The sequence below is a fragment of the Equus asinus genome, chromosome 20, assembly GCF_041296235.1.
Source record: "Equus asinus isolate D_3611 breed Donkey chromosome 20, EquAss-T2T_v2, whole genome shotgun sequence".
Lineage (NCBI taxonomy): Eukaryota > Metazoa > Chordata > Mammalia > Perissodactyla > Equidae > Equus > Equus asinus.
The window spans coordinates 87,524,779-87,596,867 of NC_091809.1; the positions used below are offsets into that span (position 1 = coordinate 87,524,779).

At 36.5% G+C, this 72,089-nt stretch overlaps 4 protein-coding genes and 1 pseudogene across 4 annotated transcripts; 2 read left to right on the plus strand and 3 right to left on the minus strand.

Moving 5' to 3' along the window:
• Positions 1-2,658: 2,658 nt before the first annotated feature.
• Positions 2,659-3,609, plus strand: LOC106830121 (olfactory receptor 52A1-like). Its single transcript, XM_014839551.3, has one exon. It carries the CDS (start codon positions 2,659-2,661, stop codon positions 3,607-3,609), a length of 951 nt encoding a protein of 316 aa, XP_014695037.3.
• Positions 3,610-12,916: 9,307 nt separating this feature from the next.
• On the minus strand, positions 12,917-13,861 carry LOC106830122 (olfactory receptor 52K1-like; annotated as a pseudogene).
• Positions 13,862-19,249: 5,388 nt separating this feature from the next.
• Positions 19,250-20,194, minus strand: LOC106830123 (olfactory receptor 52R1-like). Its single transcript, XM_014839553.3, has one exon. The coding sequence runs from the start codon at positions 20,192-20,194 to the stop codon at positions 19,250-19,252; it is 945 nt and encodes a 314-aa protein (XP_014695039.1).
• Positions 20,195-36,587: 16,393 nt separating this feature from the next.
• On the minus strand, positions 36,588-37,532 carry LOC106830125 (olfactory receptor 52D1-like). Its single transcript, XM_014839554.3, has one exon. The coding sequence runs from the start codon at positions 37,530-37,532 to the stop codon at positions 36,588-36,590; it is 945 nt and encodes a 314-aa protein (XP_014695040.3).
• A 12,074-nt stretch (positions 37,533-49,606) lies between these two features.
• On the plus strand, positions 49,607-50,557 carry LOC106830126 (olfactory receptor 52A1-like). The gene has a single exon (XM_014839555.3). It carries the CDS (start codon positions 49,607-49,609, stop codon positions 50,555-50,557), a length of 951 nt encoding a protein of 316 aa, XP_014695041.3.
• Positions 50,558-72,089: the final 21,532 nt, after the last annotated feature.

Genomic DNA, 72,089 nt, shown 5'->3' on the forward strand with positions numbered 1-72,089 from the left:
CACTTCCTTAGGAAGGCAGTAATGTGTCTCTGTCTTCATAGATGTTCTGCACAGGTTTTGACACGCCCTAGCTACCAAACATCGAGTGCTTATGTTCTTGTACTTTTTGTTGAGTTTTTCATATATAAGTGTATTCAATCTTTCCAATAATTCAACGAGTTAAGTGATATTATGATTCCCATTTATAGTCAAGTATATGTAAAGAACTTGGACAAAATTTCACATGAGGTAAATAGTAGGCCAGCATTAGATTTTATGTTATATTTCTAAATGCCTATCCTATGATTTTATATTACTGTTTTTTACTATAAGATGATCAGTCAGGTGTGGCCACAAGAGAAAACAGAAGAGAGACTCTGGAAAACAAAGTTTATTATACCAAGAAATCCTACAGACAGGAGGCACACCATGCCTTACAGGTTTAAATGAAAAAACACCAGCGTAATTGGAAGGCAGAAGACAGGTGGAGGAAGTGGGAGGAGCATAGTGCTTAGGTGCTTAAGGGCAAAGCCTCTACTAGGGTTTCCAACAGAAAGGCAAGGCAGGGGGAGGTGAGCAGTTTAGGACTGACCAGGTTGAATAATTTTAGTGGGCTTTGGGCTATGGGGATGACCCTGGGATGATTAAGATGGAGGAATGTTGCCTCCAGGAGTACATGGGCCAAATAGAGGTAAGATTCTGGACTGGTTAGTTTGCATATCAAAGTTATGCTCCTACCTGCGCCCTTTACTATCTCTAAGAATTGGCTAGTCCTGTCAGGAATGGGCAGTCTCTCTCCAGACAGAAAGGTTTTTCAAGATGTCAAAACATCATATATTAGAGAAAATTTTATTTATACATATATATTGTATAAAATAACATATATTCATATATATTTTATAAAATTTTATATATACACAAATAATATGCATGCTGTGCTATAGTATAGAAGAAAAGTAATATGATTAATTCATTATCACCTACAATGGTGGGTCTGGAGCTAAATTTTACTTTTATCCTTACATTGTCAGACAATTTATAAATAATTATCTAGGATGTATTGTCTTATATGGCTTCTTTAGGCTCTGCCTTTGTCTGCTTATGTCACCTTAACAAGATATATTTCTATTTATCACCAATTACTTCTAGGGAATCCACCACTTTCTCCACCTAAACTCATTTCATATAAGCATCAAAAGCAATTATTTTTACAAAATTTCTAATTATTTTAATTTATCTCTTTATTGCCTTGGCCATAGTCTAAAGATGCATGTAGCTGCAGATGCTCATATGATTAGACCTCCTACTATTAAAATATTTTCTATTTGCTACACTGGGGACTTTCTAGTTGTATTCACATATATATTCCTAATGACTGTGAACCAGTCTATTTTTTCTATAATTTTATAGAAGTAATCCCTCTAGTTTCCCTTCAAAAAAAAAAAGACAAAATCCCAAATGGTATTCCCTATTCAATGTATTTGATTATGACAAAATTATAAGGAAGATAGAATAAAACTTTTGGATGATTTTAAGATTTTTGAATGGTTAATGAAAAAGGAAAAAGAGAGTATATAAAGTTATCTTAAGCTTCATGAGTAGATTTCTAAAGAAAGAGAGCAGATTAATTATGAAAATATCAGGAGTTTGATGTGGGTGTGTAGTGGGAAAATATAATCAAAAGTATCAGAAATTATTTTCACTGCCAACTGGTAATATAAGATAAAAGAAAGCACCTAGATTATGTTGAGTTCCATCATCAACAGTAGAGTGGCCCACAGCCAACCCTGCCTTTTTGTATCTGAACCACATTAACGTCATCAAAATATTCTGCATGTTACCACCCTATCTTAATTAATAGTGATTTGTTATTCAATTGACTTGCTATCTGTCTTCTCAACTTTCTGTTTCTTCTAAGATTTGTGAGTACTCACATCATCTTCTAGCCCATTCTGCTTACACATCCACTTTGAAAGCTAATGGGCCAGTGAGTCAAATATGCTCAGCCACTGCTGATGAAAAACACAGCTCCTCCACATCACTTCTAAGAACCTGCATAATGGGCCTGCACACAGGGAGCTCAACCAATATTTGCTGAAAGAACAAGTCTTCTCACTCTTCCATCTCAGAGTCAATTTCTAAGATTTGTGGGGAGGAATTTTACTCCCTAAACCACAGAAAATGGGAGGACTGGGAAAAGCTGCCATTATCTGGAGATTCTGAGCTTGGAACAGAAATGAACAGGACTATGGGATTGAGGTTCTAGTCTACGACTTCGAGTGTATCAGAGGAAGTTCACCTAATCTGAAATATGTCTGGAGTTTGGAGATGGATATAAACAAAATTTAACGTTGTCTTTGTGGCACCATCCGAGAACACTTCAAAAACTAGCAAGATCAACGATCTTAGAATCATAATTTCCATTTCTATAATTTCTAGGTAATAAATACGAGATTCATCTACAAACATCTACGTTAGCTTTTGGAAAAAATATCTAAGAATTCTATTCCGATACTGGCAAATTGATTCCCAAAGATTCGAAGTCACATGGCCGCATTTCCATCCACGTTTTTCATGCTCCAGAAGAACTGATGAGGATAATTCCCTTCTTCCTGACCATCCATAATTTTCTCTGAGTAAGTGTCAGAATTAGTGGTGAGGGAAGGATTTATCAGCCTGATGAGATCTATTAACATGTCATATCTGAACCCAAAGACAGTGACCCTGATTGGAATCCCTGGACTAGAACATATGCAGTTTTGGATTGGATTTCTCTTCCTCGGCGTGTGCCTGGTGGCTCTGATGGGGAACATCTTCCTGTTAATCATCATCCCTACAGAACGCAGTCTTCATCAGCCCATGTACATCTTCCTGGCAGTGCTAGCAGCCACTGACCTAGGTCTCTGTGCAGCCATTGTTCCGAAGATGTTGGCCATTTTCTGGTTTGGCTCTTGCTCCATGGCTTTTGACGCTTGCCTCACCCAGCTCTTCTTCATCCATGCCTTGCAGGGCATGGAATCTGGCATCCTATTGGCCATGGCCTTTGACCGCTATGTTGCCATCTGTGATCCTTTGAGGCACACATCCATCCTCACACCTCTCTTCCTAGTTCGGATCCTACTGATGGTGGCAATCCGGGCAACTGTCCTTGTTGGGATTTTACCCATTTTACTCAAACGACTGCAGTTTTTCCAATCTGTGGTTATTGTGCATTCCTACTGTGAGCACATGGCTGTGGTCAAGCTGGCTGCAGAAAACGTCCATGTTAACAAATCATATGGGCTCTTTGTGGCTTTTGCAATTCTAGGTTTTGACATGATCTTTGTCTTCATCTCCTATGTTCTGATTTTTCATGCTGTTTTTCGTCTTCCCCAGAAGGAGACACGACTCAAAGCATTCAACACTTGTACTGCCCATATTGTCATATTCTTGGAGTTTTATATCCTTGCTTTCTTTTCCTTCTTTAGCCACCGTTTTGGACATGTATCACCCTATGCCCATATCCTCTTGTCTACCACCTATCTGCTTGTGCCTCCTGCACTTAACCCCATTGTCTATGGTATGAAGACCAAGGAGATCCGCAAGCGGGCTGCTCAGATTTGTATTCTGAAGCCAGACACATGGCAATAATCCAAAAATAACATGACCTTCCTTAAGATAGAAACTCCTTGTACTATATCTATCTTGGTGACACTTTTACGTTATAGTGTTTTCCCTTAAAGAACTTATATTCCTAAAATAAAAGCAATTAGAATATGAGATAAACTTGGGTGAAAAAAATGTATATATATCTCATAAATTCCTATCATCCCATTTCTCCCTTCCCTTCTTCCCTTATCTTTTCTTTTTGTTTTCCTTTCTTTCATCATTCTTTCTTGTTTTTTTCTTCCTTCCATATCTGCATATCTATTGTGTCTTTACGCAATACCAAGAGACAGTTTATCCTTTGGATGTGTAACAATGTCAAAAACATATTCCATGATTTCAAAAGCTCATAGTATAGTGACAATATAAAAATAATGAGCAAGTGTAATTTGATGTTACTTAGGCCCTGGTAAGATAAGAACAAAAGATTCATTTTCACATATGAGAAGTAACTAATTTAAATTTTAGAAGAAATCAGAGGAAAACCCCGTATAGGAAGTCATGTGAGATTTGAATAATGCCTTTTACTTAAGATGATGAAATGATATTAACCATAATTCTACGTTTTTAAAACACTATCAACAGAACTCACTTGGATGTGAAGAAGTATGTGCAGACGTGTGTGAATCTGACCTCCCTGAGTGCTCGATTCATAAGAAGCAGGCTCATATGTGCCTTTATCAGTAATCAAAATATACAAATCATTCTGCAGTAGAGAATTATGTATTAATATCTCAATAATGTGATACTTGGCATTATTTAACTGCACAAATATAGCATATAGTCTTTTTATTGGGTAAGTGAACACTTCTACTTTTCAGAGTTGCCATTGACTAGCAGTGCCTGTGATGGCTTTGGAAGGGGTTCATTCTCTGTGTGTGTGGTATTGCAAGTCACTATGAAGTTTTTTCCCCCCAAAAGGTCATTAGGTAATAGTTTAAAAGTTTTGAGATGTAATCCATTAATCAAAGCACTGTTCTCTGATGAGGGACATGAAACAGCTTCTTATCTCCCATTTTTCTTATCTTTATAGCTCAAAGGGCTTACAAGCTAGTGAAGAAAATCTGAGACTTTGAAGTTTGCGGTATCTCCCTTAGTCCTCCTTTCATATCAGACCTTCCTGTGTCTATGGCTAGAGAGCACATGCACCACCATCATCACCACTACATGAACACCAAGAATCTTAACTTAGTCAGTTTCTCCATTTACCACAGTAGTTTGTATTCTTCCCCTCAATGGCCAAGCTAATGACTTATACTATTTCTTAGAACAGGAACAGAAGATTAAAGTTTACCTTATGATGTTCTCAACCTATAAACATGAGTATGACATAAGAATGCCCTGTCAAGGGTTCTCCCAAAAGAAAACCAAAACAAGAATTCTAGTGTATGTTGTGTATTTGGGAGTTGATCTAAGAAAAAAACTTGTGAGGGAGTAAGTAAGTAAGACAGTGAAGGGGAGAAAGCCAATAAAGTGTGCGTGACTGAGCAGGTTACTGCTGCGGATTACAAGAGCTCCTTCTTGAGAAGGATACTCGAAAAAAATGTAAGAAACATACTCCAAACTGATCCAACACGGAGTTAGAGACATGGGGTATTTATCCAGCAATCCTCATCTCTTACTGTTACGTAGCAACTCTTGAAATATCACCTTCCCAGCAATTCTCATATGTTCCACTCATGGACAGAACATGCTTTCCAGAACAGAGGGGAGTCACAGACAAAGAGTCATGGGAATCCATTGGAATGAACAGGGTCTGTCTACAGGCAATTTATGGAGCCGATTGAGGGTATATGGACAGTCTTTTAAAAATGTAACTAAAAAGAAAAAAATATTTTGTTGGGGAAACGTAAAAAACATAAACGAGAAGGCATCGTCTAAGTTCCTTCATGATCTCACACAGAGGTAGACAGGGTATAGGACAATACTGGATGCACCATGGACTGTGTTCCAGGGAAAGGATCCCTATACCGTATGAAATCAGTCTTGCAAGAGAATTAACACAGTGACATCAGGGACCAAACAGTCTAAGGTTTATGGCAAGAGTTCTAAATTAAATGCCAATTGTTTAGAAGAGCAATTGAAAACACCAGCTTTCCAATGTGTGCAGATAATACAGTATTGTTAACTATACTCACTATAATGTACATTAGATCCTAAGAACCTGTCATTCTATAACTCGAAGTTTGTGCTCTTTGACCAACATCTCCCCTTTTCCTCTATCCCCCAGGTCCTAGAAACCACCATTTTCCTCTCTGTTTCTATGAGTTTGGCTTTTTTAGATTCCACATATAAGTGGTATCATACAGTATTTGTCTTTCTCTCCTGATTTATTTCACTTAACATAATGCCCTCAGGGTCCATCCATGTTGTTACAAACAGCAGGAAGTCCTTCTTTCTCATGGTTGAATCATATTCCATTGTGTGTGTGTGTGTGTGTGTGGTATATATATGTAAATCACATCTTCTTTATCTGTTCCTTCGTTGATGGACACTTAGGTTGTTTCCATATCTGACAACTGTGAATAATGTTGTACTGAATATGGGGGTTTTGATATATCTCTTCAATATCCTGTCTTCATTTCCTTTGGATATATATCCAAAAGTGAGATTACCAGATCAAATGATAGTTTCATTCATAATTTTTGGAAGAACTTCCCATAGTGTTTTCCCTACTGGTTGTACAAATTTATATTGCCACCAACAGTGCACATTTTCATTAAAAATAACAAAGTGGTATCATATTATACATATTTTGATTATTTTTCCTTTCTAGTTGATTTTAAACTGTTTGAGAGTCAAAATGACAGTGTCCCAGAGGTTTAAAGACTAGTACAGTACTGTGCTTGGTTGATGACATTAATCTGATCAAGGTGCTTTATATGTTAGCTGAACTTAGTACAAGGCACACCGTGGCTAAATGATAATGTATGCAGGAAGGTCAGCTACTCAAAGATCAAAGGCTTTGAAGTACTGCATATATGAGATACAGTCAGAACTCTGCCACTTATTAGATGTGCCCTTGGTCAAGTTTTAAGCTTTATGCTTTAATTTCCTCAACGGACAAAAAAGACATAGTACAAATCTTGCAATTCTGATGTAAGAATTAAATGGCATAACTTAGTCTTGTATCTAATTGACACTGAATAACTACCAATGTTCTTTCTTGACTGTGGGGTAGAAAAATTTGTAATTTACAAATTACACATTTTTTAAAATTTGTTTCCTGAATTAAAAGTGGTGGAGTTATTAAAAAACTTAGAATTCTTATCATTATGAAAATAGAATTTGAAGGCTCTGGTAACTGTCTCTTTGATTATAAGAAGAATGTGCTGGACAAAATATATTTCTTTTTTGGCCACCAGATTTTATATATTGCAGGAGCAGATGAGAAGGAAAAGGTAAATTTTAACTTATTATTGCTAAGAACTCGAGGGAAGCACACTGCCTTCAAAATAAAAATATATTTGTGTGAAAAAATAGCTCTCTACCCGGGCTGGCCCAGTGGCGCAGCCGATAAGTTCACATGTTCCGCTATGCTGGCCTGGGGTTAACCAGTTCAGATCCTGAGTGTGGACCTGTGCACCGCTTGTCAAGCCATGCTGTGGCAGGCATCCCACATATAAAGTAGAGGAAGATGGGCACGGATGTTAGCTCAGAGCCAGTCTTCCTCAGCAAAAAGAGGAGGATTGGCAGCAGATGTTAGCTCAGGGCTAATCTTCCTCAAAAAAAAAAAAGCTCTCCATCAAAGAACATTTTCAAATTGTAAGTGAACAATCCTATTTAAAGATGGTCTTCATGTAGAAGATGGTATTAGAAGAATATCATAATAGCTGTAAGTACCACTGGCTGGGTTGAGTCTAATCTATGAGGAAAAATCGTCAGCAATAAATTTATTTCCATTAATTCTACCCATTCACAGCACATAAAGTGGAAAGACACCATATTCCAAAGAATTTTATTATTGGCAGATGCCAACTGTGACTGTAATTATTTTTGGCACGTGGGAATGTGAACTGTTGAATGAATGGTTGTCAGAATATTTAATTGGTGAAAATATCCGAGTACTTCTTTCCTCTATATGACTTATCATTCCATGCTTGTGCCCAACCCACCTTTTTTTCTGGAACAGCACCTGGAGTGTATTGAGAGTCTTTTCACAATGGAGCAGGAGTCAGAAGCTAAGCTAAGCTCTTGAGTTATGGGAGGAAACTGCTGTCATGCAGATTATGGCATGTCTTGAAAAGTAAGAGATGTGTGCTGGTGTGTTCTGGCTCTCGTGAATCCCTATAAATCTCTGTATGCATAAGCCAAGGTGTTTTGGCTATCTTGGAATCTCTAGAGAAAAAAAAACCTAAGTCACAAAATTGAGAGCAGACTACATGCATGAGAGCTAACGTGGGGAGCACTAGAAAATAATCATTGCTGAGCAATGATGGAGTTGTTTGGGAACATAACATAGAACCTGAGGAAAAAAGAAATTGAAGAATCATTTATGATGGAAGTAAAAGAAAGTTGAGTGTGGCAAATTGTATTTTCCAAGCATGGCTATAACTGTATGTTCCATATCACATACTCTTCTGTTGTGTGATCTTGCCACTTCTCCACCAAGAATGGACTCTCCTCTATACCTTTCAATAAATTTGAGACCCTACAACTGCTATGAATAAAGTAGAAGTCAACCTGTGTCAGTTCTTGGCAGAGTTCTTAACTGCTATCATAGCTTTTGTAATTTTCGTGCCACCATGTAAGAACCCTCTGGGTTCTACTCTGATGGAACAGGAGTCAGTGTAGAGGTGGACTGAGGTGACTGACATATGAGTGAAGAGGAAGCCTTGAGCGTCAAGCCCTGGGATACTCCAAGTGAGAGCTACACAGTTGAGTCCACACAGTTGAGAAAAAACATCATAAAATATAATTTAAAGCCATTAAATGTTGGGGCTTTAATGTTTAAATGTTAATAATACTTAAATGTAAGAAAAAATGGTGTCAAGAGTTGGATTCTGTAGTAACAGAAACTTGAAATGTGCAGCATTGACTTTGAGAATAGATGGAAAGAAGCTTGTAGAGTACCAATGAAACTGTTAAGGAAGGCTTTAAGTAGTGACAAAATTGTTATTGTATACTAGAGAAAAAAGGGATCTGTGCTTTCTGATAGTGGAACAACTGACAAAGCTGTCACTTTTGTTAAGGTAGAAAATAAAAAATATACCTAATAAACCAATGGATTTCATCAAGGAAATTTCCAGAGGGAATGTTGAAAGTGCCACAAGTAATAAAATATGTACAGAGCAAGAAGAGTTTAAAAAGTGTTTAATTTTCAAGTAGAAGTCATAGAAAGCATAAAGTTTTCAGATATTTCTGAGTTTGAATAAAATCTGTCTCTCATTCACTTTTTCTATATACATTATTCACTCTTAAAGGAAGCACTAGCCTCTGGATAAAAGTGTGAATTTTTAAGACCTGTTATTTGTCAGAAGAACTGCCAGGTTAGAGTGAAAAGGACAGAGATAGCTCAAAAGAAAAAGGGTCATTGAAGGCCCCAAGATATAGGCTTAGAAAGATGAGACGAAAACTTGGACCACTTCTTTCAGAAAACAAATGATGACTCAAAGTACAGAGCCTAGATCCCAGGCAGTTAAGCCAAGAACCACAGAGAAGCAGATTATTGTCCTCAAGGAGCACATAGGGTACTAATCAAGAAGGTGGCAACATGTGCCTAGGTAGATTTCAGTATGCTATGGACCATTAACTGTGTCTCATATTTCTCCCTCTTTCGGAATGTAAGTGTTCTTGCAGTTTTCTTATTGCTGTATTAACATTGTAGGTTATCAGTGTGGGAGGCAGATAACTTATATCTTTAGTTAACAGGTTTTCAGAGAAAGGGGAACCACACTCAAACTATATCAAAGAAACCACACCCATGAAGCCTCACCTTCATCTGGACATGATTTAGATTAGGAAATTCTGTACTAATGCCATAATTGGATGAGATTTGGAAGTTTGGAGGAGATGTGAGTGTATGTTGCATATGAGAGGAATGTGAATTGTTGTAGCAAGAGAGAGAACTATGTCAGACTGGATTTGTCAAAAATGACTATAATAGTATCTTCCAAACCCCATGTTCTTCTGCAAAGTAATCATCAGGAATTGAGTCTACTTCTCAACTTCTCGAATTTGGTAAAACCCTTTGATTGCTTTGAGCAATAGAATACTACAGAAATGATGCTGTGTAAGTCTTGGGTATAGACCATATCTAGCCTAACAGCTTCTGCTTTTTACCTCTGGAAGACCTGAAAGGGAGGAGTGCTGAGGCACCAGGCTTGTCAGTGAAGAAGCCATATTGGATGTTCATCCTTACTGAACCTTCAGAAGATTCCAGCCCCATCCCATTTTTGTCACAAAACCATGTGACAGACTTGAAGATAGAATGTTAAGTTGAATCCACGAAACCCAAAACTTTAAATTTTGTAATCATTTATAATGTAGCAAAAGATAACCTTAATAATTGAGGAGGAGAATTATACTTGAGGGAACACATTGGTTCACTGAAGGTGAAAAAACATGCCTTAAATGGAGTTGAAGAGATTTCATTATGAAAGGATCCTCAAGGAGAAGAATGTCGGTCAGGCAAACAAAATGTTTATTTTTCTCCCTCCCTCTGTCCCTCTCCTACCTTCTCCTTTCCTCTCCCTCCCTTCCTTCCTCTTTCTTTCTCCATCTCTCCCTCTCTTCCTTCCTCATCTCTCCCTCTCTCTGTCTCTTTTGCTCCCTCCTTTCTTTTATTTTTAGTGGATGGACTGAAAGCGTAAGTCCTTGCATTCTTTTATTATCTTGTTGCTTCGTCAGAAATGCTATCTGAAATGCGACTTAACCTATTCAACAAATATTTATTAAACTTGTATTATATACCATGGAAATTCAAGATACTATAAAAACAAGGATAGACAAAATGTTAATTTTACTATAGAAAAATATCATGTAAAGAGACAATTATCATATTGTGTGATATATGTTATGACTGAGAAAAGATTAGGTGACACCAGAGACCATTGAAAATGAACCCAATGTAGAGTAGAGAAAAAGAAGAAGAGGGAGGTCAAAGAAGACCTACAGAGGAAGTACTGCATAAGATGCCCTAAAAGTTGATAAAAGGCATGTGGTAGTAGCATTCTGAGAGGAGCCATCAATTTATTTGAGCAAATTTATGTCTCTGAAAACTGATGCAGGCAAACTGTGAAGAGATTAAGAGTGGTTTTGCATATTTATTGCTGTAACTGATATTATATCAGACATATGTGTGTATATATTTTCTCATGAATGCATGCACATCTCAAGTGAGGTGTATGAATGTATATAAATATGACAGCATATTGGAGACAGACTGAGAGAGAGATGTTTATAGATAAATAAGATGATTTGAAGTATGTATATGAAAGAAAAAGTGCCTACCTTTGTGTATGTTTGTGTGAAATAAATATCAGTGTGAAATTTGTTCCATGTAGACCTGGATATTTAAACTATGAACATTAGGGATGAGAGAATGGTATGATTTACATCTCCAGGTCAGTTGGTTTATGAGTTGGTGTTTAATAAGATTTTTTAAAGATTAGGATATGAGTATAGAGCCTGTTTATGTACAGCGCAAAATCCAATTTCTGCACATGGATCTTGATCTTAGAGAAATGTCAGTGTAAGAGCAATGACAAGGAATGTAGACTAATATCTGAGGTACAGAAAAGATCACAGACAAATGAATGTCAAAGAAGCCTAAAGTATCCGGCAGTACATAAAGGTTTCATTGATATTGTTTGAGGACAGGTATTAAGGAAAACAAATTGCAGGAAATGTCTTGAGGTAGGCAGTATTTTGACTAAGAAAGATCGGGGAAAATGCCTCCCAAATATCACAAAGAATGAGCTAAAGTAGCAAGAAATGTGCAATTTCTTTACAAGCAAAGCATTCAGGTTTGCCTGGATTGATGCCTGTACTATGATTTAGTGAGAATAAAGCACCTGCCACTGTAGACTGGAGCCAAGTAATGCAATAACTCGAATGCCATGCTATGGAGCTAAGACTTTATCCTGAGGAACAGGCTGTTGAATATTTTAAGTGAGCAAAATGAGATATTTGTTTGGGAAAGAGAATTCCAGTTGTAGTGTTAATGACAACTTTGACTATGAGAGAGATTCAATATGGAAAGGTTAGTTGGAAGAATTTTGCAATACAGAGATTGAAAATGATAAAATCTGAGGTAGAAAATGGAGGAAATGTACACAAAAATGTCAGTGATTGGTTGGATGAAGAGATGGAAATAAAAATAATTCAATAATTCCAAGGTTTTAAATTTAACTCAAGTCATACACCAAAATGAGGACTATAGAGGGACAATCTAGTTGGCAGGGAGATTGAGCTTAGTTTAGAAACCTGTAAGTTTATGATGTATATGAAAAGTGGTTCACGAGGCTGTTACAATATGTTTTCTGGAACACAGACATAATTCATGGTTTGAGATACAAATTTAGGTATCTTGAATTTGTGAAAACGTATGAGGTCAGGTAAGTGGAAGGGAAAGCCTGAAGCTAGAAAAATAATAGCTTCTTTAGGTCATTATTATTTGATTTGTAAAATGCTTACTTTTCAAATACAATCTTTTGTGCATTGGTTCCATATTCTGACACTAATTGTAACTCTCTAAAGGTGACTCTTCTCTATTAAAACCCTTCAAACTGAAAAGGAGCTCATTACTCATTGATATCATCATGGATATTTATACATGTTTGTTTCCATTAGGATTATTTTCCATGATATATAGCTCTGTATTACTGACCTATCTGAAACATAACTGTGGAAATATTTCTGTGTTGGTGAAATATCTAAGAAAAAAATGTGGAAGAAAAATCACTAAATCAACAAATATCTTTGGACAATTATTTTTGCCCACAGGTCTTGAGAATATATTCCTAAATTCATTTTTACTTTATTTGAAAAATTGTACTTTCAATTTATATTATGTGATATGATTAGATAAACAATAAAATTAATAACAAAATGTTCTCTCATTTTATTACTTGCAGAAGCATTTGGGGAGGATTCTGGTCATGAGGGTTTCATGACACTACATCCCAATGGAAACAACATGCCCCAGTTACCTTAGGACTGAATCCTTCTCTTGACTTGGTTATTCCTTTCCATAAGTAGCCCGAATCTGGCAGGAATTATCTCTACCTCCAACCTAACATCGTTTCCAGCTCCATATTCCCAAGTCTCCTGTCCAACTCAGCTTTCAACCTCAGTTTCCATGACAGTGGAGGGTTCGTAGCACCCACTCGCGCATTTGCTTGGTCCGGGCCCCATAAATCAAGGGATTGACCATGGGAGGCAGCAGGAAGTAGAGATTGTCAATAATGATCTGTAGATAGGGAGCCATATGGTAGCCTAAAATCTGGGCCAGCACAGAGAAGACAACAGGAGAATAAAAGAGAGCAATGACACAAAGATGAGAGCCACACGTGCTGAGAGCTTTACCCCATGCCTCCCAAGAGGGTATCTGAAAGACAGCATGGAGGATCAGGCCATATGACAGAATGATAAAAAACAGATCAAATCCAACAGATGCTACAATAACCATGAGGCCATAGACAATGTGGTCAGAGATGTCTCCACAGGCTATCTACACCACAGCCATGTAGGCACAGTAGGAGTAAGCAATGATGTGGGTTTGGAAGCTTTCCAGTCTTTTTGCCAGGATGGGTACTGGGGTCAGTACCGCCACTGCTCTTGCCAGGACAGCCAATGCCATCTTCACAAGCATGTTCTTAGCAAGGATGGTTGTATATCTCAGAGGATACCAGATAGCCACAAATCTGTCAAAAGCCATGGCGAGGAGGATCCCAGATTCCATGACATAAAAGGAAGGAATGAAAAACATCTTTGTGAGGCAGGCATTGAAGCTGATTTCTTTGGCCTTCATCCAGAAGATACCCAGCATGCGGGGCACAGTGACACTGACCAGGGACAGGTCAACAACTGAAAGCATAGCCAGAAGGAGAAACATGGGCTCATGAAGACTCTTTTCCACCTGTATGATGCATAAGATGGTGGTATTGCCAAGGACTGTAATGACAAATACCAAGAAAAAAGGAATAGAGAACCAGCCATGGGAAGATTCTAGGCCAGGAATTCCAGCTAGTACAAATATCAAGCGCTGAGAAATGGAGTTGTTGCAAGAGGACATCCCTAACCTGTGCTCCCCAAGGTCTGATTCCTACAGAGAAAGAAACAAGACACATTTTGAAATCACTGCATCATTTGCACCGAAAATGATGGGTATTATAGCAGTTTACAGTGATAATCATGATTATACTATGTCAGCTCATGATCAAATGAATGTTTTAGCTACTTGGGGTAAGGCGGGGGGATAATCCCAGCCTTCTTTCTCTGCAAGAAGGAGAAGTAGTCTCAGGGATAAATTCTGAATAAAACATATCAACTCTATAGTTGAGATTCTCCTGTTGCTCTGATCCCATTTGATATTCAATTTGTGCAATCCTGTAGGATTTTTCCCACACAGCAGGACCTGGCAGGAGACTTAATATTTTCAACATTACAAGCAGGAGGTGGGGGTATGGACAAGCTAGATGAGAAAGTTGGATTTCCTCATCCCAGGGTCCACAGTTCTTGAGATTGGTCTTGGTGCTTTGAGATTCTTCTCTGGAGTGTTTGTTGATTTTGACAAAGAACCTAGGAAATCTACTGACCTTATACTTGAAAAGCATGATGGTACGCTAGAGAAATAACATATACTGGATGACAAAAGTGGAGCACAAAAATGCCTCAATAGATAATTTATTATTAAAGTTCCAGATTACTCAATAAAGTGTGGTTGGGGAGTGGGTAAAAGTAAAGGCAAATTAATGGTCTTCTGTATATATGAGTATTTATGTGTTTTTATGGAGAGTGTAGTTTCGAGGTTAATTGTAATACATATTTCTATAGAAATGACTATTGTATTTATTAAATATTTTAACCTACATAACTATTTGAATAGAAATACAGCACAGGGGGTGGCCCCGCGGCTGAGTGGTTAAGGTCGTGTGCTCCGCTTCAGCGGTCCAGGGTTTTGCTGGCTCAGATCCTGGGCATGGACATGGCACCGCTCATCGAGCCATGATGAGGCGGAGTCCCATATACCACAACCAGAGGCACTCACAACTAGAATATACAACTATGTACTGGGGAGCTTTGGGGAAAAGAAGAGGAGGGGAAAAAAAAAAGAAGATTGGCAACAGATCTTAGCTCAGGTGTCAATCTTAGAAAACGAAAAGAAAAGAAATACAGTACATATTTACAAATTTACAAATTATTTGAGGAAGGCTATTGATTAGAGAGTATACTCAATCAATATAATAAAAGGCAAAACCAAACAAGCATATAATAAAAACAAAAACAAGATATAGGAATAAGCCTTTTTTGTTATTAATATACGATTGAAATTATTTCACTATTAAGGTTTAGACTCCAGATTTTGTTAGAAATATTACCTAAATAATATTTGTAAAAGGTAACTACACAAAAAAAAGTTTCAATAAAACCTTAAAATAAAAGAATGAAAATGTAACACAAAGCTATTTAAAAAAATAAAAATATACTAATATTAATATTGTGTCCTTTTTTTTGTTTTAGTTGTTGATAAACGTGGATTACTCATCTCTTTTGCTAAATGATTTTCTCTAAATATTTAAGAGCCCAAAACAGAGTGGCACATCTGCTAAAATACTATTTGAGCATTTATACATCATAAATTGAGTTATCCATATCTAAGGATTTCATATATCAACTGCATTTGGTAAAAGGTACACTATAGCTGAATGATTGGCAGGTCTTCTGGAAGGTAACTTGGTATAGTGAAAATTGCAAAGTCTTTGAGATAGCAAATGTCTGGGATATGATCTCAGCCCTGCCACCTATTTTATGTGACCTGTCCAAGTTGTTCAAGGCTTTGAGCCTCATTTCCTCATCTCAAAAGAAAGATGAGGCTTACCTATCAAAGATTGCTGTGAGGATTAAATCCATCATTAAATTCCAACATTGTATAAAACATGCAATGTTTCTGGCATAATTCTTTGAATGCTTTGGTGAACACTTTCTTCTTTTTCTGTGAGGTACAAAGTTTGAGACATGCAAAAAATACTGTTTGTTTTGTTTGGTTTGTTTCCTGCAACTGTGAGGAAAATAACAAACAGTCTTGACACCATAAGAAGGAAAGTTTGATGGCCCTGGAATTTTATCCTCAAGTATTTTTACATTCACTATGTGCTAGAGGGAAGAAAACATTTAGTGTCACCAGAGACAGATACCTGGCTAAATAAAAGTCGCTAAAAAAACTTTAAAAGGTAAATTTTAGTTCAATAAAGGAAAGGATCCTACCACAAACTCAAACAAAAGACAACCCTGTGAAACCAGAAGTTCACTATCAGTGGGAGTTTTCAGGTAGAAATTGAACTACCATCTGTCAGGAATATCATAGATGAAAATTCTCCATGTGGTGGTGGCATTAAGATATTAGAACTTTAAGCAGCATGTAAAGTTTCATGTGAGCTATTAGGAATGACTGCCAGCAATAACTGCATCAACATTGATTATAAATAAAGACATCATCAATCAAGGTATAAAAATTAGAAAGAAAATTTCTAAAGAATGTAACTGGGCATTCTAAGGATGGTAGATGCCAACTGCGACCTTACAAATGTTGTTGATTATCGTATTTAGATGAAAAGATTTCAGAATGTTTTCCCTACAAGAATTTGAATCTCAGGATTTTTTACTCTTTTCCCTCTATCTTTTCCTCCCTTTCCTAGAGTAATACCTGTAGAGGGTTGCGAGTCCAGTCACAGTGGGGGTGAGGCCAGCAAAGCAGCCATCCACTTGAGGTATGGGGAAGATCGGTTGATGTCCAGAATAAGATGGGGTGTCTGAACTGGAGGCAGATTTATGCTGGTTTGCCCTGGCCCTCCTGGGTCCCCAGTGGCCTCTTTGTTAGGCCGAGAGTTTTATTTGGCTTGGATATTCTGGGGAACAAATCCCAGAGCCAATCACTGAGGATACCACATGTGGATAAGAGCAGATGTTATACAATTATATACAAATTGCTCTAGTTTGCTTTAAAATCAATAGTTAAAATCATTTTAATTTCCAGTGGGCTTGGGTCCTCCTTAAGCAAAACTTGAACTGAAAATAGGAGTCATGATTTCCTAGATGCAATTAGAACCCACAAAAAGCTGGAAAAAATGTATGCACTAAGTACAATTTTAATTGACTAAATTAAGACCATTGTTTGGTAATAAGATATAGAAAAAGAAACAGAGAAGTGAGATTAAAGTAGAAAAAAGAGAGAAGCTCTAGAAAAAAACATTGGACAGTGCTAGGTTTAGGAGAGACTGAGTTTCAGAAAGACCCTCAGCAGTAGTCAGAAGCTCAACTTGAGAGTAAAAGCAGGGGAGAAACTGTTGAGAATTATTTTGTCGGAGAAAGTGGTTAAATGTAAACATTTTGAAGATAATGATTGGAGATGTCTGTTCACAATTACCTCCCCAGTGACTGGCAAATGGCAGGTCTTCAAATATTTTTATATGGATAAATGCACACCACACACACACACACAAAGGTTCTTCATCAATCATTCACTCTAGACTCTAGGCCTAGGATAATATTGTAAGGGTAAGAAACTTTCATATAACCTGGGAATTTGTCAGTCTTCATTAAAGTATATTCATGGTACTCAAATCAATTTCATTCTTTTCTATCGTGATTGCTACCAACCTGAATGAAGTTCCTATCATATTGTTCTAGAAAAATTTTATAATCTCCTAAAAGGTCTTCATTTTTTCCAGTCATTGTCTCAACCCATTTTCCTCATTGCAGCCACAATGATCATTATAAAATGCAAACCTGATTGAGTCATCCCTGTGCATAAAACTTTCATTGTCTTCCTCTTGTTTTTACGGTAAAATTGAGAATCCTTAGCACGCCCTACTCACCCCTGCATGCTGCCATCCCACCCTTACTCAGACTCTCTTCACTTCACTCTCTGTACTCTAGCCCACCAAATGGACTTCCTTCAGTTCTTTGAATGTATGAAGCCCCTTCCTATCTTAAGATCCACACATGTTCACACATCTTATTCTCTCTCCCTAGAACATCAGGGAGAATGAAACAAAGAGTGAAAGGGATATATAGAATAAGAGAAAGGTAATTCACAAAGCTTTGCTTTGCCATCCTGGAGCTTGCACGGATCTGGCACAATCAGCTTTGTTTTGTGTTTTTTCACTTTTAGGAGAATAACTGTGATCTCAATGTAGAGGATGCATTGGACCCGTTAATTAAAATCTATTGCCTTGAAAATGCAGGTGGAAACTGTTGAAACTGTTGAAATTGGAAATGATAAGAGCCTGAACAATGATATTTATTACAGTTTAAGGAAGAGGAATGGAGAGAGGCAGCCCAGATATTTGCCTCTATGAAGTTCCTAGATTAAAAAGAAGGAAATGGTGAGAAAAGAAAGAAGGTATAAATACTTTACAGATAGTAAATCACAAAAGGAGAACATCAATTCAATCAAGTTCAGCATGTATTTATTGAGTGCCTCCAGAGCAATTTTCATCCTGTGCAAGGTAAGAAATGAAGGAAGCAATCATATTTTTTAAGGAGGAATTATTTGGATTTCTCCCACTAAAATATTTTATATCCATTTTAATAATTTCATTTTCAATATCACCAGTAGCATAATCTCTAAAAAATGTAAATTATTATTTGTAACAACAGACTTCTTCCTTTAACAAGGACGTGTGATATCTGAAAGTCCAGCATATTTGAATCTAGCTCTGTGTTCCTGCCTAAACTCTGGGTAAGCTCCCAAGTACCTAGCATCAGATATAAAGCTATTTTTGTTTTCAGGATACTCTGTGATGAAGCTTTAAGGAAACCTCATGCTAGTTAATAAAACAATAGCAGGCATAGGTTATTCTTTATGGAGAGAGAATATTCTACAAGCAATACAATGTTTAAATATCTGTGGACTTGATTATTGCAATGTTGAACTTTTCACATTTCTGTTTGACCACTTGTCCTCTGTGTCAATTCTTGCGAATACAATGCACTACTATTTGTTGTATTCATAGGACATCCACCTTGTTATAGTGACCCTTCTGTAGAATATTGACAGCAATCATTAAATTTCCAATTGGAGATACTTTCATGTGGAATTTCTGAAGCTCTCATGGGAGTTTTCCCTTTTTTAATCACTCCCTATTTGAAAATAAACTATTACCCCCAGTTACACTGTAGAAGATCAGTAGCAGCAAGGAGCAGAAGGGGATCCCTTTCCAATTCATCAAGTTCTAAGTAACCTCCCTAAAATCCAAGTGCACACAAAATACATCATGCTTACTAGTTTCATTAGAATTGAGGAATTTCCATTATGTGTGGTTACTCTTCCCTATTAAAACCTGATAAAATGTCTGATTCCAGTGGAAGAAAACTTCATGTCAGTTATGAGAAAGGGATCAATTATTTGCACTCTTCCTTTCCTATTCTGACACCATCTCTGCAAACAATTTCAGCACAATCAAGCAACCTTTACCCTTAGAGAACCAAGGACATGATCTCGAATTTTCTTGGTCCTAATACCATAAACAATGGGGTTAAGAAAAGGTGGTACCAGAAGGTACATATTGGCAACGAAGATATGAATTTGGGGGGCCACGTTGTGACCAAAGCGGTGAGTGAGGAAGGTAAAGACAGCTGTGGAGTAGAAAACGAGGATAACACAGACATGGGAGCCACATGTGCCTAGAGCTTTAAGACTTGCTTCATGTGACGGAAGACGAAAGACTGCATGGAGGATTAGGACATAAGAGAGAGCGATGAAAAAGCCATCACAGGAACCAATGACAGAGGCCACACTGAGGCTGTAACGCTTGGTGGCTCCTGTGTCCACACATGCCAGCTTCACTACAGCCATGAACTCACAGTAGGTGTGGGCAATGATGTTAGTCCTGCAGTAGGGCAGCTGCCTGAGCAGGATGGGATGTGGAGTAAAGAAACCCACTCCTCGGAGTACCACAGAAGCTCCCATTTTGACAATGCGAGCATGGGTGAGAATGGTGGTATGGCGCAGTGGATGACAAATGGCCACATAACGATCAATGGCCATGGACAAAAAGAAGCCTGATTCCATAGCAGTAAAGCTATGGATGAAGAACATTTGGGTCAGACAGGCATGAAAGGCAATGTCATGGGCTCCAAACCAGAAGAGACAGAGCATGCGGGGCAGTGTAGATGTGGAGAGGACCAGATCAGTGACGGAGAGCATGCTCAGAAAGAGGAACATGGGCTCATGGAGGCTTCGCTCTGCCCTCACCACGGCCAGGATGGTCACGTTCCCCACCACAGCCACCAGGTACATGGAGCAGAAGGGAATCCCAATCCAGACATGAAGGTGCTCTAGTCCTGGAATGCCCATCAGCAAGAAGGTGTTTGGAGATATTTGAGATTTATTGGTTGGTCCCATTGTGCTTCTGCTCTCTGTCTTTTGTGGATGGAATCCTCTTTTTTAGGGCAAAAGTTTTCTGTCGAGATCATCACAACCAAATCTAACAACAAATGAAAAACAAATCTGGAAGCCCCCAAAACATCATGTGAAAAAACATCCAAAGTTGTAATGTAGAGTGAAAAAAGACTTAGTAACACTAGGCAACAACTATGCAAATACACACAAAATAAGTACTGTAAATCAAGTCACGAATCTCATGAATTTGTTAAAAACAAAACAAAACAAAAAAAGAACTTGTTAAAATCTATTTACAATACAATTCAACACCACTTTTTGAATTCACAATTTGAGTTAATCATTAGGCCAAATTAGGTTTTGGCAGAAACGTCGGCTATTATAAGTGGAATGGGTCTTAGAATTCATTTAGCCCAAACTTCCTTCTTAATGTCATCCTGAAATATAATTTTTAGGTAATGCCTGAGTCCTCTCAAGTATGGTTCCTCATTGCTTAGACAATCTATTACGTGTTTTTCTAGCACTGTCACAGAACCCGTCCCCAGGAGCTGTGAGACAGTGCTGAACCTTCCTATGGAGGTCTACAGACTCACCTGTCTTCTGCATAGAAATCTGCACAAACTCTGAGGTTTAACAAGTTATGCTTCTACTAAGTTCTCTCTTTTGCAGTGAAACTTTCTCAGCTGATATACCCACTTATTATAAACCTAGTTTTCAAAAATACGAATTTTCTACTTCAACCATTCTGTACATTCTGTGCCCTCTTCTTAACTTTTATTACTTGTATCTGAACACATTAGTCCCTTCAGACATCCATACACTTTGTGTCTCTTTTGAATTACACACTATTAGTGTGATTTCCTTTCATCTCATTTTTTATATGAAGTAAGGAAGGAAAGTAACACCTAGTTGATCCCAACAGGAAAAGACATTGTCCTGGAATCTTTGTATATATTAATTTTAAGCTAGAAAAGCAATGCAAACTAAATATCATTTTTCCAATTTTACCAACTAGGAAATAGAAGCCCAGACTGTTACGGATAATGCAATGGCGTCACAGAAAGAGTGGACAAGACACCAGAATTCTAACACAATGCTGTATGACTGCAAAATACACACTATTCTCATTGTCACACTCACTATTTCCTGTAACATATATTAAATTCATACTCAACTATCACCGACTAATATTTTTTATAATTTTAAAGTCAGATTTCTCAAGACGATTTTAAACACTTAAAAAATTAGCCTTTTCATTGAAACTTGATAATCTATATTGTATTATTTTAGACAGTAGTTTAAAATAATTATGTTTCTTTTGTTGTTAATAAGCATTTATCAGTGTTAAGACCTTGAATTCAATCAGTATTTTCTGCTGATTTTAAAGGTACATATTCTACATCTATATTGAAACAACTGAAATATAATTTTGATGTAAGTCTAGGCCAGTGACAGGATTCTTTTTATCATCCTAGAAAATTGTGTTTATCCCTCTAACAAACTCTGTACTGTTAATTAATTAGAAATAAATCAATTACATATAATAATAATGAGATTACAAATACTGACTCTCTTTACTCCATTGTAATTCATAAATTCTGGTCAAGTGTCTCATTAAACTGGAATATGGCTTACATTATCCAGTATTTTTTGGAGAATGTACAGCACATTAAACACACTATACATTTCATTAGACATACTCTCAGTGTTATTTGAAATTTTCCTCAGTCTGACCAGGGCTTTATAAAATGATCATTTACCTAATACATTCAATTATTATATTTGGCTGCGAAGTAATAAAGCTCAATAAACCTTGAACTAGGGATCAACTATAACGAGTAATGCTATCACTTCTGCTCTTTTTCCTTCTATCTGATTATCTTCATTCTCATCAGACTCCTTATGCCCTTTTATTAAATGCATTTATCTCCATTACAAATTTAATTTGTCTTATACTTACTAATTGTCTCTCTTTTCCTCAGTTTCCTAATCTGGAAAGTGGGCTAAACAAAAGGTTGTTGGGAGGATTAAGTTAATTAATATATGTTAACAACTTAGAACACTATCTTACACAGAGCAAGAATTTAAGAAATTAAGCATTGGGATTTGGTAATTATTCCACAGGTAATGGGGCTCCAGTAAAACATCTAAGCATAATCAGATATGCATTTTAGACAACAACATAAACTATTCTTTCCAACCTTTTCACCAGTTACTCTTTCTATATCCTCCATGAGGTTAAAGACTTCTAATTATTCCCCCAATGTGCCATGTTTCTTTGTAAAATTGCGTCCTTTTTCTCATACTTTTCTGATTGCAATTTTCCTCTCCCTCTCTTTTATTCATTTCACCCTGTGAACCACTCCTCTTCTTGTAGTGTCTAGGTCAAAAGTAATCTCCTCTCTGACTTTTGTCTGGATTACCTCAGACAGAAATTTGCAGGTTATTTTTCTGTGCTCTCATTGTATCTTTCTATGTTTTTTTTACATTTATTTTTGATCGGTATCATCCAATTGTAGAATATTAGATTCATAAGTATATTATTTATTTATTTATTTATTTTTGGAGGAAGATTAGCCCTGAGCCACCTGCTGCCAATCCTCCTCTTTTTTGCTGAGGAAGACTGGCCCTGAGCTAACATCCATGCCCATCTTCCTCTACTTTATACGTGGGACGCCTACCACAGCGTGGCATCCCAAGCTGTGCCACGTCCGCACCCGGATCCGAACTGGTGAACCCCGGGCTGCCGAAGTAAAACATGCGAACTTAACCACTCCGTCACCAGGCCGGCCCCTTTATAAGTATATTATTATTATGACTCCTGTCTCTCCCATAAGATTAAATTCTCCTCAGTATAGAATCCATAGCACAGCTAGGTATTACCATGACCCAGCCCAAAGACCGGTATTGGAAAATGCTTCATAATAGAATGATACAAGTAACTGCATAGTCTGTGTGACTTCAAGGCCATATTTTTACCTGCTGCTCTATGCTGCTTTCTAATGCTTTCATAAATATGATGCTCTTTCTTATATTTATTGAGATTTACACAAGATGCCTAAATATCAGAGTTAAGACAAAAGAATTGTCCTTGCCATTTTTTCCCATAGCGAAATAAAAGGTTTTCTGCTCTTTGGGAAATCTTGATCATTGCTTTGCTCTTCCATGATTTTAAGATGAGACTTCAGCATAGAGAGACAGCAACTGTCTCTGTCCTAATCAAAAGTGGATTTCAAGTAAATTACTGCTTTTTCCAAGGGCTTGAAGATCTTGATTAACCAGATCTCAACTTCCAGAGAAACATAAAGCTATTTACATTTCTCTGTTTAGTCTCAATAGTTTTTAATAAAATTAACATATTCATTCAGAGAAGACCTAGACGTCTTTACTCACATATGCCTAAAGAGACAAACAACCAAATTTTCGTACATCTGAAGTTTTATCATGGGTTATCATAAATTATGATATCCGGAGACACAAGCACACAGGGACTCTAATTTTTTGAATACAATGTAAAGGCTCCTTCAAGAACATTATATTAATGCTCAAGTGCATTCAAATATGCATGGATATATTTAAATAAGCTTATATTGAAAAGCACAAGCAAAACTCTCTGTTGTGCCTATTAAAACATACCCTGAAATTTTTCCTAGAATTATTAGTCTTTCTACACTTCAGGCCAGAAACCAAGGTCTGGGTGTGGAAGTGGTAGAAAGATGTCGACACTTTTCCTTTAGAAAATTTATGCAGGAGAAATTTTATGTCCCACAAGGTTTTAGTCTGAAAATCTTTCTATACTTTCTACTCTCTCTTATCTGTACAAACTAACTAGTGTGAAGATTAACTACAACAAAAATAACAATGGTTAATGTGACTAGGAGAGTGTAGTGGGCTGGAGTGTTTTGAAAATAAAAGAAATATAGAAAAAAGGTTGATGATGGCTTGTTCTTGCCTAATTGACCGCCTTACTAAACAGTTTTTTACCTTACTCCTAAATAGTCTTCCTCTCACAAGGATTGCTATGACTGATCAACGTCTAATGTTGAGTGGGAGGGAGCTGGCTGTTCTTTGCTCACAGGTAGCTGTCTGTGGCCCCAACGTCTATCCTAGTCAACCAGCTTTAATGCTATTGTAATTCTAATTTGGAGTATCTATGAGCCTATGCTCCCTATAGTTTAGTTAATCAACAGGTGGCTATATTTCCATCAGTTATGGGAGAAAGGATCCATTTCACCTTTTAAATATATTATATGTCTACTATATTTATTCTTAACTTTGGTAAGGATATTCAAAGAAGTAGACATTAACTCTTTGAGGATCTCATAATTCTATAAATGCAGGTGTTTGAATATAGTCCTCTCTTCTCTTTTCCTGTCCTCTATCTCTAACAACTCACCCAAATTAAAAGCAGAAAGTCATCTAGAGAGCCAGATTCTATAAGGAGCAGATGCAGCAAATGTGAGTTGAATTATACTCAACTCATAATCTCACTGGATTAAAAGGTGTAGGTGGCAGGGGACTCAGTGGCCCTCTGGGATATGAGGCTTTTTCTCAAAGTACAAGACCTAAATTGCTTTCAGGCAAAGTAATTATTGTTAACTCTCTCTTAAGATAATAAATAAAAATATTAATATTTCCCAAAGGTCTGATGACTGCTTTCAAATAGAATATATTTGCAGAATATAAAAGGAAAAATATTATAAAACCATAGAACCAAGAAAAGGATTATGTTTATGTACTGAGAGGTCATCATTTTCTAGGTCCTAGGCTTGGTGTTTAAAATTCCTTCTCTTAATGATCTTCAAAACAGCCTTTGGAAATAAAAAATTACCACTAAACAGATGAGGAACCAGAGAGACGGATAGATGAAATAATTTCTGTAAAATATTACAGCTAATAAAGGATGACATCAGGATCTGAATCCAGGTATCTCTGGGTCTACATTGCATCTACTTAATCACTATGTAATCAAGATTTAAAAATGAAGTATACCTGAATTACAGTCTGTATTCCTTCTTATGCAAAGTGGCAAATTCTATGAATCATAACTGACAATATCCAAAATGACCAGCAAGTGCCTTTATAAGCAGTTCCTTGCGTTCCCTTTGGCATTACTTTCTGCTGCATAGCTTATCCTTGAGTTTCCTTGAGTCTCAACCAGTCTGGACTTTTTTTTACTGGCTCCTTTTAAGATTCTGTTTCATGTTTTTGCTTTAGCCTATAATATTCTATTTCTCTCTCCCACGCCTTCTCATTTCCTACCTACTTTAAGGTTACAGATAAATGTCACTGCCTCAAGGACTTTTTTTGACATTAAATTAGGTTTATGTGTTACATTTCAACTGTACTTTGTATTCTTCTACTTTCTAGTTTATCATATTGGTAAATATTTATTAAATGACTGTGATGCCAGTCTAGGTGTTTAGAATATAGTCACACAGGCTGTAATAAATATAACGCTGGGGACATCAATCTCATAAAACTAAGGTATGATTGGTGCCTTCTGGACTTATGGAATGGAAACTGTGTCACTGATATCTAATACCATGCCTGACAGTAAATAGACACTTATGCAAGTGTTGTTGAATGAATGAATGAAAGGAAAAGATAAATCACTTAAAATGCCCTAGGAGAATTCCAGGTTAACATTCTTTCAGGAAAGTAGTTACAACATCATCAGTGTAATTGTAATCATCATCATTATGACAAATATTCATCAAGGGCTTATTATACACCTGGAATTTTGCTAAATTCTTCATAAGTGTGATCTTTTTGTATTCACACAGACAGAAATATACACACTCACAACCTTATTAAGAAGGTGCCATTATTTGCACCATTTATATCTGACATTCTGTCTTCCAGATCTGAATTATTAAAAATTGCATCTTCCTTGTGGATTTTAGTTGCTGGTTCATTTTATCCTCTCTAAGATTGTTCTTATCTCAATTCTTCATTATATCAATAACCTGGTTTTTCAATTCCTTGATCTCCTCTTCTCTAAAGATCTTGTTCTCTATCCTGCTGCAGATATTATCTCCCATTGCAGACCCTAGATTGTATTACTAATAAACCCAAATCCTTCCATAACCTCAAATGGAAGTCATCCATTCTCCACCTACTTTCTTATAACTTTCCAGCTTGTCTCTCCAGGACTGCATCTTCAACAATTCAGTGCTATTGCTGGAAGGGGAGGAAGAACTATCCCTCTGGATCCTTCTGGCTGGTCTAAGAGTTACATTGACATGAGCCAGAATAAGAAGAGAAAATCAAACAAAATGTGATAACATGCATACATGGGAGAAACCCTGGAAAACTGAGTAACTTCCCAAAATGAGTGAGGCCACCACCTTAATTACCTTCTTCAGCTAAAGACAAAGGAGGATGTTGTGGGTAGTGGTTTGGGGCTTCAAAGGGGTGGAAGGCAATTTATCTGGAAATGGAAAACAAATGTTTGATAAAAAAATGTTTACTGGGCCATCTGTAGACAATGTGATGAGAGAGAGAGAGAGAGAGAGAACTTTGGAGAGAGAAAACTGTGATAAAAATCAGCTTAACAAGCTTAGCAAGGAACCTCCCAGTCTATTATACCCAGAGTTATCTATGTGATAGCCTGTCCTGGGGACAGGCCTTCTATCTTAACTTCCTTTAGGCCCTTAGGGGAAAGGTCAGAATTTCCTTTAGAAGGTTTTGTCCTTAAAAATGATCAAGCCAAAGAGATACATTTTGGGGTGGCCAATTCTGATGCCCCACATGCTCATCTTCTTCAAATCCTCACTCCCTTATTTACCAGCATAATATCCAAGGTCAGACTCTTAGATGTGACCGAAACTCCCTTTATTCTCTTGTAATCTTACCCTGTTGCATATGATCAATCTTTATCAATTTTACCCTGAATTTGTATATGAAGAGTTCTGAAACAGAGACACAATTGAGATAGATTTCTTATCAAATAACCTCACAGTATATAATAAGTTCATCAACTCTCCCTCTCCTCTTTACCTTAGAATTTATTCTAGGGAGATGTGATGAGAGCCAGGTCAATTGTCCTACACAAACAGCTGGACAGCCCATAGAGAAGGATGTGGGAAAAAATTTATTTTCTCTGCTTAAAAAGGGAAAGGAAGCAGTCACACACATCTCTCCTTCCCCCACCATAAGTCTCTCCTTGCTCCAGCCCTTTGGTATCTAAATACAATCTCTCCAGGAATCATACAGCCTAAGTTTCTTGAAGTTATTTAACTGGGTTGAAGAAATCTCCAGGTTCTTAGGCCTCATTCCTCTTTGAAATGTGAGTACAAAAGACTTTTGCAGCTCCAGTCTTCTTGGCACATTTTGGACTTTACCTTAGTGATCCACTCGCAGTTATAGCATTTTGGCATTTGAGATGATAATCTAAAATTTCTATTATCCTTTCATATTAGAACACTTTAATGGACAAATGGCTATATATCTATTTCTTATCGTTATGTGACATTGTAGTGAATTTAAGAATTTTGGAGCTGATCAAGTAAAAATATATAACCATGATGTAGCAGTAGTACAAACAAACTTTATTTGAGTCACGTTTTTACAGGTTTACTTGTGGGCTGGAGAAGAGAGGGTGAAAGCCTCTCACAGCATGAGACACTCCAGAGGCTATAGCCTGAGGCCACCATCCAAAAGGAAGGAAGACAGGGGAACTCCTAGGAGAAGGGGGCATCTGAGGGAGCTTGCTTGTCTAGGTGATGCCACTCAGCAGCATTGACATGAAGTCTCTGGGTCCAAGGGGCCCATATATAGAGGCCATCCTGTATATTACCTAACAGACCACTCCATGCCTGCACCTGTACTAGCAAACATGGCTGGAGAAAAATATCTTCTACAACCAAGCTGCTGCTCTCACTTTAAATTCGTATTTACTATATCAATTGGGCCCCTAATATTGCATATAATTTTGAAGTCTTTTAATTTCTCACTCTCCTCAAAATTATTTCATATGTTCTCTCAACCCAAACCTCTGTCACTCTTCCCCCATCTCCGCTCATAGATGATGACCTAGATTTCAATTTCACTGAGAACAAAGAAGAGAAGATCCCATCAACACGTCTATCCACCTGTCTGCCTCTGAGCTTGTATAGTGCTACTGATTTCCTGCTACTATGAATGAACTGTCTTTGTCCTAACAAAGTCAAATTTTCAACATGTGTGATATATCCTCTCTTGTCTTGGAACTCAAATATTTTGCTCTGGCAATTTTGCATTCTTTCTCATGGGTAATCATTGTTGTCTTCCTGTGGAATTATTTCTATAATCATAAGAGCAAGCTATCCTTAAACCCATCTTAAAAAAAAGATATAATCAAATATCTTTAGAAATAATTTTCATGAACCACATATCTGCTAGTTATTGCCCTATTTATCTCACTCATTTTACAGGAAAACTCCTGAAATAATTGTCTATACTCACCCTCCCCAATTTACTCCTCCCATAATTTCTAAAACATATTGCAGCCAGGGCTGTCACATATGACAAGCAAGGAAACCATTTTACGATACCTGTAACTGTTATTATGTAGCTCCTAAGTGCAGAGACTATGTAAGTTTGCCAAATATTTGATCATCTCAAGTGTGTATGTGTATATATGTATGTGTTATGTGTTTTCTTTCTTCATCATCATTTACAACATTTTTTCTCTTTGGTTATAAATTTATACATTTTCTCTAAATTCTTGAGATGTGTGTTTAGCTCTGTTATTTGTAGCCTATATTCTTTTCTGTCACATACATTTAAATCTATGTTTTTATCTAAGCACAACTTTTATCTCCTTGATTTGTGGGCAACTCAGAAGTGTAATTCTTAAGTTTTGAAACAAATGGAAATCTTTCACATAGCTGTTTTTGATTCTTAATTTAATTCCATTGTAGTAAGATAACACAAACTATAGAATTTCAATCTGTTGAAATTTGTTGAATCCATGACACAATATATGGTTAATTTTTGTAAACATCCTGTATGTGCTTGAAAAGGTAATAATAGTCTTTCTCATGATATATAGTGATTTATATACCCATTAAGTCTAATTGTTAATCATGTTGTTCAAATCTTTTTTATCTTTATTAAAATTTTTCTATCATTTCATTATTTAATGAGATTCCTTAGAATCTCAAACTATGATTAAATTTCTCTATTACCTCTTACAATTCTTTCTCTACAAGAGATTGAATAGACAAATGGAAAATGGCCAGACCTTATAAGACCTTATATGACAATGAACTCTGACCTACGTGGGAAGTCCAAAAACCCTATCCACAACCCCTACAATAATTATTCCAAAATGGTCAGGACTTGGTCAACAACTACCAACTCCACTTGCAACACAAGACCAACCAGAGAAAGCCAAGTATGTTCTGGGAATCAGTCATATAACAAGTCCACTTCTAGTTTCCACATGCTCACAACCTCTGTTCAGAGCATGTCTCAAGCCTTCTGTTTTATTTTCTAGGAAATTTTCCCATTATTCTGACAGCCTTTGAATCTCTGCAAAAGGCAGACAATGATGGCCAATACTGTTGCTACGGTAAACTCTGAATAAATAATCTGTTTGTTTTCATGTGTTTACTTCCACAGCTGTATGAATGTTTTAGTGTTTTGAAGTGATTATTAGTTGCATATGTCTTAAAAATTTATGAGTTTTGGTTGCTTGAAATTTCTTTAATTATCAAATAGCCATTGTTATCTCTAGTAATGCTGTCATCCTAAATTCTATTTTGTCTGTTAGTAACGAAATTATGCAAGCATACTTTTTTTTTCAGATAAAAGTCTTCAGAGGATTTATACAGTAATTTCATAGCGTTAGAGATTGTAAAACATTGCACTGTATTAATATGGAATATTCGTGAAGTATACCCATCAACTTATTAGTGAGCCATGTTGAATGTTATCAATTGATGCATCAAATTCTAATCAGAATGTCGTCTGTAAGAAAAGCAATGTTTCACTCAGAAAACTGATTGAAATTAAAAATGTTGCTACATTTCTTTTTCTGAAAGATTGATGTGTGAATAACAATTATAACGGTTTAACTTCCTATTTAGAACATGAATGTTAGAATATTAACATTTTTACTTATTTTCACTGAAAATAAGGAAATCCACTTACAGTGAGTTTCAAGGATGCTTTTTATGAGAAAAACGTGGCAGGTTCCATAAAGACAAATACTGTATGATCTCACTTCTATGTGAAATCTATAATTGTCAAACTGGAGAGCATTACACTAAGTGAAATAAGCCAGACAGAAAGATAAACACTATATAGTATCACTTATATGTGGAAGCTGAAAAAAAAAGCTGATTTCACAGAAACAGGGAATAGAATGGCGGTTGCCAGGGGCTGAGGGGAGAGGGGAAATGGGTTAATGTAGGTCAAAAGTTATAAATTTTCAATTCTAAGAAGAATAAGTTCTGAGAGACTACTGTATAGCATGGTGACTGTAGTTAATAATAACCGTATTTGTATTTGAAAGTTGCTGAAAGTAGATCTTAAGCATTCTCATCACACACAAGAAAAGTTCACTATGTGAGGTGATGCATGTGTTAATTATCTTGATTTTGGTAATCATTTCACACTGTATATGGACATCAAATAATTACACTTCATTTACACTTTAATTGCATGTTTACACTTTGAATATATACAATTCTATCTGGCAATTATTCTTCAACAAAGTTAAAATAAAATAGTCAAACTCATAGAAGCAGAGAGTAGAATGGTAGTTACCAAGGGGTGAGGAAAGAGGGAAATGGAGAGACGTTGGTCAAGGAGTACAAAATTTCAGTTATGTTAGATGAATAAACTCTGAGATCTAATGTATAGCATGGACTATAGGTAACAAGACTGTACTGTATACTTGAAATTTGCTAAGAGGGTAGATCCCAAGTATTTTCACCACACACACAAAAAAGGGTAACTATGTGAGGTGAGGGATATGCTAATTAACTTGATTGTAGTGATTATTTCACAATATATACACATATCAAATCATCAAGTTGTACACTTTATATAAAATAAGAAATAAGGTACTTAATATAAAACATGGCTACAAAAATAAATATATATTATTAAAAATTATAAGTGAAATTTTTAAAAATGACAGCTTCTATATACGGTGCCCATTTGACATTGTGACAAATGAAACACTTTGGAATTCACACTTCCAAACGTTGTTTTGAATAAATTTGAACAAATATCAGTGAATATTTGCACTGAGTTGAGCATTGATTATGATCCAAAAATAATAGCTATATTACTTCTTAAAAAAAGTTTGTATACTGTTAGCTTCCCCCTTTTTTAACTTTTAACATCTTTATATGCTCTTTTTCCTTCTTTTGTATGATTATTTTTAACGAGATTTATAACTTTAGCCTTTTACATTAAAAGTAATTGTTCATATGTTTGGATTTGCTTTTACCATTTTTATTTTGCATTTTAAGTTTTAAGCTAAATTTTATTTTCTCTTTTGCACTTTCTAGATTTATTATTTGTATTATTCCAGGTTACCATCTATTAATTTAGAATTATATTTTCTTTTTTTTTTAAAGATTTTATTTTTTTCCTTTTTCTCCCCAAAAGCCCCCAGGTACATAGTTGCATATTCTTAGTTGTGGGTCCTTCTAGTTGTGGCATGTGGGGCGCTGCCTCAGCGTGGTTTGATGAGCAGTGCCATGTCCGCGCCCAGGATTCGAACTGAGGAAACACTGGGCCGCCTGCAGCGGAGCGCGCGAACTTAACCACTCGGCCACGGGGCCAGCCCCTAGAATTATATTTTCTAATATTTCTTAGCGGTCTCCATGAAAATTAAAACATGACCAATCTGGAACTTGAATTAAGACTTCAGAAGTAATTCACAAATAAATAGAATTTATTTCTGCCAGTTATTTGTATTCTAAAGCTGAAATTTTCTCGCTTTTGTTTGATGAATAATTTAAATCATTTCCTAAAGGGAGGGCTTTAGACTAGTTTGAATGGCAGAGTGGAGACAAAGATTCTCCAAAATAAGACAAGAGCAATTTAGAGTCTTTCCTCGGAGATTAGGATCACATTGGGATTTAAAGAAAGATCTTTAAAGTCTTTGAAAGAAGACTAACAAAAGACCTATTGTGCTTTTTATTTTTTGTCAGAATAGTATTTTGACTTTCTTCCCTTTTTCTTGTCTATGTTTAATTTTTTTAAATATAAAAATATTTCAATTGTATAATCACAAAAAGGTAGTCATTTTCATTGTGAAAGTGTTAAAATAATCTATATCCTATAAAGCCAATATAATGCCACATGCAACATTTCCCTTCAAAATTAAGCCTCTAGTTTTAAGAGAATTGAAAATTTGGGGCCTGCCTCACTGCTGAGTGGTTAAGTTCTCACGCTCAGCTTTGGCAGTGTGGGATGCACTAGTTTTGATCCTGGGTGTGGATCTACGCACTGCTCATCAAGCCACACTGTGGTGGCATCCCACGTAGCTGAATTATAATGCCCTACAACTAATATATACAACTATGTACTGGGGCTTTGAGGAGAAGACAAAAATAGGAAAACTGGCAACAGATGTTGACTCAGGGCCAATCTTCCTTACCAAAAAAGAAAAAAAAAAAAGAATTGAAAATTTGTATGTAGATTTTCAGTTGATTATCATAATTTTTTCCTGTTTCTTTTATTTCATTTTATAATTTTTCTTGGAACTAAGAATATCCAAAGGATTAATTATTCCTGAGGCAAAACATTTCTTAGGTTCTAACATGCACAAACTGACATATAAAACCTCTATATTAATTACACAAATCAGTTCTCTTAAAAATTAATGAAAACAAAAACTATGCAATAAATTAAGCCTTAATCATGTCTCCAGCTTCTTTGCAATGGAAGGACACCATGATTTTCTGGTAAATAGTTCACCACTGACCATTCTTCCACTTTCAGTTCCTAGACCGTTAAGTGTTACAAGAAGGAGAACAAAAGCTGCATGTCTATAAACCACAGACTGACACTTGTGAATCAGTCACTCCTGGTCAAGATGTGCGTGTTTGTCCCAAGAATGAGTGAACTTCTATTTTTTAAAAAAATTATTAAGAGGCTGATATGTCTGGAACCCAATTCTTGGTACTGGGAACATATGAATTAAAAAATAACTCTGTATTAAAAAACCACAGTGTCTCTCACAAATTATAGCATACATTTTGTTTGCTAGTGAATGTAGAACTTTTGGTATAGTGAGTCGAACCCATTGGCTGCCCTTTTAGAAAGCCCAGTCTAAGCATCATGACAGCTTCTCCTAAAAGCTTCTCTGTAAGGCATATGGTTGGTACATTTCTTAGGCCAACCTCCAGGGCAGTGCCCAGAGATTCCATCCCTACAGAGTTTCTCATCTACTAAAATACTCTTACCTACCCTTCTATTGGAAGCACTGAGTTACTACTACACCCAAGCAAAACAACAGTGCCTGAGACTTATGCTCCTACCCATGCACCTGGGTCTTTTCTCTTTCTGGAATACACCCAGCTCTCAGAGAGCTAAAAGAAGATCTGTCTGCCCACTTGTTTTCTTGTGGACAGAGGGCTGTAAAGTGGCAGCTAAATGGACCATATCTCATGGGAATACATAGTGATTGACACAGAACTTCTGATGACAGGTCCCCTCCAGGAGATTCTGATCCTCATAGTTTGTTGTCCTGACCATGGAAAATATCTGGTAGAACAAAGATCTAGGCTTGGGAATCAAATAGGAAGAATCTCTGAGCATCAGGGTCATGAAAATAATTGTTTCAGGCACATGCATAACAAGTACATACAAATGTTATCGATACGATCACAGACAATAATCACTGGAAAAATGTATTCAGAATCCTGACTCCAAGACTTCCTAACCTAAATATAGGTTGGGATTAGGAACCTATATACCTAACCTGTATACACAATAAATACACAATAAATGAATAGCCTAAAACTGTTAAAATTGTAAGTTGAGTCCTTGATGCCCTACTGACAGAGGTAAGATGACTACTTCTACTACATAAACTATACATTTTCCCAACAGTACACTTCCAAGAGAGAAACTCTCCAGGAGTGATGAAAATGTCTTATAATTGTGGGGTGGATTACATGGCCTATACATTTGTTGAAACTTACCTAACTGTCTAGTTAAGGTCTGTTAATTTCACTACTCCTCAAAAAAAATAGCATTCATACATAATAAATGCAACAGTCTATATTTTTAAAATTTTTTTATTTATTTTTCTTTTTTGAGGAAGATTAGCCCTGAGCTAACATCTGCTGCCCATCCTCCTCTTTTTGCTGAGGAAGGCTGGCCCTGAGCTAACATCCGTGCCCATCTTCCTCTACTTTATATGTGGGACTCCTATTACAGCACGGCTTGCCAAATGGTGCCATGTCTGCACCCGGGATCGAACTGGCGAAGCCCGGGCCGCGGAAGGGGAACGCGCGCACTTAACTGTTGTGCCACCAGGCCGTGACCTATATATATATATTTATATTTTTTTTAATGTAACAAGTCACTGTTGTCTTAAAGACAAAGGTAAGACACATTTTCTGAGAAGAAAAAGGAAAGATTGAGAAAGAGCATACTTGGTAATTAATCTGGGACAATAGGTGTAAAGTAATAACGTCTTAGGCAAGCACAGGTGGATGAGGCAAGGAAGTAAAATTCTAGCATTTTTCAGATGTTTTTATTTTTTTTCATCATGCAATTGCTGCCTGAGTGAATTTACTCATAATAGACCTCACCCACCACCACCATTTATTATTTTGAAGATAGAATGGTTAGCTTAGCTGAGAGCTTCTTCCTCAGGACATATGCAATTTAACATTCTACAGGAATCTCAAACTTACTATGTCCAAATTACATTCATTAATATAACCCTCAAAGTGCTCCCAATCCTGAATTTCTTATGCCAAGGGAATAATGCCAAATATGTTTTCCAAAACAGAAACATTTACATCTACCTATAGTTAAGGACTGAATAATTGGTAAATACAGATAGATATATGGATATAAGTTCCTAGGATAAAAAAGCAAGAAATGGGGAAACATTTCAGAGCACAAATATCAAAGACTCCCTTTTTCAGATGGCTTCTAGAAAAATAAAACATCCCATAGCTCTTAGATAATATTTTTTAACAGAAGAGAAATACGTAGGTGGGAAACTACTGAAAGCTAGATAAAATGAACAAAGAAGGAAGCTAGTTCTAGGTACTAGGGTAATAGAAAAGGGAAGTATTTTGAATTAGCTGATAAGAGATTTCATGTTTTGTGTCTTGATACTGGGTTCCAAATAAACTAACCAACGAGGAAGACTCAACACACATGGTAACCTGCTAGTTTGGTGATCTTAGCTACTAACTATACAATTCAGAATATATGAACTACATTTTACAGGTCAGTGGAATCCAGAATATTGCTTTATTTTATGAAATACCTCAGACCTCTATCAAAATTGCCCTAGGAACCATAAAAGTTCCAACATCAAACTTGGCACCTTCACACAAATTCATGTTCATGAATTTTGTTTGTTTGCTTTCCTTGAGGGGGTGCTTATTTCTTCTTAATTACATTTTTAAATCTTTGTGTGTTATTATTCCTCTCACTTGTCTCAAGCCTTCAATTTGATTCAATTAGACTAGAGATAAACATTTATTACCTGTTCTAAAACATCAGAATCTTATATATGACTCAAGATTCTTTCTGGGGCCGGCCTGTGGTGGAGTGGTTAAGTTCACACATTGCTCTTTGGTGGCCTGGGGTTTCTCTGGTTTGGATCCTGGGTGCGGATGTGGCACCGCTCATCAAACCATGCTGAGGCAGCATCCACATAGCACAACCAGAAGGACCTACAACTGGAATATGCAACCATGTACTGGGAGGCTGTGGGGAGAAGAAAAAAAGAAGAAGGAGAAGGAGAAAGAAGGAGAAGGAGAAGAAGAAGAAGAAAAGAAGAAGAAGAAGAAGAAAAGACTGGCAATGGATGTTAGCTGAGGTGCTAATCTTTAAAAAAAAAAAAAAAAGATTCTTCCAAACTGCATATAGCTGTCAGAATCTCTTCCTTTTTTCTCTTTTTTAAGTATCTACTTAGGTTTTTTTCCTCCTAATTTCTGTTCATTCTCTACTATAACGACCTCTGAAAGTTATATACATTTAGAGTGAGATTAACGACCTCATCACTATTATTTAGTAAATGAAAACAGTAAAATGACTTGTTTAGTTAGAATTCTTAGATATTCTAGACATCTGTAAATAACAACTTTCAGGTAGTAAATGCAACTCAGCTTGTGGGGGTGAGAGCAGTTATTTTCCCTACATCTCTTGTCTTTCCATATATCTTGAATCATGTTTTGTATTGATCCAACTAAAATCAGGAAACTTTGACCATTAGTGCTCTAAGAACATGTTCCCGTATTTTCTTGGTCCTTACTCCATACACAATGGGGTTGAGAAAAGGGGGCACCAAAAGGTACATATTTGCAATAAAAATATGGATGTGTGCAGGCACATTTTTCCCAAAACGGTGAGTAAAAATGGAAAAACCAGCAGTGGAATAGAAGACAAGAATAACACAGACGTGGGATCCACATGTGCCCAAAGCCTTAAAGCTAGCTTCTCGGGATGGCAGACGGAGTACAGAATGAAGAATGAAGGCATAGGATACGGCAATGAGAATGGCATCACATGAGCCAATGATAGAAGCCACACTGAGGCTATATCTCGTGGTGGCCCCTGTGTCCACACACGCCAGCTTCACCACAGCCATAAACTCACAGTAGGTGTGGGCAATGATTCGTGTTCTGCAGTAAGGCAGCTGTTTGAGCAGGATGGGGTGTGGAGAAAAGAAGGCTACACCACGAGTCACCACAATAATACCCATTATAGTGATGCGAGCATGGGTGAGAATGGTGGTGTGGTGCAGTGGGTCACAAATGGCCACATAACGGTCAACAGCCATAGCCAAAAAGAACCCTGATTCCATGGTAGTAAAACTATGGATGAAGAACATTTGGGCCAGGCAGGCATCAAAGGCAATGTCATGGGCTCCAAACCAGAAGAGACAGAGCATGCGGGGTAGTGTAGATGTGGAGAGGACCAGATCAGTGACTGAGAGCATGCACAGAAAGAGGAACATGGGCTCATGGAGGCTTTGCTCTGCCCTCACCACGGCCAGGATGGTCACGTTCCCCACCACAGCCACCAGGTACATGGAGCAGAAGGGAATCCCAATCCAGACATGAAGGTGCTCTAGTCCTGGAATGCCCATCAGCAAGAAGGTGACAGGAGAGGGACGAGAAGCATTTAGAAGTGGCATGATGGTTTTTCCTTTGCTTTCTATCAATACTTCTGAAGATAAAGTTGCTATGCCAAAATGACCACAACCAGATGGTGAAAACATGGATTTAATGCAGGAAGATCCTTAACGATCTGTTGTTAAAAACAATTCAAATTCATGATCAGGTATATTTAAATTCATTAGAACTATTAGAAATTAGAAATTTGTAACATCATACCAAATACTGTGTTTGAAAATACAGAAAGTAATTCACACCTCATTTCATATTTTCATGGGGGCACATAAGTTACCTTATTCATTCATTTACAGTAGAAAGATTCCTTGTCTATTCATAATTGTGCTTAATTAAACAACTGTTTATTAAGCAGTTACTGGGTAACAAAACATATTCTAGCCACTGGGAATAAAGTAGTGCACAGATCAGTTATCCTTCTCATAGAGGTCACACTCTATAAGAAAAATGTCATAGTATGATGAATGGGGACTGGTATGTGTGGATGATGTGTGGATGATAATCAGAAACTATGTTGGATTAAACAAGACTTTGAAAATTTCCTCTTTAATCTCTTAGTATTTCTCTTAAGCTGATATGTGAACGATGGAGCTCAAATTTTTCAAAGCCTGGGATATTACACATTCTGGAAAGGAAAAAAGAAAAAATTTGCTGTGAAGCGGGAACAAACAGAAACAGACAAGAATGCCAGTGTTTTTGAAATTTATAAATTGTGATAGGAGATGAAGGCAATTTCTCCACATTAATAGCTTGTTCATGTCTTCACTTTTTCCTCTGCTCATTTTAGAAAAACATCAGTTGCATAAACAATCATCTTGAGAATATTCTAAAATTTTCTGCTTCATTTTCTTGTGTCAAGACTTTCTGAAAACCATCTAATTCTGCATCGATTATGTGGGTGCCAAATCTGTTGTAGATAACATGACTTGGTATATTTTCATCTATTACTCATTGTAAGTCCTCCATATCATTTTTTACATGGGTCTTTGTCTATTTTTCCATTCTATTCCTTTCTATTGGTACCTGTCTGAAAATTATACCTTCTAACACATTCACTGTTTTACAATTTCCAAATCTAGTGTTTATTATAATAAGTGGACAGTTAATATTTAGACTATGAAATTATGAGTACTGATAAATTAGAGTCTAAAGAGAGTATGCTTCAGATTTCCCAAAGTGAATAATACAGTATATTATTCCTCAGAATACAGAAGTGGCTTCCAAAGCCATCCTGGATTTTCTGTTTGTTTGTTTTGCTTTTGTTTTGGGTTTTTTAAAATGCTTTTTTATTTTCTCAGTGATGAAGATTGGCCCTGAGCTAACATCTGTTGCCAATCTTCCTAGTAATTTTTTTCTCCCCAAAGTCCTAATATGCAGTTGTATATCCTCGTTGTAAGTCATTCTAGTTCTTCTATGTGGGAAGCTGCCACAACATGGTTTGATGAGCAGTGCATTGGTCCATGCCCAGGATCTGAATCAGTGAACTGTCAGCCGCCAAACAGAGGACATGAACTTAACCACTCAGCCACAGGGCCAGCCCCCTATCCTGTGCTTTAACTTCTTTCTATGGCTTGCTTCCATATCAGTGATAATCAGAAACTATGTTGGATTAAACAAGACTTTGAAAATTTCCTCTTTAATCTCTCTCTCTCTCAAGTGTATCTCAAGTATCTCTCTCAAGTGAGAAGGCTTTCCTTAACTGTATGTGATCAAGTAGAGACCTTGTGAAACTTTCAGGGAGTTATTCAAGAGACTCTTGTTCTAGGTAGAAGATTGCACAAACCACACTCTAAGTGATTTAGGGAATACAAATAAATGATCTCTATCTTCTGATTTAAGAGGAAGAAAGTTAAAATCCTGGCAATCAAGCTTCCAGAGTTACATATTAAATTTCGACAACTAAAAATTTGTAGGACTGCATGTGGAAAGACTGTGATATCAGTTGGAATATTTGTAAGTGGGAACATAATATTGACATTATTGAGATGGTTTCTTAAATAAGAATTACGTATTCCATGCCTTCTGGATCTCATGTGCTACATCACATATGAGACTCATATGAAGCATAGTGTGTTATGATGTCACTTTTTTCCTATTGTATTTTTCTATCATTTACCCTTTAAATAGAGACAATATTATATGTTCTTTCAGAAAAAATATATGGAAAGTATCATATATATATATATGAATTATGTATATATATATATGAATACCATATTTCTTAACCTTAATTCCATTCACTACCTTCCCAGACTCAATGTTTCAGATTGAGATCATTTCACTGTAGGGATGGACCTTTCTTGTGCTCTTTCATTTATTCATCCCAAAATCCACATGCTTGTTCATTCAAAGCAGTTCATTTACTGGATTTTTAAATTGACCTAATGATGTCCAAAATATCAATTACTGAATAAAGCATAATCCTTTATACTTGTCATAGTTCCAGTGGAGAGTTGAGCCTTCGTAGTAGAGAAGTCCTGGGGTTATGCCCCAAAAAAGTGGATGAATGGGGAGGCATGGGTTGGGAAGTTTAAAGAAGACGACTCTTAAGTTTCTACAAATTATTTTGTTGTAGAGGAACCCTTGGTTACTAGTTTTCTGTGCTTTCCCATCTCCTGTTGATACTGACATTACATTGGCTAATATCACCATCAGCTCTTGAGGAGGAATCTGCTTTTCTTATATCTCAAAGAAGCCCTTATAAATATAATAGGCACTCAAAATACACAGTTATCCCTTCATATGCTTTCCAGAATTCTATAAACACTCAAACTATCCAAATATCACTAACTGAGGAATTGTTTTCTAGGCTTCTACATTTACTAACCCTGGCCTTTCCTCTAGCGAAAAACTCTTGAACAGTGCAGATATGGCATTTTGAATGATTTATCTGATAAAATAGACTGTAAAGAAGTAATTTATGTCAGCAAATTATCATGAGTGGGGTATGAGTTCTATAGAAACGACAGCAATAGACCAAGTTAAGTTTCGTGACTCGAGGATAGACTGCTTGAGTAAGTGGCACGTAGACTAGAATCTAAAGAATACATGATTTCTTGTCTTGGAAACCAAAATATATATTTTTGAAACATAAGTATTTTTATATAGGTAGATGTATGTATAACCAAAGGAAAAAGCACAAAGTTTCATTAGAAAGAATAATCACGACATAACGAATCAAAATCTTAAGTAGTTTGGATTCAAAGTGTACAGAATTGATGAGATTCTACGGGTAAAAAAGTACATACTTACATACACTGTATAATCTATAGGGAATTTTATACTCCAATGTCTAGATCAGTGGCTTTGACTTATTCGGTACTCAATAAATATACATTGGATGCATAAATAAATTGCAAGAGAAAAAAGTGGACGTATTCACAGATACACACATTAGTTTCTACAAGCATACATGATATGATCACTATAATGACATCCTCTAGAAAATACCCACCTGTATGTGAGTCCGGATGTCACAAGGTGTCCATGTCTTTGTTAGCCATATTTTATTCTTTCAAATAATCATGCAGTGCAAAATAATTTCAAAAGGAGAGATAATCCTCACATCTATGATATCCTTAAAAAATATTTTTGCCTCCTAAAATCTGGTTCTTTCATCATTTCATCCATCAAGAATAAGAAATGTTTAGTTTCTCTGCTCCAAGATTTATTTCTCCTCAATTGAATCCAAAACATTCAGAAAATAAGAAGGTGATATTTGGAGGAGTGTCATGTCCTATAAAATTTTACTGAGACCACTCAGGCTATCCCCTTTTCCCCACTCTTTTTCTACTTTCATAACAACTCTAATTAGCTCATACAAGAAACTGATTCAGAGCCAACATGCAACACAAAGATGTAGCTTCTATATGTAGCCATTTCAACATGATATTCTCAGAGGATAAGCAAGAATAACATTTGACACAAATGGGTCCCTATAGAATCATTGCCAGAAGAGAGAATGTTTTGTATACTTGGTGACGATTGGTAATCTACTGTATTTTAGAGCTAGTAATTGTGCATTTCCTCAGATTTTTAGCTCCAGATGTAGCCATCCTTCAGCAAAATGATATAGTTTAATTTGTTGACCTAAAATCCTGAAGGGGACTGAAAAGACCGACAAGATGTTCTTTATTCCTTTGATTAACACAACGTAATTCCAACCTGAAACAGCAGATCAACAGTGATTTTATTTCCTTTGAATATGTGTCCAAAAGTGGGGTTGCCATATCATATGATAGTTTTGGGGGGTTTATTTGTTTTTTTTCTGTTTGTTGTCTTTGAGGAAGCTCCATACTATTTTCCATCATGGCTACAACAATTTAGGTTCTCACCAACAGTGTAAAAGTATTCCTTTTTCTCCACAGCCTCCCCAACACTTGCTATTTCTTGACGTTTTAATACTAGTCATCCAAAAAGTTGTGAAGTGATATTTCACTGTGGTTTTGATTTGCATTTCCCTGATGATTAGTGATGTTGAACACGTTTTCATATACATGTTGGCCATTTGTACATTTTCTTTTGTGAAATGTCTCTTCAGGTCCTTTGCTCACTTTTTAATGAAGTTTTTTTTTGTTATTGAGTTGTATGAATTCTTCAAATATTTTGGGTATTAACCTGTAATGAATTATATGGCTTGCAAATATTTTCTCTCATTCCATACATTGTTTCCTTTGCTTTGCAGAAGCTTTTTAGTTTGGTGCAATTTCACTTATCTATTTTTCCTTGTCTTGCCTGTGTTTTGATATCACCTCTAACAAATCATCACCCAGACCAATGTCAAGAAGGTTTTTCCCTATGTTTTCTTCTAGGAGTTTTATGATTTCAGGTCTAACTTACAAGACCTTAATCCACTTTGAGTTAATTTTTCTGCACGATGTGAAATAAGGCTCCAATTTCATTTTTCTGCATGTGGATATCCAGTTTTCCCAGCATCATTTATTGAAGAGGCTATCCTTTTTCCCATGTGTTTTGGCACCTTTGTAGAAGATCAGTTGATCATAGATGTATGGATTTTTTTCTGGGTTGTGTGTCCTATTCCAGTGATCTATTTTTCTGCTTTAATGCTGGTGCTGTACTGTTTTGGTTACTGTATCTTTGCAATATATTTTGAAACCAGGCAGTGTGATGCCTCCAGGTTTGTTCTTATTTAAGATTGCTTTGACCATTTCGGATCTTTTGTGGTTCCATATGAATTTCAGTTTTTTTTTCTTTCTACTTCTGTAAGAATACAATTGGAATTTTGATAAGGATTACATTGAATCTGTAGATCACTTTGGATAGAATGAAAATTTTAACAATATTAAGTCTTCCAATCCATAATCATTATATCTTTCCAATTATCTGTGTCTTCTTTAATTTCCTTCATCAATGTTTTATAATTTTCAATGTACATCTTTCACCTCTTTGGATAAGTTTATTCCTAAGTAGTTTTTCTTTTTGTTGCTATCTTGATTGGGATTGTTTTCTTAATTTCCTTTTTGGGTGGTTTGTTATTTGTGTATAGAAACACAACCAATATTTGCATATTGATCTTGTATTGTGCAACTATACTGAATTTGTTTACTAGTTCTAACAGTTATAATTAATACACTAGAAAATTAAACTATTAACTATTAACAGGAATAGTTATGGATTGTGGAATTTATTCTTGTCATCTTCATCTTCAACAGGCTCTCCATCAGAGGTGCTAAATTCACTTATATGCATTGTACTGGAAGTCTCCATCCCACATTTCCCCATATTTTTGTTGCTGATTTCCCTCAATGCCTAATTTTTTAATGAGGACTCATTTCACACCCTGTAAAAACTCAGAGAAAAGTGATTTACATTACACCATGTACTGAAGTTGAAGTGAAATATTCAGGTGCATATGTGTATGTATATATTTCCTCAGTATTTAATTTGATATTCTTCTCAACCTGAAAATAAAGTTTTCATTACCAATTTGGAATAAGTTATTTTCCAACTATGTAGAGAGAAGAAATGTATCTAAAGAAGCCTCAAGTGTCTGGCCCACAGCTAAGAGCCCACTATCCCAGGGAGGCTGCTTCATTAAAAGATCTCGTCAGAACTCTAGATCTGACAGCAGAAAGCAAGTGTAAAAGCTTGAAACACCTATCTGTGCCCACATAGCATAGGTGAACATGGTGTCTGTTTCCTCACTACAGCTCCCTGCACGAGGTAAAGTAGGTCTCTGCGAAGTTACATTAGCACAGGCACAGGTCATAACTATGACCAAACAATGTATACATTCATCCCGCAGCTCAGAATTTTGGAGAGCATTATAAGGACTACATGAATGGGAGATAAGTACTAAGAAAGCAAAATACCCACAGAGACATAAGGAAATAAGAGGAGGATTCTAGTGTATCCTATTGATTCACACAAATGACTACATTATTTCTTGCTTAAATGATTTCAAACACTTTTAACTTTAATTAACGCTTAATTCCTTCTTAAAATATTTCCACTTCAAATCTACATATATATTTACATATTTTATTCTTCAAAACATGATGTGGACTGTTGTTGGAAATACGATTAGAGAAGTAGTTTTGTGTATATATATACATGTATATGTGTGTGTATATATGTATGCATGAATGTATATATGCATTTTTATGTATATATATATGTGCATATACACACACACAAACTCGTTTCCCTATCTCCCACAATATTCCATATCATGTTTTGAACTGTAATAAGGTTTAAATGTGCATAGATATCCACAACATTTGTTTCAAGACTCTTCTTTTGCCAAATCCATTCTCTGCTTGAAACTCTCTGTTAAATTTTTCACTCAATTAGTTTCAATTTACAATTTAACACTCAAAAGAAATCTAAAAATTAAAACTAATCTGTGGTAATAAAAGACAAATAGTTGCTTGGAGTGAAGAGGGATTCGGACAATGACTGGAATGTGGCATGAGGGAACTCTCAGGGGCATTGAAATTTTCTCTATCTTATGTTGGGTGCTGGTTACACAGTAGTATACACATGTTAAATCTCATCAAATGGAATAATCTAGACTTCTTATCGTGTTGATTGACTTTTCAGCTGTTAGGCCTGACAAAGACTGCTACAAAAATTATAATCCAAGTTTTGTTGTGGACTTCTATGTTTGTCTCTCTTTATGAATACCAAGTAGCAGAACTGTTGGGTCATAAGGGAGATGTATATTTCTCTGCAAGAAAAATCCAAGGAGAAAGAAAGAATATGAAACCGTATTAACACGGGACCTGAAAAGAAGGAAAAATGAATCTAAACTATTATTTCAAGAACTTAGCTATAAAATATTAGAACAGTCTCTGAAATATTTCTGTGCTAAAAAGATTCTGTTCATTTAATAGGAATTTCACATTGATATATGCACACTGGAGAAGGAAGAGAGGGGGAAGTTAAATACTCCAGGAAGAGTAGACAATTGATGGAGACTTGACCCTGAGAAAACTGAGTGAGATGGGCATAAAAAAGAGAGGGGGGAAAAAAAGAAAGAACTGAAGGACAAGAGAGACAACAAAGGAATATAATGGAAAACAATCCAAAAGTAGAGAAAAGAAGGTGAAATAATGAGTTGGGAGGAAGAGAGAGATGTCAACCCTTAGAATAAATTCCTGAGGAAACTGTGTGGAAAAAAGAGCAGGAAAAATAAATGAAGATGACAACTGATAAAACTGATAGAAAGTTGTACTGAACCTGGACAAATGATTATGAGGCTGAACAACCATTGACAACTTAATATCAAAGAATAAATACATAAATAAGTAAATAAACACACTGGCTATGGTACCACATGAGGATAGTGTCAGACAGTTGAGCCTCACTCAGAAGAAAAATATCTAGGTGGAAATCCCTGCATTTTTGTCACTGTCATCTAAAACACAGAACCTGCATGCTTGCTAGAGAAAGGTAGTTTGCCACCTTCATACTGCAGTTAATTAATGATTTTCTATGGCAGGTGAGTGAACTACTAATACTCTGGCTCAGAAAACACCCTACATTCGAAATATCCTCTAATTGCTGAGAGGGATAACTCATTACTGACAATAACCTATAAAACTTGTTATCTGGGATTTTGAGTAGATCACTGTGAGACAGGAAAAATGCTATCACTGAAGTTAGTGCCAACTCCTATCAAGAAACAGAAGAGATAATGATGAATTATTAAATATCTCAATGAGTGGGGGAAGCCTGGAGAATGTTATGCTTGAAAAAATAATGTATTCAAAGTTCATTTTAAACCGAAAATTACTAAAAAACTAGTAAGCAACAAGTGTAACATTCTTTGTAGTAGTAGGAGGAGGAGTAGCCTAGTGGTGGAAGTAGCAGTGGGAAAAGGAAGAAGAGGAGAATCAAGATTACTATTATATTCATCAACACAATAGTATCTATTACACAACTTCATATGCAGGTATTTCCAGGTAACAGAAGATCGAAAAGATAATTACTCTTCATTTCTATGTCTTAAGAAATCTCTTATTTCTCGCATTCTCTGATCTCACTACTGATGAGCTTATACACAGCTTTGTCTGAATGTAACCCAAGATTGGATATTTTCTGATTCTTAGTCCATGGAGTTCCGTTCCTTCTATAATTCAGAGAACTCTCTGACCCTAAGTCCCAGAGCCATAACCAACTCATTCCTGGGAAAGAAACCTGTGGATCAGAGGGATAATGATACTCTAGGGGAATCAGAAAGGTGATGATGCTCTGGGATCAGCCCAGGCACTTAGAAAGTCTAGCAACATTTCCATTAACATCTACGTCTGCTGGAAATTTTGTGAAAACAATAATGCATCTAGCCCATCACATGCCAAATCAACCCTCAGCTCCATTCAGGTAAGTTTCTGCCCCTACAGTTTAGGAACCGGGAGTGGATAAGGGGCTGTGATGAGTTTCTATTTTAGGAGGAAATGGATAGACTAACATTATTAATCCTGCTTCGGTCATTAATTTTTCTGTCCATTGTTGTGCTATTTCTATTCTCTGTTTAGAATTTTTCATCTAAAAAAGGAGTTTTGGGGGCTAGATTAATGTAATTTAGAATTGAGAAAAATTTACAGATAATTTGGTCCCATCTTCTTACATTTATGACCCTCAAGTAATTTATAATATATGCAAGATGGTTCCCATGATTCTAGATTCTAGTCACCTGGATGCCTATTAACTCTCTGGTTTACTGAAAATAAAAAAGGATAACGATGAGACAACTAACCATCTGTGTCTGTGGAAGCTGTGAGGGTATTTGAGTGTTATGGAAAACAGAAAGAATATAGGAAATCATAAGCCATGAACAGCTTTAGTATCTTTAGTACAAATTTAGTAGCTTTAGTATCAATTTACACAGCATCTTAGTCCTCTTTGTGATGTGGCAAAGGATACCCTGACCTCCTTTCTGGTTGCTTGCTTCTGTTAGAGATCACCTGTTAGCACATTTTCTTTCTCTTCTACTCAATAAATAAGACTGAGACAATCCCTTATACGGCTTCATTTAAACTATTTTAAAAACTAAGGGTCATCAAACTCATGCCCTTGTTGATTCTCACAGTAATTGCATTTAACGTAAGTTAGATGCCTTGAGATTACCCTATCTTATTCCTACAAATTCACGAAGCCTGTAAATAAGTAATTATTACAAATAGATTTTTTTAAAAATCATGTGACATTTGTTTAACTGCCTGAAAATGTACAAACTAGTTAGGACATCACCTTTTTATTTTGGCTGTGATCAATCTTACACAAAAGAAGATGGAAGAAAGCTCTTTAGCTTTGGAATTTTCACTTTCTTATGAAATTTTATTCATTTGTATCATCAAGGAGTTTTCATTTCTGTGTGGTTTTGTTTTGGCTCATCAATATTTTTGCAGCCTGTTCTTGTCTTGACAAAATAAATGGTCTTTTTTTAAGCTACTATAGATAATATTTGAACTGTGCCAACCACTGATCTGTTCCATGTATGATCTCATTTAGCACCGAGGTAAGTGAGGTTATCATTCTTAATTTACAGATAAATAAACTGTGGGTAATGTGTAAGGTACTTTGGCAAGATTCCATAAAAGGTAAATGTTTGGGAGGGTCCAGGATTAGTAGCTAGGTCATCTCTCCGACTTTCTAGCCCTTGATTTTAACCACTTGCTGATTACTGGACAAATAATCTGATAAAGGCATTATCATCAAGTGGGTGGGCTTAAATATAATTTTTTTTGCCTTTACAATATCAGCCAATTATTGAATGATTATTCAGGAGATACTGATTTTTTTTTTAATTTTGAGATTTCTTTCTCTATTAGTTTCTATCATTTCTGGAAACTCAATTTTATAACTATTAGCAACATCCTCCACATATTTCATCATTTCTCCCATCACATACTTCCAAATATTACATGTAGACATCAAAGGAAATTATTTCTTGTAATAATTACTGCTTTAATCCATATTCATGACTATTCTGACTATAGTCCACTCATTAGTATTGTTGCTGGATCACAAGCAAAGAAATCTCAGTGTCCCTCTCTCAATTTTTTCATTCGTATAAGTGTTATTGCACCAAAAGTTTCTTTCATACCTCTATATATGTGCTTCAAGTGACTATGAACAATTATTTATATGACTGTTTTCAAGAAATTGTCCCAAGATTGAAACAGAAGTAGACACTTCCACTGCTAGTCGCAAAAGGATCGTTTTTCCAGGGTGTATGGATGTGACCAGATCAGAGGAAATCTCTTTGTGGGAATGCTTTCAATCAGTGTTTAGTCAGTCAGATTGAAGTAAAATGTGAAATGGTCCAAATATTAGAGAATAATTAATGAAATAGATACTAATGGGATATAGAAATAAATTTCTTAAACTTGAAATGTGGATCCCACAAAAGAGAGCTCAGGTAATTTCTGGAAAGAGTGTAAAATTAGGGAGATATTAAAAGTTCGTCATTATATTCAGAAGTGTTTCAGGATTCAAACCACAACTAACTAATCATACTACAGTGTAGAGTATAGAGTCATGACGTGGAGTCACAGTATACTGTAAATTTATTTAAAACAAAGTAGAAACCCCACGGTGTAAAGTAGAAGGATATGCAACTTTAACAAGTGATCCACTGACCTGTAACATGTGGAGGGAAAATATTGTCATGCTCATCTAGCTATATGGCATCTCTAAACTGACTACTTTCTGCTTTTGATTACATTCTATCCTCTTTTTTCAGTTGTTACTCTTCTTGAAATGTTTCTCTGTAGTTTCCTTTTTTTTTTTTCAAATTTCCTAAGCCCCTCTCTAAAAAGCATTACCTATAACTCTTTCTATTCCACTGAACAAATCTGCTTTAAACATAAGTGAACCTTAATTCAGAGAACTAACTACCCCTGGCTGCCTTTCAAAACAGACCACTCTCTTCAAATCTCCTGTAACGGCCACATTTAGTTTCTTGGCAAACAGTGACTTGTTCAATATTTTTATGATGGACTGAGTGAATGTAAGACAGCTAAATGCTTTCCTATCAATCCTCATTTGAGACCCAATGCCACAGACTCAGGGATAAAGTCCTGAGACCTGGGACCAGGAGCAGTGTTGGCTGAGGATGAAGGCTCTGAAAGGACTATGTGCTAATACACATCGGGCGACAGAAATTGAGTTGTTCTAGGTCTCCAAGATTCCAAGAAAGAATCTGCATTTGCAGCAAAATTAGTCTGGCATCTAGAGGTAAGTAAAGAAAAAAAGCCTGCTGATGGTGTTTCAGACAGAGCAGCCTAGAGGTCATAGGAGATATAAAAGATGAATGTTCTCAGAGTCGTGGTTTCCATTTCCACAAAGGGTAAGTCAGAAATCCTGAAAATTTCCTCTGTTCATACGTAGCTCTACTAAAAGTTTTGCAGGGTTATTTACTACTACTATCTTCGCATATAGCATAGAACCTCTGGATAATCTGGCCAAACTGGCACCCAAAGCACTGAACTTATTTCTTCAATGAGCAATATGTCTGAATGATAGAGAAGTCTCTGTCCTTTTCACTTTCCATTCACATTGTCTTTCTGTTAGGTATGAGAATCGGTGTCGAAAAGAGAGATCACAAACTTCCATGGCATCCATTAACACATCATATCTGGATCCCACAACAGTGACGCTGATTGGCATCCCTGGACTGGAGCATGTGCAGTTTTGGATTGGGTTTTCCTTCCTTGTAGTATGCCTGGTGGCTCTTCTGGGAAATATCATCTTGCTGATCATCATCCCTTCAGAACGCAGCCTGCACCAGCCCATGTACATTTTCCTGGCAGTGCTGGCGGCCACTGATGTAGGGCTCTGTGTAGCCATTGCTCCCAAGATGTTGGCCATCTTCTGGTTTGGCTCTTGCTCCATGGCCTTTGATGCTTGCCTCACCCAGCTCTTCTTCATCCATACTTTGCAAGGTATGGAATCTGGCATCTTGTTGGCCATGGCCTTTGACCGCTATATTGCCATCTGTAACCCTTTGAGGCACACATCCATCCTCACACCTTTCGTTCTGGTTATTATGGTGCTGGTTGTGGCAATCCGGGCAACAGTGCTTGTTGGTATTTTACCAGTTTTAATCAAAAGACTACACCTTTTCCATTCCATTGTAATTGCCCACTCTTACTGTGAGCACATGGCTGTCGTCAAGCTGGCTGCAGAAGACATCCAAGTCAATAAAACGTGTGGTCTCCTTGTGGGTTTTACAATTCTGGGATTTGACATGATTTTTATCCTTATTTCCTACATCCTTATTTTCCAGGCTGTTTTCTGTCTACATCAAAAGGAGGCACAGCTGAAAGCATTTAATACATGCACAACTCACATTTTTGTTTTCCTCGAGTTTTACCTTCTTGCCTTCTTCTCTTTCTTCAGCCACCGTTTTGGACACGTTGCCCCCTCTACCCACATTCTTCTGTCTACCATCTACCTCCTTGTGCCACCAGCACTTAACCCTATTGTCTATGGTGTAAAAAATAAAGTAATTCGTAAGCGTGCAGCACAGATTTTTCTTCTGAATCATCGATCACTCCAGTGATCTACTAAATGTTTCTATTCATGAAGAGAATGCTTTTACTTCCTAGACATGGAGACAGGCTGAACTCTCTGTGTTTATGTTTGGGGCTTCACTTCAACATGCTCAAACTTAAAGGCATTTATTTCACAAACTACAGCTAGGATGACATAAAATCTATTCAGGTAAAGACTGGTATTAGCTCTATTCATTCATTTTTATCTTTATCACTTCCTTCCTTTTAATTAATTTGTGTTTAGCAATTCATTTACTTCTTGATAAGAAAGCATATTGATTTTCAAACTTTCATCTTTTGGAATGTTTGCATTTTAAGCTTTGGATTTCTCTTAAATCATTGCTTTTGTCACATCCCATAGTTTTTGACATTTTGTCTTAAGGCACAATTATAGTCCAGTAACAAAATAAACTGTCATCATATCTTCCTAGCTTTAACTTTAAAAACACCAAGTCAGAGCCCCTCATTTTTGGGAGTTCTGTGAATCTGCATTCCCAATATATCTTACTAAATGATAGGAGAGAATATTCATTAGACTCTAGGATAGATATCCTGTTGTAACAGTCAAGGGTAAAGGAGCTTTTGTCCAGGTGCATAGCTGTTACCAAATAGAGTTTCTATTAGTGCCACTGACATCATCCTTTTTGACCCTAGAACAGCAGCCAGGTCAAACTGGCACCATCACTGTTGCATCTGGCCTTAAAGTCTAGCTGCTTGACAAAAACTCTAACCCTCAGGCAGGTATGCACCAGTTCCTAGGTTATTCTCCATGAGCTGGAACTCTAGCAGAGTGAGAGCCAACCCACAGCTCAACCTCTGAACTGTTTCCAAGACACTGTAGCACTGAGTACTCAGTTTCATTTCCTAAAGCTCTGGCTAACTCTATGGTCTGACATTTGGCTTTATATCTAATTTGTCTCTTCCTATGGAAGGGACTCTCAAGCACATCCCAATATTGATAGGAACCAAAGCCTGTTAGCCTTTTGGTATATGAGCTTGCAGGTACATTCTCCCAATGACAGCCAGGTGCCATGGCTTGGTTTGGCCTGCCCCAATCATCTGCCCCAATGGCATTATCATTCACATGAGCTTAGATATGTCCAAGTTTATGGGCAGGCCCATTTCATAGTCCATAAGTGGAGAAGATAAGTCTTTCTGTCAGCACAAATTTACTTTAATTCCTACTTTCATAAATCCTTTCTCTGGATCTAGATTCTTAGATGTGAGTGATGGTGACTGAAACTGTGCCTGCACCATCTTTCCCAGTTTACCGGCTTAGTCAGTTGTTTGGTTGCATATATGAAGTTACTGTATACCATGGTGCACAGTACTGTTCTATCACAATAAGACACAATCCCTGATCCATGGACAATAAAGCTGTCATTACTGCTGCACCAGAAGGTCAGCTGCTTCAGTCACATATTCATGTTACATCTTTTCCTTTTACTGTCACAAAAAGGCCTTGAACACAAGATGGATGCTTTACTCTTCTAGCCATCCTGGAATGTTCTTACCCTGAATTTGTTCATCTAATCTCTTCCTCTAAGCCAGCCACATTGCTAGGCTAATCTATAACTCTGGTCAATGCTCTAAGAGTTGTAGAACATTATCACATTTCCAAATATCCCTGTGAAATGCAGTTTACTTTACAGCAATGATATAAGCCAATTGAAGAGACTCATGTTATCCAGAATGTTCTAGGATTCCCTGTAGGTACTTTTTTCTCATAATACTGAGTATAAATTATGTCTTCCCTGAACTTCTCAAAGAGTGGCTGCACAGAGGATGCAAATAAAAGCCCAAGATGAGCTGTATCAATTAAGAAGAACAAGCACACTAATAAATTATATAATATTCTTATGACCTTTTAATCCAAGCAAGAGTTCTGTGTTCTCAGTATAGAATATTTGTTTACATGTAGCTCACATCTACACAGCAACGTAGCTCCAGGTCCTCAAATGACTGGTAAAACCATACACTTCTGCTCCTAGTAGGCTTCACTATAGTTCATACAAAAATCCGTGTTAATTATAACTCATGTACTAAATATGAGATCTAGAATAGACAATTGTTGTAACAAGTCAAAGGTGTCACATAGTGTAGTAGAATAATATTCTTTCTTTTTAACGCATGCTGATGAGTAAATTGGATATTCACATGGAGAAAAATTACTCTAAAATAAATCTTAATCCCAACATGACATCTTCTACAAAAAGTAGATTGCAGATTTATTTTAGATGTTAATGGAGAGGCCAAATAATAAAGCTATAAGAAGAAAATATGGGAGAGGAGGTATTTTCATTATCTTGGGATAAGCAAAGTTTTCTTAAATAGTATTAAATAGAATATAAAAATAAAATCTTGGGGAAAATATTAATAAATTGGACTATAGTAAAATTAAGAATTTATGTTCATCTAAAGGCACTATTAATTAAAAGAGGAAGGCACAAGGAGAGGATATACACATTAACTTGCAATGAATCTATAGATCATTTTGGTAAAAACTGACATCATAACTATATTCTTAAAATACAAAAATATAGTATGTCTCTCCACTTGTTTAGGCTTCTTTAATCTCAATGTTTTGTAGCTTTGAGCATACAGATTTTGCACATATTGTGATAGATTTATACTTAAGAATTTCTCTTTTTTTGAGCTATTGAAAATGGCACTTACTTTTAAATTTTGATTTCCAATTGCTCATTGCTAGAGTATAAAAATATTATTGGTTTTTGCACATTGATCTTATATCCTGTGATCTTGATAAACTCACTCATTATTTTTTTTTTCTAGATTTTCTGTAGAGTCCCTTGTTGTTTTCTATGTACACAGCATGCCATCTGCAAATGAGGAGAGTTTTGGTTCTTTCTTTCCGGTTTGAATTTTTTTCTTTTTCTATCCTTGTTGCAAACGCTAGGATTTCAAATATGATATTAGAGAAACGTGGTGAGAAGGAACACCCTTTCCTTGCTCTCAGTAATAGAGAGAAGCCACTTAATCTTTCACCATTACTTATGATGCTTTTTCCTCGATGTCCCTTATCGGTTTGAGAACGTTCGTTCCTATTTCTAGTTTGCTGAGAGTTTTTATCATTACTTGATACTGAAATATTTTCAAATGATTTTTGCATGAAATAATATAATTATATGGTTTTTCTCTTGTTACATCTCTTAATGTGTTAGGTTACATTGATTACTTTTGAGTGTTCAATCAGCCTTGCATTCCTGAGATAAGTCCTATTTTTTATGATGTATTATTTTTATTTTGCAGGATTTAATTTGCTAATATATAACTGAGAATTTTTACATCTGTATTCATGAAGGATATTGGTTTGTGGCTTCTTTTCTTGTCCTATCTTTGTCGGGTTGTCATTATGAGTAAAAGCTGGGTTCATAAAATGAGTTTGGAAGTGTTTCTATTCTCTCCTAGTTTCTAGATGATATGCGGATTTCTTCCTTAAATGTTTGATAAAATTCACTAAGATATAGATATAAGAAAAAAACATATTGTTGATTTATTCTTAAGTGTATTTTGTTAATTTTTTCTTTCAATAAATTGATCTATTTCATCTAAATTGTCATATTGATGTGCATAAAATTATTTGTAGCATTCTATTATTTTCATTTTGCTGTCTGAGGCATCAGTAATGATATATACCTTCTTTAATTTCCCATGTTGGTGATTTCTCTCTCTCTCTCTCTCTCTCTGTCTCCATCCCAATCTCTATCTTTATTCCCCTCTGTCAATTTAGTTAGAGATGTGTCAAATAAGCAGCACTTGGTCCCATTAACTTTTTTAAATTGTTTCTTTTCTGTTTTGATTTCTGCTCTGGTTTTTAGTATTTCCTTCCTTATGTTTGTTTTTGGTTTACTTTGTCTCTGTTTTCTTTTTTTTTTAAACAAAAGCATAAATTATTTAGCTGAGACCTTTCTTACTTTCTAATATAAGAAATTACTGCTATCATTTCCCATTAAACACTGCTTTACTTACCAAAGAAATTTTCATATCTTGTATTTTCATTTTATTACATTTGAATATTTCCTGAGTTTCCTTGAGACTTCTTTGAGCCATGGATCACTTAGAAGCATGCTGTTTAATTTCCAAATATTTGAGAATTCTCTAGATATATTGTTTTGTCATTGACGACTAGTTTAATTAAATTGTCAGAGAACATACTTTAAATCATGGGATAATTTTTCTTAAAAAATTCATATTCACTTAAAAATAACTCATTGTGAAGTCGTGACAGTGTTCTTATTTTTAAATATATATTTGTGTGAGTATGTATGTTTATGTTTATCTATTTTCAGTTTTTAGTTTTGCTCAACTAGATTGCTAGCTTTGCCCTGGTTTCCAGGAACGTGGGCTAGCCAGAGCAGCAGCAGCAGTGGAGAAAGCAGTATATGCGTTTTTCTGGAGGTGCATTGTCACTGAGGCAACTTGGATATTCTCTAAGAAATGTCCAGGCAGTAAAATGGGGATAATCATCATAGAATAGTAAGGAAATAAGAGAAAAGCCTGAGGCGTTCTGCTTTTCTAAGAAAATTCCTGCAGTTTCTTTTACTTAAATGATTATCCTTGACTCCAGTCTTTTTGACATTCTACATATCATCTGTTTACTGATTTTGTTGCCTGTGTCTCCGAAACACAGCTAAAACTAAATAAATTTTGCAAACTCATTTCAACCAATCTTACCCAAACCATTATCATCACTATCCTGAATTATTGCAATAAATTACTAACTTGTCTTCTCTCCTCGATCTTCCCTAAGAAATTTTACAAATTTCAATTGATTCTATAAATAGCAGGCAGAGGACCCCATTAAAATTCAATTTAGACATTGTCATTACCTTGCTCAAAACCACCCAATAATTGTCCATTTTTTCCAATGATATCCTTGAGTCCTTCGTATGACTCATATGGCTTATCATTCCCTAACATTTTCTCTTTGACTCACTACTGCTGTCCCCACCCCACCACCAATTCCCTCCAGCCTCACTGTCTCCTCAATCAATGTATTCTCCAACTCAGGACACTCAGGCGAAACTCAGACTCGCACAGTGAAATGTCTACTTGGATACTGGCCTTAGGATATTTGATATTCATCTTTTTTTTTTCCTTCTGCTTTTTCTCGCCAGCCACCCCCACCCCCCGCCCCAGTACACTTGTATATTATAATTGTGGATTCTTCTAGTTGTGGCATGTGGGACGCCACCTCAGCATGGCCTGATGAGCAGTGCCATGTCTGCGCCCAGGATCTGAACCAATAAAACCCCAGGCCGAGGAAGCGGAGCATGTAAGCTTAAACACTCGGCCACAGGGCTGGCCCCGATGTTCATCTTAGTTGACCTGCTCTTTTCCCAATGTTGCTCGTCTCACTAATAGCAAATATAGGTTTACAATTCCTTAGGCTGAAATTCCTAAACTCCCCTGTACCTCTTTCTTTCACATATTACTTCTAAATCAGCAAATGCTCTTCACTTTCCTCCAAAAATATCCAGAACAAATATTTCTCACCACCTTATCAGCTAAGATCCTATTACAAACATTATTTATTTCTGATATTTGCATTAACAATGTGGTTTGTTTTAGTTCTAGTTCACAGTATTCACTGCACAGGCCGAACAGTATTATACATTATACTGTTATATATAACAGTATTATACTACACACTTCTCACTGTGGAAGTATTGTTTTTCTGCTCCGGCAGCATCAGTCTTTGTTATGTGACTTGCTTTGGCCAATGAATGTAAATAGATTTAACTGTATGACTAATCAAATGAAGTTTTCAGCTTCATTTCATGGTATAGTTTCATAATTTCTCTTTTCTCAATGACACGGCAATAGCAGTAGTTCCTAAGTGGCTACGCTTTCATCCTCAGCTCCAGATTGAAGTAGTAAAGCTGAAAACATGAGTACAAAATATATTTCTTTTTGTTGTTGTTGTTACAAGCTCATAAGATTTGAGGAACTAATAATTTAGTCTATGTTGCTTGATACAGTATCACAAATGGTGTCCTGCCTCAACTATTTCCCTCTTCAGCTAGTGATCAAAAGCAGAGTCAAAGTTATCCTCCAAAGCACAATTCACACCATGACACTTACCTACTTGAAAACTAGCTTATATTGCTTGTTCTACTCAAAGTAAAAGACTAGTCTTATAATTATTACAAGGGCACGCATCCTCTGGACCCCTTTTAGGTCTCAGAACTCATCTCTTACAAGTGACCACCCCCATATATATCTCTTTCCAATTATCTCAGCTTTCTGTAGTTACTAAAAAATGCAAGGTGTGTGTAACCTCAGAGACTTTTCATTTTCTGGATTTCTTTTTCCTCTGATACTTTTCCCCAGATATTCATGAAGTTCATACTCACTAAACATTGGAACTTGTTATTGCAATTCACTTGCTCTCCAGTTCTTATGTCTTAGCAGGAAAGAGAGAGAGAGAAAGAGAATTGTTCCTACAATTTTAACCTATCACCAGGGGCAATCAGTATACAATTTTTAAATTAATTCATTAAGAAAGAAGTGATGAGAGAGTAAAGGATGAAATATGAAAATCATCACATGAAAGGACTATATTAAACAATTTCAAGGTGTAAACAGTTAACCATATGAAAATTATGAACACACTAACTTCAATGAGATCAATGAAGCACCCACTAGATTGCTAATTATAAACACAGTGACCCTAACAAAGCCAGGAAGAACAGACTTAATACAAAGAAAAGAAAAGATATAATGCTAGGATGGGACAAAAAGAACAATTGGGAGATGGAGCAAATAAGACAATAATGATAGCCTATAATTCAAAACTTTTGCTTCACCAAAAAAGTGAGATAGATCTCAATAGGGGCTATTTTATTATACACGACTTAAACATACTTATCTCTTTATAGAATAAACAAATAAGGAAGGAAGCAAAAATTTTGCTAGTAATCACTAGGGGTAAAAGCAAGTAGTGCCACTCCCATTTCAGCCCCTTGACTCTTGGGCCTATGAATCTTGACCATGGGGAAAACATCGCAAACATATTGGACACAGATTTAGAGAATATATAGCCTCCTGGGGAACACTGTCCCAGCTCTGCAAGGTATTCCCACTTAGATGATGCTATAACTGACATCAAAAAGCCATTCCAAGAAAGCGATATCAGGAAGAAAGTTGAATAGTTTTCAACACTTATCCCTCCACAGAAACACTGATTTTAATAACCACCCATGAACAAGAATACTTCGTGGATGCCTAGGAGTCCAGCAGAGATGTCCCAGGACCCCATTAGAGTGAAAAAAAAACTTCAAGAATAGATGCAGTGAAGAGGGTAAGAACAGTTCTACTTTACCTGTATCACTCATCCCCCAAAGTGGCATAGTTAAGGCCAAAAGAGATCTGCTCCGCCCACAAGTCATTCCATGTGGGAAAGTGAGAGTATTTTGAGTATTTGGCTCCCCCAACCATGTGGGAGGATGCCCAAGGGGCCACTTCTTTCTCACTCCATCCAGAAAAATGAGGAGATCAGTCTGGCCAAATAGTCTGGAGGCAGCTAGGAGCAGGGGAAATGACAGAGGCTCACAGCAACTGGAGAGTGGAACTCAACTAAGGGCTATGGATTCTACTAAGTGCCTCACAGGATCCACCAAGAGGCCCACCCACAAACCTTGTAGGGTGAATCACCTGCAGACCCATCCAACTATCCCATGTATGCTACCAGTAATATGCATGCCCCTCTTCTCAACAGCTGGCACCCCATGCACATCCTCACAGCGGGTACTTGTCAGCACTTACAGATCATGCACAAGAACATGCAGATAGCAAGCTCAACTTTGCTGAATTGGGAGAAGGCACATAACCTTGAACGCTACAGGGCATCAACCTAGGGAAATAAATGAGAAGCTGTCAGTACCCAGTCTGGCTTTGTGAGATCAAGGAGGTATGCAGTCTTAAGACATCTCCCACAAGAAAGAACAAGAGGAGTGGAGAAGGTGCATGCATAGAAAAGGTCTGAGAGATCCCATAATCCCTACGTGGGCTGATTGGTAAAGGCCTTTGTCTCCCAAAGTCAGTCGGTAAAGACTGGAGGAAGTAACTCCTTCTTCAAATGTGAAGAGAGCAATGCAAGACCTCCAGAAACATGAAATATAAATGAAACATTACATCACAAAAGAAGCACAACAATTTTCCAGTAACTGATCCCAAAGAAATGGAGGTCTAATAATTATCAAAGAATTCAAAATAATTGTTTTAAAAAGCTCAGTGAGCTGCAAGAGAATACAGACAGCACAATGAAATCAGAAAACAGTACATCAACAAAATGAGGAGTACAATAAGGAGACAGAAATCATAAAAAAGAACCAAAAAGAAACTCTACAGCTGAATAATCCAATAGAAAACATCCATAGCAGACTCAACCAAATAGAAGAAAGAATCTGTGACCTCAAAAACAAGTCACTTAAAATTATCCTGTGAAATAAAAGTTAAGATCGTTCATCACCATTAGACTTGCTTTATAAGAAATGCTAAGGGGAGTTCTTCAAGTTGAAATGAAAGTACACCAAATAGTAACATGAAAACATGAAAGTATAAAACTCACTGGTTAAGGTAAGTATATAGCCAAATTAAGAATACTCTTACACTGTAATTGTGGTGCACAAATCACTTTTAACTCCAGTATAAACGTTAAAAGATGAAAGTACTAAAATTAATTATAGCACAATAATTTTTAAATGGATACATAATACAAAAAGTTGTAAACTGTGAAATCATAAGCACAAAAGAACTAAAAATATAAAGCTTTTGTATGGAATCAAAGTTAAGTTGTTATCAACTTAACATAGATTGTTATAACTATAAGATTTTTATGGAAGCCTCATGCTAACTACAAAGGAAAAATCTCTAGTAGATACACAAAAGAGAAAGAGAACGAATCAAAGCATATATCTATGGAAAATCATCAAATTATAAATGAAGATAATAAGAAAGGAAGAAAGAAACAAGGAACTACAAAACAGTCAGTAAACAATTTGAAAAATGGCAGGTAAGTCTTTACCTGTCGATAATTATTTTAAAAGTAAATAGATTAAATTTTCCAGTCAAAAAACATAGAGCATCTGAATGGATAAAAACAAGATGCAACAAAATGTTGCCTACAAGACACTCAGTTTAAGTTTAGGAACACACTTAAGCTGAAATGAAAGTATGGAAAACAATATTCCATGCAAATGGTAACCAAAGGACAGCAGGGGTTGGTTATACTTACATCAGACAAATAAACTTTTAGTCAAAAACTGTCAAAAGAGATAAAGAAGGCCATTATATATTGATAAAGAAGTCAACTCTTAAAAGGGATATAACAAAGTAAATATATAGAAGCACACTACATTGGAGCACCAAAATATATAGAGCGAATATTTACAGAAAGGAAGAGAGAAATGGAAACACAATAATAGCAGGGGGCTTCAGTACCTCATTTTCAACAATGGATAGATTTTCTGAACAGAAAATCAATATGGAAACAGCCAACTTGAATAACACTATAGACCAAATAGAACTAGTGGACACATACAAAACATTCCATCCAAAAGCAGCAGAATGCACATTCTTCTCAAGTACACAAAGAACATTCTCCACCACAGACCATACATTGGGTCATAAAACAAGTCCTAAAAATGTAAGAAGACCAAAACCTTATCAACTGTCTTTCTCTGCGACAATGCTATGAAACTAGAATCAATAACAGGAGGAAAATAGGAAAATCCATGGATATGTGTGAATTAAACAATTCACTCCTGAACAGACAATAGGTCAAGAAGAAATCAAAGGTGAAATCCAAAAGCATCTTAAGAAAAAATAAAATGGAAACAGAACATACCAAAGCTTCAAGGGTGCAGTAAAAGTACTTCTAAGAGAGAAATTTATAGCGATAAATGCCTACATCAGGAAAAAAGAAAGATCTCAAATAAACAACCTAACTACACACCTGAAAGAACTAGAAAAAGAGGAACAAACTAAGCCCAAAGTTAGCTGAAGAAAGGAAATAATAAATATTAGAGATGAAATAGACTACAAAAACAATTTAAAAGATAAAATAAAAGTTGGATTTTGAAAAGAACAAAATTGACAAACCTTTTAGACTAATGAAAAAAAGAGAATACTCAAATAAATAAAATTATATCAGAGACGTTGCAATTGATACAACAAAATTCAAAAGATCATGAGATCACTATGAAAAATTATATATCAACAAATTAGATAACTTAGGAGAACTGAATCAATTCCTAGAAACATACAACCTGCTAAGACTGAATCAGGAAGAAACAGAAAATCTTAACAGTATAATAACAAGTAAAGACAGTGAATCAGTAATCAAAAACTTCCCCCCAGGGGCTGGCCCAGTGGCTGAGTGGTTAAGTTCACGCGCTCCGCTGCAGGCGGCCCAGTGTTTCGTTGGCTCGAATCCTGGGCGCGGACATGGCACTGCTCATCAAGCCACGCTGGGGCAGCGTCCCACATGCCACAACTAGAAGGACCCACAACGAAGAATATACAACTATGTACTGGGGGGCGTTGGGGAGAAAAAGGAAAAAAATAAAATCTTTAAAAAAATAAAAGAAGCTTCCCCCCAAAAATAAGTACACAGAACCAGATGGCTTCTGTGGTGAATTCTATCATGCATTTAAAGAAGAATTCATGCCTATCCTTCACAAACTCTTCCAAAAAATTGAGAAGGGAACACTTCCAAACTCATTTTAGGAGTCCAGCATTACCCTTATATCAAAGCTAGATAAACACACTATAAGAAAAGAACATTACAAGCCAATATGCCTAATGAACATAGATGCAAAAATTCTCAACAAAGTATTAACAAACCAAATTCAACAGCACATTGAAAGGACCACAAACTATGATCAAGTGGGATTAATCTGTGGGATGCATGTATGGTTCAACACATGCAAATCAATAAATGTGATATACCACATTAATAGAATGAGTGATAGAAACCATATGATCATTTCAATAGATGCAGAAAAAACATTTGAAAACACTCAGCTTCCTTTCATGATAAAAACTCTTAACAAATTAGGTAAACAAGAAGTATACGTCGGGGCCGGCCCAGTGGCACAGCTGTTAAGTTCACATGTTCTGCTTCTTGGTGGCCAGGGGTTTGCCAGTTCGGATCCCTGGTGTGGACATGGCACCATGTGGCAAAAGCCATGCTGTGGTAGGTGTCCCAGGCCTCCCATGTATAAAGTAGAGGAAGATGGGCATGGATGTTAGCTCGGGGCCAGTCTTCTTCGGCAAAAAGAGGAGGATTGGCAGTAGTTACCTCAGGGCTAATCTTCCTAAAAAATATATAAAATTAAAAAACTAAAAAAGGAAGCATACATTAACATAATGAAGACCACATATGACAAGTCCACAGCTTACATCATACTCAATGATGAAAAGCCGAAAGCTTTTCCTCTCAGGTCAGGCAAGAAGGTGAGACATCTGTACACTGAAAATGATGAAAAGAAAGAAATTAAAGAAGATACAAATAAGTGGAAACCTATCCAGTGTTCACGAATTGGAAATAAGAAAAACAATCCTAAAATTTATATAGTATTGCAAGATATCCTAAATAGTCAAGGCAATCTTGAGCAAGAAGAACAAATCTGGATGGATCACACTTCCTGATTTCAAAATATAATAAAAGCTACAGTATGCAAAGCAGTATGGTACTGGAATAAATCAGATATATAGACACTTGAAACAATAGAGAGAGCCTAGACATAAACCCACTCATGTACAGACAACTGATCTTCGACAAGAGTTTCAAGAACACACAATGAGGAAAGAGTTGTTTTCAATATATGGTTTTGGGAAACCGGATATTGACATGCAGAAGAATGAGCTTGGACCTGAATCTCACATCATATGCAAAAATCAACTCAAAATCGATTAAAACCTTAAACATAAGACTTAAAACTATAACAGCAGTAGAAGAAAATATAGAGGAAAATGTTACTGATGTTAGTCCAGGCAATGAGTTTTTGGATATAATCGCAAAATCGAAGAGAACAAAACCAAAAACAAACAAATGGGATTGCATCAAACTAAAAAGTTTCAGAACAGTAAAGGAAACAATCAACAGAGTCAAGAGACAACCTATCAAATGGCAGAAAATATTAGCAAACCATACCATCTGATAAAGAGTTAATATCCAATATATAAAGAATTCAAACAACTCAACAGCAAAAAAAAAAAAAACAAATAACCCTATTAAAAAATAGGCAAAGGACCTAAATAGATACTTCTCAAAAAAATACATATGAATGGCGAACAGTTTTATGGAAGGTACTCAACATCAGTAGCCATCAGGGAAAGGCAAATCAAAACCACAATGTCATATCACCTCACACCTGTTAAAATGCATAGTATCAGAAAGAGAAAAGATGACAAGTGTTGGTAAGGATATGGATAAAAGGGAACCCTAATGCACTGTTGGTGGCAATATAAATTGGTACAGCCACTATGGAAAACAGTATGGAGATTCCTCAAAAATTTAAAAATAGATAACACCATATGATCCAGCAATCCCAATTCTGGGTATCCCTTCAGAGGAAATGAAATCAAGATCTTGAAGAGATATCTGCACCCCTATATTTATTGTGGCATTATTCACAATAGCCAAGGTATGAAAACAACCTAAGTATCTGTTGATTGATGAGTATATAAAAAAATGTGATATATATATATATTCCTTTGTGATATATATATGTATATATGTGTGATATATATATATATATATATATATATGTATATACACAATGGAACATTATTCAGCCTTAAAAAAAAGGAAATCTTGGGCCATCCTGGTGGAGTAGCAGTTCAGTTCACACGCTCTGCTTCGGTGGCCCAGGGTTCACTGGTTCAGATTCTGGGAAAGGAACTATGCACCTCTTATCAAGCCATGATGTGATAGGTGCCCTGCAAATAAAATAGAGGAAGATGGGCACAGAGGTTAGCTCAGGGCCAATCTTCCTCAACAAAATGAGGAGGATTGGTGGTGGATGTTAGCTCAGGGCTAATCTACCTAAAAAAAAAAGGAAATTGTGCCGTTTATAACAACAGTAAAAACATAGATAAAGCTGGAGGACATTATGTAAAGTGAAATACACCAGATATAGAAAAACAAATAGACAAATACCTCATGAGCTCATATATGTGAAATCTAAAAAAGTTGGACTCATTAAAGCAGAGAGTAGAATGGTGGTTTCCAGGTGTGAGGGTTGGGGGAAATGCAGAGATGTCGGTCATGGGCCTGAAGTCTCAGTTATGGAAAATGAATAAGTCCCGGAGATCTAACGTACATCACAGTGACGTACGTGTGATCTGCGTACATCACAGTAGTTAATACTACTCTATTGTATACTTGAAATTTACTAAGAGAAATCTTGTGTTCTCACCACATAGAAAAATATGCGAACTATGTAAGACAATGAATGCTAATTAGCTTGATTGCAGTAATCATTTCACAATATATAAATATATCGAGTCATCATTTTGTACACCTTAAGTATATACAATTTTTATTTGTCAATTAAACATCAATAAAGCTGGAAAAAATATAAAAAGAAACAATATACATAGCTCAACACAACATGACAGAAAAAAAAAGCCATTCCACCATTCAGTCGAGCCAACTGCTTCAGGATGGTAGGGAATATGGTAAGACCATTGAATTCCATGACAATGGCCACCACTCCCACTTTATTAGCTGTGAAGTGAATTCCTTGATCAGAAGCAATGCTGTAGAATAACATACTGGTGGTTAGATATTCTGTGAGTCCACTGATGATAGTTTTGGCAGAAGCATTGTGTGCAGGGAACACAAACCTGTACCCAGAGTGTCTATTCCGGAAAGAACAAAGAGCTGCCCTTTCTATGATGGAAGTGGTCCAGTGTAATCAACCTACCACCCCATAGGTGTTTGATCACAATAGAGAATGATCCCATATCAGGTTCTCAAATATTGGTCTTGGCTACTAGCAAATTTGAAATTCAGCAGTGGCTGAAAGTGATAAAACCATGTTTAACTTGGTGAGTGGAAGTCCATGCATGACCTCCATCCCTGCCACCATGGCCACTTCATTCATGAGTCCATTGGCAAGAAGTGACTAGGGAAAGAGGCAAACTGGTATCCACAGAATGGGTCATCCTACCCATTTGATTATTAAAAATCCTCCTCTGCTGAGGTCATCATTTGGTGAATGATCACATGGTACACAAATATCTTCACTTTTTTGGAGGTCCTATTTCAAGAAATATATCCACAGAAATGTCCCCAAATGTTCTTATTACCAATTTTCCAATGATGTTTCTTCTAAGTTTTTGGCCATTCAGCCAAAACGATAACCACAGCTCATGAATGGGAAACGAATAGGACGTCTGGTCATTTCCTTTTTCAAGCAAAATAAACAACCAGCACTCAAAGTTCTGCCCACTGGGGGAATTTCCCTTTACCACTGTCCTTCACTTATGTCCCAGAAAGTGGCTGTATTGCTGCAGCTTTTCCCTTTTGAGTAGTGCCTATGTGTCATGCTGACACTTCCGTAAATGAGGTCTGAGTTTCTGTTGGTCAACTAATAGTAGGAAACTCCTCATGAGGCCATAGATGCAGACTGGAAGAAAGAAGGTGACATAGCAGAAGAGAGTGCCATGGGCATTTGTAGCTCTACCTCATGGAACTTACTTGTATCCGCATGGCCTGCTCAAACCCTGTCTCCTATATATTATTTCTATTTGATGAAGGTATGCTGTTGTATACTCTAGACTTTATGGCTTGTTACATCAGACAGCATCTAGTTCAACAGCCAGCCCAGGTTCATAGTAACTTGGTGAACCACCATTAAGCATTCAGTCTCTTCTAAAGTCAGTTAGCAAGCCAAAATTTGTTTCTCAAAAGGAGAGTAATTATCTGCAGAAGATGGTAGAGCTCTGTTCCCAAATCCTAAGGATTTATGTTGTGATTCACCTATAATGGTGTACTGAAGGTTCAAAGAGAATCTCTATCTGCCACTAATGCTTCAAGAACCATTGTATCTGTTGGACTATATGATCCAAGTGGTAGCCTGGACCTATTGAAGAGCCTTCTATTGCTCTGAACTCCACTCAAAACTAGCAGCTTTTCAGATCATTTGGTAAATGGACTGGAGTAGCACACCCCAGAGAAATATGTTGTCCCCCAAATCCAAACGTCCCTCTTTTTGGTAGTAGGAGGGTCAGATGCAACAATGTATTCACCTTAGAAGAGATATCTTGACATATTCCCACACCCCTGGATCACTAGAAATTTCCCTGATCTAGAAAGCCCTTGAATTTTTGTTGGATTTATTTCCTCCCCTCTGATATGCAAGTGTCTAACCAATAAGTCTAGAGTAGTTTCTATATCTTGCTCGTTAGGTCCAATCAGCATGAATTCACCAATGTCATGGATGAGAGTGTTATCTTGTGGAAGAGAAAGATGATCAAAGTCCTTACAGGCTAATTTATGATCAGCCAATAAATCTCAGATTTCTCTAAAGAACTTCTTGCTGATGGGCCTCCCAGGACTAGAGAACCTGCATGTCTGGATCAGGATTTCCTTCTACTCTATATGCGTGGTGGCTGTGGTGCGGAATGTGATCATCCTGGCCATGATGAGGGAGAGTGAAGCCTTCATGAGCCTATGTTCCTCTTTCTGTGCATGTTGTCAGTCACTGACCTGGTGCTTTCCACATCTACATTGCCCCCACCCCCCGCCACGTACTTTGTCTCTTCTGGATCAGAGTTCATGACATCACCTTTGATGCTTGCCTAGCCCATATGTTCTTGATTCACAGCTATTGCCATGGAACTGGGCTTCTTCCTGCCAATAGCCATGGACCACAATGTGGACATCTGTGATCCCCTACACCATAACACCATTTTCATCCATGCTCACATTGTCAAAATGGTAGCATCTGTGGTATTCCAGGGAGTGGCTTTGTTTTCCCACATCCCATCCTGCTCAGGCAGCTGCTCTTATCTGCAGGATTTTAAACATAGCCCACACATGCTATGAGTTCATAGCTGTAGTGAAGCTGGCATGCAGAGTCATGGAAGCCACCAAGCATTATAGTCTCAGTATGACCTCTGTGATTGGTTCCTGTGATGGCTTTTTCATTGCTGTCTCATTTCCTAATCCTACATGCACTCTTTTGTCCTCCATCATGGGAAGCAAGTTTTAGAGCTCTAGGCAAGTATGACGCCTATGTTTGTGTCATCCTCATTTTCTACTCAAGCTGTCTTTACCTTCTTCACCTATCACTTTGACTATAATGCCAACCCTTCCCCCCAAATTCATATCTTAATTGCCAACATGTACCAGTACCACCTTTTCTTTACCCCACTGTTTACAGTCTTAGGACCAAAATATCCAAGACCATGTCCTTAGTTTTGTAAGGGAATCTTATTTTAGGAAAACTGTTTTCAGAGACGGAATTAGAATTGGTGGTGGTCTAGGAAGTAAAAGGTGTAAATAATTGATCCCTTTCTCATAACTGACATGAAATTTTCTCCTATAAAAATCAGATATTTTATCAGATTTTAATGGGAAAGAGTGACTGCATGTAATAGAAATTCCATTAGTCTAGTAAAACTAGTAGGTATAGTACTATTTTTTGTGTACCTAATGATTAAGGAAATTTCTTAGAACTTGATTAATAGGAAAGACATTTCCTTCTATTTATTGCCACTAGTGATCTTCTGCAGTGTAACTGAGGTTGGTAGTGTTTTCCAAATAGGAGTGATATGAAAAGGAAAGAAACCCAGGAAAACTCAAAAAATTCTCCAAGGAGATGCTGCAACTCAAAAATTAATAATCATCAACAATATTCTACACAAGAGGAAGTACAACAAGGGTAGTGTCCTCTAAAGACATTGAATAAGTTTGTATTGTAGGCACAAGAACTGACACTTAGGAGGAGCTGTCAAACAGAAAATGGAGAAGGAAACACATGAAAAATTTTAACATTGCAAATAAATCAATCCATAACTCTTTAAATACTGTATTGCTCATAAAACGTTTCCTCTCCTCAAACAAGAACTGGTACCTGCTATTGTTTTGCTACCTGAAATAACATAATATGGAATCAAGTTCCTTAGATTTATTGAACAATAAATTGTAGCAAAAATATTACTTACCAGAATTGGTTATTTGGAGGACTAACTAAATTTATATATGAAGGACTTGGTACAAAGTATGAAGGAAAGTAACCACTCAATATATAATAGCAAGTGCTTGTCAGAACCTGTAGAGAACCTCTGTGAAAAGAGAAATCAGTACTTCCTTCTTGAGGAAATGTAAAAGAAAAACAGAGAAATTTAGGAAACTTCCTGAAGAAAGAACTGATAACAATGTCATTAAAAGAATTTTCTAGATCTGAATGACTTCTCTATATATCCTCATCCATAAGATTGCACATCCATGTAAGGATTAAATATGATCACTATCACTATAGAAATGTGACATCCCAATCATATACAGATCTTTTTGGAGTCAATAAATTTCACTTATTTAAATTAACCTTGCCTCTCCAACTGTTAAATTTTATCCTGCTTTAAAGATTGTGGGTAGATGAGAAATGTATGAGTGGGACCATCAATTTTCTGAAAGAGTTTAAGTTCAAAATAGCTTCTGTGAAAGCAGAAGTATATATTTTGTGCAATGTAGCTCTCTCTGATACTCAGATAAGAAAATATTCATTCCTGTTCTTGAAGTGGAAGAAGAGAGTGGGATAGGGAGTTTTTGAATGAAGACACGGTAAAGTGTAATTAACTGAGATGTGTCCATTCAGTTTTCTTCATATGAAATTTAGATGATGGCATTAGATTATCTCTGCATTTCTTCTATCTCTAAATGATATGAATCTGACTGACCTCTCATTTTACTGTTAAAGAAATCTGGGTACAGAGAAAGTAGTTGTCACGCCAAAGGACATTTTATTACTGAGAGATGCAGAATTAAGACGTTCTGATTCTCTGTCCTTTCTACTTTGCGTTAAAATTTACTACAATTAGAGACTTTCAACCATACGCAGGTCCTGGTTCATGGAAAAGAAACTTACCTTTTTTTTATTTTATTTTTTTTCGAGGAAGATTAGCCCTGAGCTAACTGCTGCCAGTCCTCCTCTTTTTGCTGAGGAAGACTAGCCCTGAGATAACATCCGTGCCCATCTTCCTCTACTTTATATGTTGGACACCTACCACAGCATGGAACAATACTTTAAAATAATCATTATCATGTTTCTCTATTATTACTAAACATTTAGCACTGTTAATATTTTGAGTTTAATCATAGTGTTATCTGCTGACAAAGCCTGGCTCTGGTTTGTTCTTGCTCAAATGACCACCACAATAAAAAGACACATTTTTTTTTACCTTACTCCTAAATATTCTTCATCCTAGGAAAGTTGTCATGATTGACCAAAGTCTAATGCTGAATGGGAGGAAACTGAGCATTCTTTGCTTATAGCTATCTGACTCCAAAGCCTGTCTCGATCAAACAGCTTTATCCAATGCTATTTAAATTTTAATTTGAAGTGTCTATAAACCTACTCTCGCTATATTTAATCAACAACTAACTGTATTTCATCACTTATGAAAGAAAGTGTCCTTTTGTCCTTCGTAGTAAATATCTATGACCTTATTTTTTTTCAATTTTATTTATTTGTTTTAATTACAGTAACATTGGGTTATAACATTATATAGCTTTTGGATGTACATCATAATATATTTCGAATTCTGTATAGATTACATCATGTTCACCACCCAAAAACTAATTATAGTCCATCCCCTCACATGTGAGCCTCATCACCCCTTTTGCCCTCCCTCCTTCCCCCATGGAAACCACCAATCCATTCTCCATTGCTATGTGTTTGTTTGTTGTTGTTTTTATCTTCTACTTATGAGTGAGATCATACAGTATTTGACTTTATCCCTCTGACTAATTTCACTCAGCATAATACTCTCAAGATCCATCCATGTTGTCACAAATGGCTGGATTTCATCATTTCTTATGGCTGAGTAGTATTCCATTGTGTTTAAATACCACATCTTCTTTATCCATTCGTCCCTTGATGGGCACCTAGGTTGCTTCCAAGTCTTGGCTACTGCATCAAATAGTTTTGCTTGCCATTACCTTAAATAGATAGTACAATATAGGGCTGTTTTTCAACATGGGTTTCTTAAGAAGGACCATATACCCCAAACTGTAAGTTATGATTTGTGATTAGATTTATACAATGTTTCTAAAACCAATGCTCATTTTTTGGTGTCAAGTCCCTTTGATGATAGATTGTATAGGTGTTATTATAAATTGATTTTAAGTAATCAGAATAAGGCAGACAGAACAAATAGAATAAAAAACGATAACGGTTTTTTATGATAATCATGATGATAATGTAACAGTCTATTCTTTGTAATTCTAAGGGTGAAGATTTAGTACTTCAGCACGTCTATTATGAGCCTTTTCAACAGCAGTGATTTCCAACATTTGCTGCTTTCTGGTTTCTCAGGCTTAGAAGCTTATCATCCTCACATTTCTGTCCTCTTTTGTATCATATACCTAATTGCCATTATGGGTAATAGTACCATATTGACAGTAATCTGGGTGGAACAATCACTTCATGAACCCATGTACATTTTTCTTTCCATGCTGGTAGTCAGTGACCTGGGTCTCTGTGCCACCACCTTACCTACAATGTTTAAGCTTTACTTGTTCAATGTTCGTGAAATAGACTTTGATGCATGCCTTGCCCAGATGTCCTTTATCCACATCTTCTCCATGATAGAGTCAGGTATCCTACTGTCTATGGCTTTTGACCGCTATATAGCCATATCCAATCCTCGCAGATACACTGCCATCCTGAACAGTTCTACCATTGTAAAAATTTCTGTAGGGTTTGTGTTCCAGGCCATCATTATCTTCATCCCAGCCCCTGTCCTCATTAAGCATCTCAAATTTTGTGAAGCCAATGTACTTTCCCATCCTTACTGTTTACACCCAGATATTATTAAGCTTTCCTGCTCTGACCACCATATTAACAGCTTCTTAGGACTCACTGTCATTATTATCACATTTGGAGTTGATTCTGTGCTTATCCTGTTCTCCTATGTGAAGATCCTGAGAACAGTTGTGGGTATCACCTCCCAGGAAGAATGAGTCAAGGCCCTTAACACCTGTGTCTCCCATACCTGTGCTGTGCTGCTGGTCTACGTCCCCGTGCTGGAAGTGTCCATCATTCACCGCTTTGGGAAGCAGGCCCCACATTTGGTTCATGTCATCATGGGCTGTGTCTACTTGTTGGTGCCTCCTGTGCTCAACCCAGTTGTCTATTGCATCAAGACCCGTGAGATACACACTCATCTTCTGGATATTTTTAAGAAAATATCGGAAAAAGTATAATAATTATGATTTATATTTATCCTTTACTGATTTTGAGACCTACTTCTAAGATACAACATCTCTACTAAACAACAATAAATGAAGAGATATTCAGGCCAAGAAAAAGTATCTTCATCTGTTAAGTCTGCGTACAAATGACTCAAAAAACCTGGAAAGGAAAAAAGTTATGGTAAAAAGAATAATATCTAATACTATGTACTCTGTTCTACAGAATCAATAATACAAAAAGTCAATATTCTAACAGAACTCTTCTTGTACTAACAATCTGATTGTCAGCAAAGACACCCACAACTGATCAAATTCTACTCTGATTCTCCAAGAGCAGTGGTTAAAACTCACCCTTAATTTAATTAAATGTGAACTTACTTGTCATGTCTTTTTAGATGTGAAAAGTTCTCTCTGCACTTGACTGCAAGATCTCCACAGGAAGGAGACACTAAATCATTATCCAGTAAACTTAATATTTTTCAAATTGCTAGCATTCATTCGACAATGATTCATCTCTTACGACTAGACACATTAAAAACACTAGAGTAGAACAATGTGAATAAAATAGGCAAAATCACTACTTTATTAACGCTATATTAAATTGAATTCAGAAAATATCTTGGAATTAAGTGTCAATGGCAAAAGTTCCTTGCTCTTTTGCCCTGCTCTGAATGAACACGGTGTCCAGGGTCACCTCAGAAGCAACAAATACGTCTGAGTTGGTTTGTGGTCAAGGCCAAACTGTGCATAGTTCCCAGCGTCAAGCCTGTGATATCTGAGGTTCTTCCAGACACGCTGGCAATGCTCTCTTGCCATCATGGGAATATTACTTGACTTTTTACACAGTTCAGTACTGTCCTCACTTATTAAAAGGCTAGGCTATTTTAGATTACCTAGTCTCAAGGACACAGCTTGCTAGAATACACACCAGAGTTAGGAAAAAAGTAGCATTCTGCTAAGTGTTTACTATGCAACAGCAGCCTTGGAAAGTGCTTTGAATTAGTTACTTTGTTTAAATGTGACCCCCCAAATTGGTATGGTTTATCATACCCAATCAAGAGTAGAGGCAATTAAGTCTCAGAGGA

Bases quoted from the DNA above. Each gene is read 5' to 3' on its own strand.
- LOC106830121 (XM_014839551.3), top strand. From the start codon at position 2,659: ATGAGATCTATTAACATGTCATATCTGAACCCAAAGACAGTGACCCTG.
- LOC106830123 (XM_014839553.3), bottom strand. From the start codon at position 20,194: ATGGGACCAACCAATAAATCTCAAATATCTCCAAACACCTTCTTGCTG.
- LOC106830125 (XM_014839554.3), bottom strand. From the start codon at position 37,532: ATGCCACTTCTAAATGCTTCTCGTCCCTCTCCTGTCACCTTCTTGCTG.
- LOC106830126 (XM_014839555.3), top strand. From the start codon at position 49,607: ATGGCATCCATTAACACATCATATCTGGATCCCACAACAGTGACGCTG.